Genomic DNA, 71,389 nt, shown 5'->3' on the forward strand with positions numbered 1-71,389 from the left:
GCAGGAGGAGTTGCAACAGTGATCCATTTCCAGAGTTTGTTCTGAAGAGTGCTCGCTGCTGCAGGAGAGACACAATCAAGCTTCAGTCAAAGAAAAAAGTCAAACATAAATAATTCAGACTTTCAGTGTATTAGGGGCTTCAGAACATTTCTCAGTCTGACTTTGTATTTCTGAAAATGTGGCTCATCATCAAAACATTATTCGGGAACAATTTACCGAGCATCAAGGTATTTTACAGCAATCCCCTGCAATCACATTTAAAGGACTAGAAGGATATGTAATACATGACAACAATCGCAATAAAATGACGAAAAGGTCCATTAAAACAAATAACTGGCAGCAATGTCTGTCTGTTAGGATGCAGTTAATCTCAGAGCCAGCAGGTGGAGCTGCTGCTGAAAAAAACTGCTGCTCCAGAGACTCTGAAAGGAAGAGAGAGACTTAAACTCAGGAGGTGATAATTCAGGAACAGTTAAGAAGAGGTTTAATTAAAGACTGAACATTTCGGAGTCAATTAAATAAAAAACTAAAACAAGTTTATTTAAATGTCATAACGTCTCATTTGTCGAAGGAGGTCTTTAAATCTGTTCGACATAAGACATCCTGTATACTAAAGAGCCTTGTTCAGATAATGAATTCATAGAAGCAAATAACAGTCATAAGTATTTGAATTTTAACAGCCACTGAAAACTTAAAATTTAACACCACTGAATTCAATAGTACTGAAATATTTTACCTTGAAAAGCATGTACCTGAATGTATTTGTTTGGAATTCACCTATTTCAAATTCATACATGAAATTTTGTTGTTTTGCAGTTTCAAAAGCTGAATAAGAAAATATTTTCAGTGTTCACAAATTTAGATCCAAAAATTCAAGTCTCAAAACACTCTAAAACACCTTATTTAGTACAAAAATGTCCTCAGTCAATCTTTCTAAAATCTTAAAAATGCTGAGCCGGGGGAGGGATTTTATCAGTACGAGGTGTTGCAAACGAGGTTCGGTGTATTTGATGCAAAAGGTTCTTCAAACTTGGCATGATGGAAATCAAGACAGTGGGATCCCACATGCAGAGTGAGACAAATTGTTTTTTTGGGCAAACTTTTGGGTAAACCTTCAGTTCATTTTAGGGTTATTGTAAAATAAGTTTAAAATATTACTCTGAGCGTCACTCGAAAAGTCTTAAAAAGTCTCAATAACTTGGCTAATGCTGTAGACTGAGGTGAACCAGGACCATCTCACTGCCTTTGGTCCTGTCAAGTTTTGGTTCAACAAACCTCTGCTGGGAAGAGAAGCTGCTCCTGAGACCTCAGGGTCTGATCCAGAATCTGAGCTAAGTCCTCCTCCAAGTTCTCCTCCAGGTTCCTCTCCAGCTTCTGCTCCAGGTTCTCCTCCAAATTCTCCTTGCACTACTGGCCCTGGTTCCACCTGGAGAAAGACTCGGTCCAGCAGGCGGTCCAGTAGCTGTTGTGCGTGGTCTGGCTTGGTCCTGACGGTCAGGACGCGAGCGGGTTGTCCTGCTGAGATCTGCAGCTCGGCCAAGTTCCTGAGGAATCAGAACCGACAGAGACGCTTCAAGATTCTGAACCAGAACAAACAGATCTACAGACCTGAGAGACTTTCTGGTGTTGTGTAAGTCAAGCCCCCAGGAGGTGCGCAAAACTCAGATGCAAATTATACACAGAGGCCAAAGTGGAATAACTCCGCCCGGGTCCGTCACGTGATGTCCCCTCGCCCAGAAAGAATTTTCTCTATTAACTTATATCGGGAAAAAGACGCCTGTAAATCAGTGAATCATTTTTACGAAACGTTTAATTTTATTATCTAGATTTAAGTCAGACGCTCTGCTCAGGCACACTCGACTACCGCAAGTCTAGTGCGCATGCCTTATGGGCCAGTAGATCTGGGTATTTTTTCATATTTTATACCCAAAAACAGTTGTTTTTAAAGCATGCATTAATGAGCAGCTCTCATAGGAATGAAAGGGGCCCCGCCTCCATGGACGTACCCAGACTTCCTATAATACATCCATGGTTTAAGGACATTTTCAAACTTGTCATAGCTTTGTTCTGGTGGAAAAGTTGCTTTTTGTTGCATATTCACCAAGCGTGAACCTTCAAGGCTGAGAATTGAAGCCAATTTTGAAGTGCCAAAAACTGCATTTCCTCTAGTCACCGTTTGGCTCCAAAACAAAGTCAATCCCAACAGACCTCCGTGTTAAAATGCTCAACTTTACAGCAGATATTAACATGTTTACAGCCTGGCACAACACAGTTTTGGTCTCTATAGCTAATTTCAACATTGATTACAACTGTACGGGGGGTGAAGTTTTATATAAGTCACCTTGTTATATCTTATTAAGGCCCAAAGTTACGCGTAATTAAGGACGGGCTGCTTGGAGAGGCCTCAGCTTCTCAGTCAGATCCACAGTGTCACCGTCTTGCCCAAATTTGGTCACTTCTGGCTCCCAAAAAACAAGATGCTGACGGCTGTAATGTAGAACTTGAGGGTTCAGAAGACTAAAATCAAATGGGTGACGTCACCAATAGCTAAGTCCATTATTAACAGAGTGGTTCTTACCTGCTCCTGCTGTGCCTGAGGATCCAGATGAGAATCAGAAGAACCAGCAGAACCAGCAGCAGAACCACCAAGGACACGAAGAAGAGTTCAGAGGTCATCGTCGCACTGATATCTGAACAGCAGGGGGCAGTAATGAGCTCAGCTCTTCAACACACCTGAAAAAAAAGCAGATTAAAGACCGTAAATCCTCATTTTTCATCTGAAATTGGCACACTTTCGGGATTTTCGGGGCGAGCCTAAAAGTCAACTCAATGAAGCGCTGGAGCCATCATTACCATAATCCCCCCCCCGCTCTATATATGAAGAACAAACAGCTCACTGTAGCACAGAGCGCACACACGACCGCTGAGCCGAGGAGCGAGCAGCTGTAGCTGTGACTGACCGCAGTCTCTACAGGACAGCAGCAAAACTTCACACTAACATTAGTAATCTGGTGCAACATAAAGTCAAAGTTATTTACTATGAAACTAACGATCATTTTAAAATATTCTTCTTTAAACATGTACAGATTTGTACGACTGACTTACCTGCAGCTCCTGTTTGAAGAAAATCAGTTTGTTATTCAGAAATAATCAGAAAGATAAAAACAACCTGTTGTTCTGAGAATATTAAAAGAAAACATTCTGTTCTTCTAAGAGTTGAACAAAAACTTATCACTGTTTCATCTTAAGGAATAATTTGTCTTTCTTTCGGACATAAAACGTGTTTGTCCTGGCAGCATCTTAAGCAGGACTTGTGTACAGTCACTTTATTCCACTGTGTTAGACTCTAGTACCAAAGGTACAGAGTGAAGGGGACAGTCCAACCTGGAATAACGAAGACATATTGTCCCCTTACCTGTAGTGCTATTTATTAATCACAATTGTTTTGGTGTGAGTTGCCGTAGAGATGTCTGACTTCTCTCTAAAATAATGAAACTAGATAGCACTCGGCCTGTAGTGGTCAGAGTTCCTAAAAAGTACATTGGAAAGACTTAACAGCAACGTCTCTTTTAAGAAATCATGACCCGGTTACTGAAGATAATCCACAAGAATCCCGAAAATCCCGAAATAAACAAGCATGTCAGTACTTCTGGTTCCCTCTTTGTGAAGTCAGAGTTTTCATTGAATGGATTTTTGTTTAGATGCCTTGAATAAGGTCTGTGGTTTACACATAAAGCAAACTTTGCAGCTTTTATGTTTTAAAAAGGGGGGAACTGAAAAGTGAATAAAAGAGACGACAGAGCGTCATCATGCCGAGTTTCGCTGAACACGAATTTATGGCCTCCTAGCAGTTGCAAGCGACCGTAAAATCCTCAATTTTAGCCTAAAAATAGCTTTTTACTTCTTCTTCCTAAGCCCTTAGAAATTCTCTACATTTTTCACGTTTTCAAATGTTAGGAGAGACATTTTTTGGACTCTTCACCACAGCCGAACACTCAGCTGCAGATTAGTTGATCAACACAAACTGGAAACAGGAAGCCGGAGGTTTGTCAGCATGTTTTAATCAGATTAACGTTCACCAGGAAGTCAGTGAATGTTTTTACAAAATAAAATGTACATGATAAGAATCTTTAGAAAAGTCTTTGTCTTATATCTCTTTATATAAAAGCACTGTCTGACACAGCGGTCATCGTTATATTAATCTGTATCGTCAATGAAAACGTACACACAAACGCACCCTGATAGAGAATTATTAGGCACCATGTTGATATAAATAAAGTTTGGTCACAGAAGTAAAAAATACGTTTCTTAAGGATGATAAAACACAAGAAAACTCTATAAAAATGTTGTAGATAAATACAACAATCAAATATATACACAGTGTGTGTTTGAGTATGTGTGTGTGTTCAGACAGCATTATTGGTGTTGTTGTTATTGATCTCCATCCTGCCGATCAGTTCGGTCACCAGCTGCTGCACGGTTTGAGAACGCAGCCTGCCGACCTCCAGGACGCCCTCGTGGTTCACACTGTCCGTGTCCTCGTAACTCTTCACCACCTGACACAGATCGATCAGTCGGTCAACCAGTCAACCATACGATCAATCAATCAATCAACCTATCAATCATACTGTCAGAGTCCTTGTAACTTTTCAGCACCTTACACAGATCAATCGATCAAATAATTAATTGAATAATCAGCCAATTAACACATCAGTCAGTCAGTCAATCAATCAATCAATCAGAAAGTTTTTGTCTCATAACTCTTCACACACACCTGACACAGATCAATCAATCAATCAAATAATCAATTTGTCACATAATCAATTCATTTATAGGTCTAATAAATCAGTAAATCAGTTAAATCATATTGTCAGTTTGTTATTTAAGCAGTCAGTTAATCAGTTGGTCAGTTATCGTTATCAGTCACAATCCATCGATAAACAGATGTATTGATCGGTGCGTTTACCTTATTGGTGATCAGAGAGAGACCAAAGACTCTCAGACCGCAGTGAGTCGCCACGACGACCTCAGGAGCCGTACTCATACCTGTAAACACACGACACCTGAAGTTATGGAGCGAGGACACAACTGTACTATTGATACTGATGATTGTACTGTAAATAATACTACTGTTACTGCGAGTACTGTCAACTCTGAGTTTACAGATACTTTATATGAGCGATGATGCCTGATCAATTACATAGTTTATATTAATCTAAAATGTGCTTTTCTGCATTCTGAGTACTTTTGAGTACACTCTGGGTACTTTACGTATATTTTAATGCTAATACTCTTGTACTTTAACAGAGGATTAGGCTCATGTGGGTAATCTCAGATTAGTTACAACACTCTAGAAAAAAAGGATTATTATAAATTGGGCAACTTCAGTCGGACTCCAAAAGCTTCAGGTTCAGTAGGCGGGTTTCCTTTAACCCTCAGATTGAGCAAATTTAAACAGTGAATATAAAATATGCCTTATGGAAACACATAAATAAAAACAAATAAAAATCCCATTTATAGCAAAAACGTTTTTAGACTTGCACGAGAATATTTCACAATACTGCAATGGAAACACTTTTTTTCTGCTTTTATAGGTCACAGGATGCCATGGTTATGCCCATAACTCTTCAAAAGTTGAGCAGATCATCCGGAAGTTTAAATCCACGATTCCTCTGTGAAATCATGGACTATCACCTCCCAGAAATCCAGAAATCGTACAAGGGGCTCGCCTTTCCATTACGGTTTACATAACACGCCTACGTCACCTTCGACTGGAAATAATGACGGCTACTGCGGCGGCTGCAATAGAAATAAACCTGCTAATGTTTTGAACATCCATCGCCATGGTTACTGTAACGTTATCAGCTGGAGGAAAAGTCGTTTAACATCATTCAATGGAAACGCAGTCATCTCGCAATTGTGTGTTATCGGCATTTCGAAAAAATCGCTTATTTTTTGCGCAGATCTGTCGTTTGATCAACCGTAACCAATGAAGTACAATATAAACACGTGCACAGAGAAAAAGATCGACAGTTTTCAGTTTATTTTAGTTAATTTACTCTCAGAAGTTTTACTGTTTAAATCTTCGTTTAATTTGGCTCAAACTAACTGACACAACAGACACCTTTCTGTCCATCTGTCCATCTATCTTTGTATCTAGATTATATATTTTTCACATTACACACCCTGGGGGGCACAAATTGGTGGATAAACACCCACCAGAGTAAAGGAAATGAGGTGTCTTGCAATCCGAATTTCTTTGTCTCCCCAAATGTTGAAAAAAACCCCCAAAAACAATCAAAAAAACAGCCTACGCTCCATGACTTACATTTGTGTGATCTTGAATTTGTGTAATCAGTGGTTTGGTTTTAGTGTGTGTGTGTGTATGTGTGTGTATGTGTGTGTGTGCGTGTCTTACCGACAGCGTCCACCCCCAGTCGATGCAGGAGTCTGGCCTCCGCGATCGATTCGAAGTTTGGCCCCCCCACCATGGCGTACACGCCCTCCTGCATGAGGCCAGCCACGCCCAGCTGCTTGGCAATCTCCATTGCTAAGCAACGCAGGTTTTTGTCATAGCAACCTGACATGGCTGGGAAACGAGGCCCGAACCTGTAAACAACAAATGATAAACAACAATAAACAATGACATAAACAACAACAAAGCAACTTCAGCACTTTACTATTGTAAAAATTAAACAACAACAATTTAAAAAATAGTTTTACAAGAAATTTAAAACAAACGACAACAAAAAAAGCAAGACCAAAACAACACAACCGAGTATATGTTATACGCGTTACTTGTCGTCGTTGGGTCCGATCAGCGGGTTCAGACCGGCTAACCCGGGGAAGTTGACGTGGTCTTTGATGATCATGATGTCACCGGGCTGGAGGCCGTCGGCCAATGAGCCGGCAGCGTTCGTCACGATCAGAGTCTCCACCCCCAACAGCTTGAAGACTCGAACTGGAAACGTTGTCTGATGAACAGACAGACAGACAGTGAGGTCTCTTGTCATAAAATTGGTATTCATTTGACTCTAAAACATAACAAGTTTCCTGTTAAGGTTCGGTGTTACGGAGACGGGGGTTCGTCACATGACGCAGCATGTCTGACAATTTTTATTTTTAAAAGTCTTTAGACGTTTTTCTTCTCCTTGTTTAACAATCCAGCAGTGTCTCCTGACAATATTAAATTATGTGTAATCCATCATTGAAATGACTGTCCTGCTAATGGTTAAATTATGGGCTCTTTTTGCCCCGAGTGCAGCCTTCCAGGTAAAAAGTTCTCCGAGCCTGTGAACAAATCCTGCATCCAATATTTTTCTTTTTAAGACTGAAACATATTCAGATGTGTCTGAGGTATAATAACTTGTGTTAGTTATAACGCCAACTAGAGGACAGTCAGATGTTCTCAGGATGACACACACGAAAGAGAGAGACAGAGAGACGGAGTGTGTGTGTGTGTGTGTGTGTGTGTGAGAGAGAGATACAGAGGGAAACAATAGCAGCATTGAACAGTCTGCTAAAAGGCTGCATGTGACCAATCTCATGCATGACCTGAACTGGGTTCACAAATGTCGAAACACACACACACACACACACACCACGTTACTGGTTTAGTCTCGTGCTGCTGATTGCAAAAAGCATTATGTGTGTTATGCTAAGGGTTTTGCGTGACTGAGGTGCTTTAATCAGCTCACATACTGTGAGAGTGTGTGTGTGTGTGTGTGTGTGTGTGTGTGTGTGTGTGTGTGTGTGTGTGTGAGTGAGAGGTGTTTTCTCACATTAAAAATTTACTGGGTGAAAACACTAAAATGATGCGTTCCTGCTCATCGTGGTGTCAGTAAAAATGTTCTGACGTCTGTTCCCAGAGCACAGATGAAGATGAATTCTCCACTTTAACAGACGCTGACGTTCTTGTCGTTACGTGTGTTCTGCTTTTTTCTGTTGTGAGAACTCAATTGAAGTTTTGGAACTTGACAGTTTAAGTCAGGATTAGGTTTTGGTTTACCGGGGACTCACAGTATGAGGTTCAAAAAACAGAATCAGACAAACTGAAGCGACAGAGGCGAAGATATCCTGACTAAGCCTTTTGTTTAATCCATAAATCTACAGTGTGAAAACATTTCTGTTTTACAGGGGTTATATACTAAGGGTCGACCGTGCAGCAGTTATTAATAACTACGTTAGAATTTGGATTTTGCACTCGTTAAAGTAAAAGTGGCACCATTCTCCATTCAGGTGCAGCGGTCTTTAACTGGCCTCGGTGTTCGCCTCGGTGAACCGGTAAAAGTCTTTAAACAAAGCCCGGGCAGCCAACGGATGCTGATAGTTGTGCAGCAGGTGTTGCTTCTAGATCCGTGGCAGAGTTGATGGCAAATCGCGGAGTGTCCTTCTCAATTAAAACTCACAGAAATATTTAAAAGTAGTCCCATGGGTCTGACGGCGTTTACTTGAGTTTACTTAAAACTAATTGCAAAAGTGTCTTTACTGACCAAAAACTGGTATAAAGAAAAGCGTCAAAGAGATTTAAAAAGAAAATGGCTTCAAAAGTAAAGTTCAGCAAAGCTCTGGTGAGCTGTTGTGGCTCCGCTTATAAAACTGAAGAAAAGAAAAAGTTGGGAGTGCAGAAGCACGAGAAGTGCTGCGGTAAAAGGGATTAGAAATGAAAGAAGCACTAGAAGAAGAAGCAGAAGAAGCCTGAAGAGAAGCAAAGAGAAGCCCTGAGCTGAGAGCTCACTCGATTTTATCTTTCAATTTGGGTTGCGGATGGAAGGCGGGGTTAGCGAACTTTTGCACCGAGCGATTGCACATCTGGCATTAGTTTCTAAAAGACCTAATGTAATTTAGGAGACATTTATTTCTCTGTACTTCATGAAGAATTACACGATATAACCCGTTGTGTATAAATTAGTCTCATCACAGTAATTTCAAATACATGTTAGGAGACCAAAAGGCAATTTATAATGTAACACATGACTCTTGTGCTACTTCTTCATCAAAGCACATAGACAAACTCTTACCTACAAAGAGAAAGATTAGGGAATTAAGCTAAACTTTAACTCGCAACCTTGGTCCAAGTAATTCTGTCAGATTTTAGTCTCAACACAAGAATGCATAATGACTTTACAACATGTCCTGCTTAGTCATCTCAGCAGGGGGGCAATGACTGTTGCGTCATGTGCCTGAGTGACCCCAGGAGGTCATTCAGATGTCTTACAGACTGTCGTATGCTGGATGTGGCCTCCAGGATGCCTTTATCCCACCGCATCTCATGATGGAAAGGGTCAAGTACTGACACTTCCTGGGGCTTAAAAGCAGAATGTGTTTGCAGATGCCTACATGGAGTATCAGTTCAGTTAATTAACAACCCTCTGTTGGATGTTTATGGGTCCGTAAAACAGTGTCTTTTGACGCGTCCCCCACTTGCCTAGGGGGCGTTGAGCTGTGGAGTTCCTCAGAGGGAAAATGTAAAGACCACGCCAAGGCAGTCCACTGCTTTTTTCAGGGGTAAAACCGATACCAATTATTGGTAGTTAATGAAACCGATAACCAATATTTGGAGCCAATCTGCATTTACAATAAAAATGAAAATATTGGGATATAAACTCCAATATAAAACTTTTTAAATGCCCTTAGCAAATGTTTAATGAAAACTGAAACTTTCAACATCATATACAGAAAGTTCCCAACAGCTTTTTTTATTTTATTTATATGAAGTCATGTGAAAATTTGAATAAAAAATTAATAAATAAAAATAGCACCCTGAGGTTTTACAAAGTAAAAGTTCCTCCCATGCTGACACTTTCTTTGCACTTTTTGATTAATTAATTTTATCGCCGATCATTATAATAAATCCCTAATACAGATAACCAGCAAAACACCCAATATTGGCCCAAATATTCAGCCAGGCCGATAATCTGTCAACCCTGTTATATACTGGAAAAAGTCTTGGCTGGTACCAGTAACTGTCTGGAGTCGCTGCTAGTTTCCTGATAAGAAAAAGTTTGGCACATAACCTCCATAAAGTGTGACTGCAGAGTGTTGATTATTGAGTTTTAGAGATGCTGGCTGATGGATTTTGCAGCCTGTTTTGAGTCTGACGCACTGATTTTTTGTAACATCCCCCTCAGCACGTGTCACAGATGCTGAATGCATCCTTTGGTGTCTTTGTGAGATGCACTGAACTTTCAACTAACCCAAATTTAAACTCATCTACAGCAATTTTTGATGCTAAAAGCAACAGAAGCAGTTTAAAGCGCCTGAAACTCAGCATAGGTTGGGCAGGACGGGTGGTGGATGGTCAAACAAACACAGACTTTCACCCAAGAGGCTGCTGTTTGTGTCTCGAGTGAAACCAAAAGTTTGTTTTAACATTATGTTATGTAACTCACATAGCTACGCGATATACTTATATTGCTCATATATGTATTAATGCCTAACACATTACATAAAAACCAAATTTATTTTGACCCAAAACATGTTTTTTTCTGAACATTTCTAATTTATTGTGTTGCCTAATGCTAACACTGAACCTTAAATGCGACAATGTTGCATGTTGTGTGTGTAAAGACTTTAAAGGATGCCTCGTGCGCTGATGTCAGACGGCGTGGGTGTGTGAGTGTCAGCATTTGGCGATCTGGGAATGAGAACAGGTTGTATTTTGTTTCTTATTGTGGCAGCTGCTGCTGGTAACTTCATATTTACTGAACACACAGAGTGATATCAATCTTCTCACCAAACTCTGCAAAAAGTGTGTCTTTGCCAAAATGTTAAGCTCTTCCTTTAAGGTTAGTTTTATAAATGTGTGTGCGTATGTACCTTGCAGAGTGAGTGTCCTTCATACATGTGGAATCGACCCTGCATGCAAACACATGACTTCCCCTTCAGCTCCCCGAAAACAAGTCGACCTGCATGACCCTGAACTGCAACACAGAAACACACAGTCAAATTATAACGAAAACAAATTAATAAATACACAACCTTCAAAATATGACACTTAGCACACAAACACTAATGTAACTTGTGTTTAGCAGTTAATCCACCTGTAATATAAATGTGTATAAATATGCGTTGAACAGCTCTACACTGTCAGGTTGTCAGTTAGTCATAAAGTTGCATAATATTGTTTAATATTTGTTATTATACAGTCATAAAACTGTATGTCTGGAGTACCTGTGCTCTGCGGGAAGCCCGGTATGTCGGAATAAGCGAAGGAGTCTTGGCATTTGAGGGTGTCAGCGAGCATGCCCAGACCGGACCCGCAGATGATCGCCACCTGGGGGCGGTGCTTCGTCTGAGACATCAGCCAATCAGCTGTCTTCTGGTATTCATCATGACTGCAAACAGGAGGCAATTATTTTGGTTATTTAAGAAGGATTTTTGTTTTTATTAAATGTGAATTCACAAAGACCTCCACTTATTCTGTTAACCTTTTAGAATAATGCTTCTAATGCTGGAATAAAATCGACCAGCAAACACAATCATGTTTTATCAACAGTGAAATTAAAAATAATTTATTAATTATTCATTTATCTCGCCCTACATGTTAATAAGTATGAATCCTGTTTGTTCTTATTTTCATGTCAAAACTCCTCTTTAGTTTAAGTAAATATCCATCTTTTTTTTTTTTTTTTTAATGAAATCTAGGCAACTCCCGTGTTTCTGTGTTTTGGCGAATTTTTATGAAGACATTAAAATTTTTAAACTGAGAAAAAAAAAACAACTTCTGGAGCCTGCATCACACTAAGTTAAATCAGGACATATAGCTGTGCTGTATGTTATGCACCTTTACTATAACATTCAGTTTGATTCCTATTTTCTGGTTGAAGTGTGACAAATGTTGTCAAATCTGACAGCAACAATCCTCAAAACTTGAAGCATCAGGATAAAATTTAGAATAATATAAAACAGTAAGAAACAGTGATGATAACCTTTCTAAACTATCTTTGTCGATTATATTTGCTGAACAGAAAAGTGACAATATTTGCTTTCTGATGAGAAGATCAATACCACTCTCATCATACCTGCCTATAAACAATTTCAGTTTTATTCATAAAGGCCAAAATGAGAAATCACAATGTGCCTCAGAGGCACATTCAGACCAATCAGCATAAAGCATAAAGACTAGAAACAGGGGAGCAGTTAGCTGGCTCCGTATAACGGTAATAAAATATACCGTCAACGCTCACTAATGAACACTCTCATTCATCAGAGAGCAAAGTGTGATGTGAAATTATGTCCATTTGCTGGCTGAGATCAGTAACTTCCTGGAGTTTACACTGGTTGCCTGGCAACAGCTCAGTCATTTAAAGGGCAGGAGCTCTTTAAAATAGCTCACTTTTAATTTCTGGGTCAGTTTTAACAGAATTTAACATCAACTGTGGCACCTCGTGTCATTAACGACATAAAGGACGAAGAGTTTATGTCGTTGCTCCGATTCGTGCATCTGACAGGTTTGTTTTCACAGCAGCTGCAGCCGAGGCTCAGAGGTTTTGTTGTATTTAGGAAATGTCAAAATAAAGGACAAAATCTTGTTTCTCAAAATCAAAGCTGAAATAACTGAAAGTTAGAAGATAAACTTAAAGGGATGTTATATCAGCTGGGAGACTATTGTGTGTCTGTGTTACGTAATATTGGGGATATAACTAAAAGACGCCATGGAAACTCTATACTTTATAGTTCAGCCTGCATTTTACAGAATTACTTTGTTTTATAAGTTCAGTAAAATACTTTCTCGGTTCCAACTGGTACATAATTGTAGGATGAAGAAAACAAGAAAAAAAAGGAGAAATGAAGTAATAGTTTGGCATTTTTTAGAGGAAATAACTTATTAGTATTTTTGTAAATTACTGGGACTTTCCCAAAGCTCCTTTTGTTACTGAAACACTCACTTTGTGTTCGTCTTGTAACTGTGAAAGACGTTGTACTATAATTAATATATATAAGAATTATCAGTGTCGTAGACTGTAATTTATTTCTCCCTCGCTTAACAATGCCCAGCTGTTTCTACAAATTCCTTTTTCTTCAACTTTGTTTACATTTCAGCTCCAGAAGGAACGCCTGAGCGTTTGATTCAGAAAAAAACGCAAAGAAATGTTAACTTAAATAAAAATAAATAAATTATAATGTCAACGTGAATTACGAGATAAATAAACATGTTAAGTACGCTTAAAGTTATTAACAGAAAAAAATCAGGTTTTAGTTGGTATTGTCACAGTAGAAATATGCAACGATGAGGCATCACGAGCCAAAACGTAGTAAACACAGGCATAAACAGTAAAAAGGAACAACTCAACAATAAAACACATCTGTCATTTAAAAACAGACACAAAGGCGTTTTCTTACCTGATTTGTTCTTTGCTGTGCATGATGGACGGACGACGGACGGTGACAATGATGACGATAAAAATAAAGCAGACTGATGTGTGTGTTTTTATGCGTGATTCTGTCACTCACTGTGTGTGTGTTTGTGTTTAAGTGTGTGTGATGGAGCGACAGTCAGAGTGTGGCCAGCTGATGCTGATCGGCCTACATATTCACCGGTCACACGCCGCTGATTGGTCAACAACTCGTCCATTCATCAGCAGCAGCCAATGGAGGAACAGTGTTGTAGAAATGTCTGTGTGTGAGTGTGTGTGTGTGTGTGTGTGTGTGTGTGTGATTGTGTGGAATTTCTTTCTGAAAGGTTTTTTTTTTTTTGTTACGTAAGTAGAGTTTGGTTTTGTGTCACGCCGCCACTGACAGTAACGTGATTTTACTTTAGTTTAACTGATTCTGATCCTGAGACTTAAGACACTCTCACACACACTCTCACACACGCTCTCACACACACTCTCACACTCTCACGCACACTCTCTCACACACACTCTCTCTCTCTCACGCACACACACACACACACACACACACACACACACACGGTGGTCTGGGATAATAATACAGACGTAAATGCATTTCTTGGGGTTGTTCAAACCTTGACCCCAATCTTTACTCGGCACTCTCACGCCTTCGTCTCTTTAGTATGTGTGTGTAATGTAGCTGTCTCATTTCTTCCTGAAAATTGTTTTCAACTTCTCGCCGCCCAAAGCGGCGTCCTCGCTGTTGACTTCTTTGCTGCGTCCGTGTCTGTAGCCATTTGTTTTCTGTCCGTTTATGAAAACATGTTTGTTCCGCCTGCGTAGTTGCTGGCCTGCTTGGTGCACGTCTTCAAACTGTATAATAATCGTGACATTTTAGGGTGAACGGAAAAATAGCAAAGCGATCTTATTGGTCAAGTATCTTGTACTTACGTACATTAAATGTACTACTCACAAATCAAAGTTAACTCAACCTGAAGCTTCAAATAAACGTGACGCACGTGAGAGTTTAATTTGTCGCCGTGCCGGTTCAGGATCAGCCAATCAGAGCAGAGATGAGGCCGTTTAACCAGCAGCAGCTCGTCAGTCGGTTCGGTTTTAATTGAAACTCCACGTCGAGTCTCATGACCGCCTGCACACCTCACATGTTCCCCGCCGCTCCCACCAGCTGCTGCTAATGAGGCTCATGTGGGTCTGATGGACCAGACCTGGACTGGAACCAGAGCTGGACTGGAACCAGAGCTGGACTGGACCAGAGAGACTGGAACCAAAGTTGGACTGGACCAGAGAGACTGGAACCAGAGCTGGACTGGACCAGAGAGACTGGAACCAGAGCTGGACTGGAACCAGAGATGAACTGGAACCAGAGAGACTGGAACCAAAGTTGGACAGGAACCAGAGCTGAACTGGAACCAGAGAGACTGGAACCAAAGTTGGACTGGAACCAGTGCTGGACTAGAACCAGAGAGACTGGAAACAGAGCTAGACTGGAACCAGAGCTGGACTGGAACTAGAGCTGGACTGGACCAGAGAGACTGGAAACAAAGCTGGACTGGAACCAGAGCTGGACTGGAACCAGAGCTGGACTGGAACCAGACCTGAACCAGAACCAGAGAGACTGGAACCAGAGCTGAACCGGAACCAGACCTGAACCGGAACCAGAGAGACTGGAACCAAAGCTGAACTGGAGCCAGTGCTGGACTGGAACTAGAGGGACTGGTAAATCGACAGGAAAAGAGGTGTTTCCTGCAGGCGGACCACAGTGTGTTCGTATCATGCCTCAGTAAACCTGCACCTGCAGAGATCTGGTTTTTAAACACATTTCTGCACCGAAAATAAAGACAAAAATCGACTCGTCACAACTACAAAATCCCAAAATCTTTCCAAAACACAAAAAAACTCAAGAGGTCACACTGAGGATAAAAGTTTCACATGACACTGATGATGACTGAAAATGAAACGAATAAATCTTTTCTGTCTCTGTTCACACGTGCGAGTGTGTGCGTGTGTGTGTGTGTGTGTGTGTGTGTGTGTGTGGTCTAACAGGAGCCATGTGGAAGCTGGTTAGCAGGTTAATGAACAGAGCACAGCTGGTGGTTAGAGACACACAGACAGAGACAGACTGACTGACTAATGTGGTACACTGAGGACAAATTGTGGTATTTTACTCACAAAATATACTGAACTGCGTAAAATACTGAACTTTGACCTTATTTCAGCAACATTTTCTATGCTGGCAGTCTGGTTCTATAAATAGCAATCTTGGTACCCATTGGCTTTCGGTCTGACGGCGATGAAGTTCCCGAGAATTATTTTGGGCTGATCTGGTGTAACAGGCGGATGTACGAGCCTAGACTTCCTCGGTTAATTATTTAGACTTACGATATTTGCATTATAACTCCAACATAGGCACAACTGTATAATCCCTCCATTTCCCCCTTTGTACATACATTTTGTGCTCTTTATATTCTATTTTTTCATTTTATATTTTTAAATTGCTTCTATATTTTATGTCCTTTTCTGTTTAAATTCACTATTTTTATTCTTCCTTTATGTTAACTGTTTTGCACCAAAACACCAAGTCACATCCTTGTATATGTAAACGTACTTGGCAATAAAACCGGATTCTAAACCCGGTCATTTCGGCTACTCTTCATAAAGATTTATCGTTTTCTGAATGCAGACACATAAAAAAAGCTAATATTAAGCTAATTTTTCGCCAAATAAACAAATTCCTCTCGGTTTGTCACATTTTTTGGAGTCCCTGGATTTCCCTCCTGTTTGTTTCCATTTTCCATGAGCACCTGATGCAAGTTTCTGACCTACATCGATTACAGTCTACAGAGCAACCAGTCGTCTCTCTCTTTTTCTACCTGCTGCTTTTTTACATGCCGCTCATTTCCAAACGGTTTTTAAAAACAGCTTCTCAGATTGTTCTGTAACAAACCATCACGTTAAATGACAACAGAAAGCTGTTAATTGTTACTAGTTCTTTAGGTTGGACCTTCACTTTCTTTAGGTTTAAGCTCAAAAACAATGTGGTTGGGGGAGAATAAGACCACGGTCGGCTTTAAATAATGATTTCACATGAGATTAAAACCGCAGACTCATGGGGTGAAAGTCCTGTGTTTGACCCATCCACCATCCCTCCATCATCCCGCTCTCCCATGTGCCTTCTCACACGCGGGATAAAGTCCCATGAAAGCCCTTTTTAGCAGAAAATTTCATTTCATGGCCTGATAATGGCCTTCTCGACCTCACAGCGGGTAGAAGCACATGAAGCTTATAACCGCTGATAACAGCCATCAAATGGTTAATACCAGGATGTTTTTCTTAACATAAAGCACAATGTTTCACATCATAAAACACATTTAACAGTAATTTCATTAAACAAATAAAAGAATAAATGATTGTTTTAAGGCACAAACAATGTTGACCTGTTGATGGTTTCATCAGAGCAGGAAACACTTTAACGTTTCTTTCTGAAGGACGAACATACATTTTTTCTTTTAATTTGAAGAACTATTTGTCTTGTTATTTTAACAGAAAGTAAAACACTGAACTGTAAATGTGCTGAAACAACAGAGAAAAACCTCAGCTTATTACTGGTTCTTTGCGGAAAAATTGGACCTAATTTTAAAATAAATTGAACATATGGCACCTGTGTGAGTCACATAGATTTAAAAAGGTTATTTGGTGGGGACAAAGGAGGAGATATATGTCCACCACATCAGGTTTTAATTACAGATTTATTGGATCTGAATAATTTTCCAACAGAAATCTCATAAATTTTGAATAAAGTTCAAATAGTTACTGCTGCCGTTCAAGAGTTAAAGAAATAAATTTGTGTCATTTGACTTTTTTTGCGTCACATGTTGAATTTATTTGAGTTTTGGTTTTCTCTGCTGCTCTGTGTGTGTTTAATGCTCAGCTGAATGCTCGACATTACTGCGCTCCTCCACCTCACTGAAAATGTGAAAAATGTGACCATTTAAATGTCATTCAGATTTTTGGCATTCCTGGACTTATGTGATGTACAAGCAGTCTGTCGTGACCTGCACATATTTTACTCCTGCTGCCTCAGTGAAACGAGGCCAGAAAATATCTGAAAGGTACTTCACACAAGGCAGTAAAATCATCAGAAGTAAAGATTGTTTCCCAATGTGCATCCTCTGCTGAAGCTGCCATAATAAAGAATTATGAATAAATAAATTACTTGGAATAAATTTCTTCATTTTTTTGGAAGACGTGATATGCTGTGACTTTTAAATTGTTTGATTAATTTTTTTTAAACAATACTTAAAAAAAAAAATGTATTGGTTAAAAATGGCAACATAAATTTCTTGAGTATTTGATGCAATAAATAAATTACTTGAAATAAGTTATTTTTTAATTTTTATGGAAGACATGCTATACTATGACTTTTTAATTTTTATATTTTATATTTTTTAAAACAACACTTTTTAAAAAAAATTAATGGTTAAAAATGGCAACATCAATTTCTTGAGTATTTGAAGCACTGAAACAATGTGGCAGTTACAGTAAATGAAAATTTAACTCAGCTCAGTTCTCTGTTTTTTTTCAGAGATGTGACCTCCATCTAATTCGGGAATCCTCCCTCGTTTCCTGAGCTCTGCCCTTAAATAAGCCTTTTCTAATGTCACCGTAATTCTGTAGAAAAACTTGTATCACAAAGTCGAGGATTCAGCGTTTATTCCAGTTTGTGGCCGCGCCGCTGTCTGAGGTGACACGGGAAGATGGTGAAAGTCGGAGCGCTGCCTCCCAAAAACGCTGTCTGAGCCACAGGGGGGACGAAGGCAAAGTTCACAGCCTGCATCGACGACCAAAATACCGCTCCAGTCATGGAAGATGTCCACAATTTCTGTCTCCAGTCTTCAAGTGGATCATCTTTGTTTTTCAGTAAACTTAAACCAAAATAAAAGGCGCTGATGGTGAGAGGAGCTGCATTCAGCTGATCCACCAAAATGATTTCAATCGACCGCTGCTTTAAAACCGTAATGGTGGCTCGCACAGCAAAAAGTGCTAACTTTAGCATTAGCAGAGTAAACAGCGTTAAGTGAAGTTATATCAGCAACGGAGTCAATAGGCGGGTTTCATTAAGCCTCAAATTGTGCTTTCAAATATGAAATACACCTGATGGAAACAATGTCAATTTCGAAAAAACTCATTTATCGCAAAAAAGTTTTTACGCTTGCAGGAGGTGGTATTTCAGGCGATTCACAAAACTGAAACATTAACACTTTTTTGGCTTTTATAGGTCACTAACATGGCTATGCGCTTGTTAGCAGGAACTGGCTGCCTCGTGACGCAGCAGGCGCTACGAGAGGTGTAATTGCATCGCATAACTCTTTAAAAGTTGAGCTGATCATCCGAAAGGTTTGAATCCACAACTCCTCTGTGAAATGGTGAACTATCACCTCCCAGAAATCCCTCAAACATGGCCGCTCTCACGAATAAGGGATTTGCATTTCCATTATCACTCGCACAACGCGCCTACGTCACCTTCGATTGGAAATAACGACAGTTAGTGCGGCGGCTGCAACCGAAATGAACCTGCTGATGTTTTGAACATCCATCGCCATGGTTACTGGAATGTTATTGCAGGAGGAGAAGTCACATATCGTCTCTTAACGGAAACGCAGTCATCTCACAATTGTGTTTAATCCGAAATGACAGCATCTCCTTCTCGGTTGATCATGACAAAGCCCGCTCTTGGGGGCTGGATGGCGGTTTGTTGTTTTGTTGTTTTTTGTGTTATTAGTTTAGTTCACGGTTTTAATTTTGGAGAAAAGTTGCCTTGAGCCGCTCCCAGGCCCAGAGGAGGGTGCTGACTCTGTGGGTGCTTGTCCTACTTTGGACAACTCCCAGACCACTTTGGAGAGAGTCTGTCCACTGAGGAGTGACACTCAACTGTTTTCTTTGATTGTTAATACATTTGCGGATTTAATTTTCTGTCTTTTAAAGAGACAGGGAGGTAGCCCCGGCCAACCCCAACCCCACATTCTTATCAGTTTTTTGTTGAGCCTAATTTTCTTTTATCAGCTGTGTATTTCCTTTAAAATATTTAAATTTCACCTTCAAGTGTATTATTATGCCAAAGCAAGTTTGCTTTGCAGTCAGCCATCAAGGAAGTATTCAGAACATGATCTGAAGTAAAAAGTAGAAGTGTAAGGATGCATAAAATGTACGTATATACTCAAGTAAAGTACAAATACCACAAATAAACACTCAAGTACAATTAATGAGAGTAAATATACTTGGTTAGAATCCACCATCAAACACACAAATCTGATGACAACAGCATCAGTGTTTAAGTTTGTTATAGATGACACCGTCATGAGGTGTCCTGTCTTTGTGTAAGTAGGTCAAACTGACGAGCGTCTCTAAAAACAGAGTGAATGAGTAAAATAACGAACACGTCAGAAAATATTTGAAATTCTCCGTGAAGTGACTCAGACTGTCTGCTGCTCCACAAACTGATGAGGGAAGGTTTTATTTTGTTTTGACTGAAAACAGTTTGGGTGTTATTTTCTGTCAGTGACGTCTGAATGACACAGCAGGAACTGAGAGAGACGATCCAAAATAACTCTTCAATCAACAAGATGAGCATCAAGATGCGACAACCGTAACTTTGACTAATGTTGTACAGTTACTAATCCTAGTTTTCGTTAGAACTGTGTTAAATTAGACCAATTTGGGTTTTTAAATTTTAAATTAAAAATAAATTTAGCACTAAATTCAGCAAATAGATAAAAGATCCTCAGCAGGACTAAATGAGATGATAATGGAGATATATATCGTGTGCATTTATCTGTTCATATGTCTCCGTGTGTTTGTTACTGTGGAGCAGGTTGTCACTGATTTAAATAGCACAGAAATAATAAATAATCTAAAAAAACGTTCTATTTGGGACAGAAAAAAAGAAGGAAAACAAAGAATCATCAACTTAGACTGATCATGTGACTAAAGGCCTGTTTCCACTGCAGGAGCTCAGAGGTATTTTTCGTGGTCTCGCTGTTGCTGGGTGTCTCCACCACAGGAGCCGCCCCTGCAGGACCATTTTTGAGAACTTTCACAGGGGCGAAACAAGTCCCTGCCTCGGGGTGGTACTTCAGTGCAGCCTTGGAAAACCGCTGGGTGGGACGTCAACAAAACAAGCGCCATTTTCATACTACGTTCATGTGACTTTCCCACTGGGAATATTCACATGACAACTCTAAGATCATTTTATAACAGGAGATGCTGACTTGACGTCATAAATGCATAAACATGGCGGACAAAAGTCAATGTTTGGTCAGGGCAAAGAAACTTTTTAGAAACTTTTTATGAATTCACATATGGAAACAGCTACAAACCTCTTGTTTAGCATTTAAATGTAGCCCATCTACGTTGTAGCGTCCACATTGTTCCCACTTTACAACCTCAAAGCACATGAGCACAACGAAGTCGGAAGAATGATTTCCCAATTCATATTTGATCCAAGTTTTATTATGTCGACGGTCAACACTAATCACAGAGACATCGCTCTGAATCATGTGACCTGGACACCCAAAGGACACAGGAAGTCAAGTTCACATTTGACCCAATTTGTGTCCAACGTTTTAGAGCCAGAGCAGGAGGTAGTGTTTTCCGTGTTTTTCCACGACCTTCACAGAGTCGTCCAATCTCATAAAAATACACGAAAGGGACACAAAGTCTTATCAGCACATTACGTGTATGAAATATGTTAAAATCCAAAGTTAAGTCGATGAGGATCTTTTGTCCCAGTGGACATAAAGACATTCAAAGAGTGAGTAAAGTGGACGTAGGGCAGGTGGGAGGTGGGGATGGGAGGGGGTCAAACAAATGTTTAATTTCAACCAGGAGACTGCTGGTCTCGCCCCGAATGGAACCAAGATTTCCTCGTATTGACGTCATTTTACAGACTTTACATAACTGCACACAATACACAAATTTACCCATTTACGTCCGCTGTCCTCTATGTAGTTATATCAACCGTAACTATGACCCTTTTCTATTTCTAGCTCTTTCTAGTTCTGTGGTTCCCAAATTAGGGTTCGAGCCGCACTAAATGGTCACCAGAATAATCTCAATGGTCATGAGAGTGAAAAGTCACACATAAATATCTATGTTTTAGATGATTTTTTATTCTATCCTTGATTTTTAGTGAAATATTGGAGAATTTGATCTGATGGACTTCAGTTATCAAAGGAAACCATCTGAACCATCTGAAAAGTATTTAAAAAATAGTATTTTATAAACTGATTGTGTGTTTTTTAATGTGAAATTTTAGTTTGAAAAGCAACTAGTGACTAAAACTGTCAGATAAATGTAGTAGAGGGAAAAAAGTAGAAGTACAATACAATACAAGTACAATATTTGCCTCTGACATGTTGTGGAGTAGAAGAAAAAGTAGAATAAAATGGAAGCTTAAGTAAACTCGAGTATAAGTATCTTAAAATTCTACTTAAGTACAGTATTTCAATAAAAGTACTTAACTCTCTAACACTAAAATATCCACTTATCTACAACTATTACATTTTATATTTATGAGCGTATAAAAATCAACTGATAAACTGGATATTGTTATTATGACACACAATTAGGTCTGATGAGTAGAAATAAATTTTTTAAAGTACAAGAAAATTAAACCTTGCAGGGTTGTGAGGCTCGGGGTGTTTACTCCATTAATACGTTCTTTATCCTTCCTAAAATTACATCACCTCAATCCTCAACAACCCTGCAGCTTTTTACAAAACTAACACAAAATATATCTGCAGACTTGAGAGACTTGTGACCATCAGCTCACGGTCACAAGTTTGGATGCAAGCCACCAAAAACTATAATTCACTACAGTTTCAACAGGACAGAGATTTTCTATGGACTTTCTGATTTGGTCTTGAAATAAACTTTTAAAATAAGGTCAGCATTTTACACTCATTATTACAAAGATGTTACAATTCAATGTAACATCTCAATACACACGAGGAATTATGATATTTTGCAGTTTAATTATTGAGGTAAATTATGATATTTTCAGAAAATTATAGCTTATTTCTTATTAATAACTATACAGGACACAATCAATAACAGAGAATGACAGAAACTGTGAGGAATTTTTTTGTGAAGTAGGGACACTGGTAAAGCAGGGACATTTTTACAGTGGGGAAAGTTTTGTAGTATGTGGACATTTTTAGAAAGTTGGGGTCATTTTTGCAAAGGTGGGATAATTTAAGGAAGTGGGTACATTTCTGTAAAGTGGGGACATTTTTGTATAATGGGGACATTTTTAAAAAGTGGGTACACTTCAGTATAGTGGGGACATTTTGTAGATTGGGGACATTCTTTGCAATGTGAGGACATTGCAGAAAAGTGGGTACATTTTTGTACAGAAGACATTTTTGTAGAATGAAGACATTTTTGCCAAAGTATGACAATTTTAGAAAGCGGGTACACTTTTGTAAAGTGGGTGCAGTTTGTACAGAGAGGACATTTTTGTCCAATGGGGACATTGCTGCAAAGTGGGGACATTTAAGAAAGTGGGTACTCTTTTGTAAAATTGAGATAATTTTGTACAGAGAGGACATTTTTGGAGAATCAGGGCATTTTTACAATGTAGTTAAATGTTTTGAAAGTGTGAGGACATCTTGAGTAAAGTGAGGACATTTTTAGAAAACAGGGACACTTGTAAAGTGGGGACATTTTTCTAAAGCGAGGATACAGTCCATTAAAGTCCTCCAGATTAAAAGCACTGACTGTGGCAGCTTTGTGATGCATTATGAACATTATCAGCTGAAGCAAACTGTTTTCTGTGAGCAGAGAAATAAATCAGACAGACCTGATGAGCCGGTGGACTTTGTCTCCCTCTGGTGGCTCGAAGTCGTTCTTCTTCATTCAGTCCTGTTGAATCAAACAAAAACAAACACTGACTGAAGTTTAATCACTCAGATCAGAGTTTATGTGAATCTGATGAAAACAAATCACTTGATTTGTGACATCACAGTCGAGTCGAAGTAGAGTTTGAACAGTTTGTGTGATCTGACTGAAGCTCTTCACGTCGAGCGTTTGAGTGTCATTCATCACCAGAGAATGTGTGTGTGTGACAGAATGTCAGCATGATGCAACACACACACAATCGCCAATAACCTCCCCCCCAACACACACACACACAGCAGGTGTGAGTGAGATAACTCGACTGATTTCATTTCAGAAAAAAGCACTGCAAAAGTTTTTCATAAATAATTCAGAGCACAAACATCGTCTGACTCTTAAGCGTCAACAAATGCAGATTAAACAGATTCATGCTGCTGAAACTCTTCAGTGTGTTTGAGTTATTTTTAATCGGCTCCTATGTGAAATTAATACTATTAATAACTGGTTTCATGGTATCAGCTAAACAAATCGGGCTATCCATTTGTTTCTTTTGGCGGAGAAACATCAGCTGCAGGACGTAAACAGAAATTTACTTTTATTTTCAAATTTATTTAGTGTCATTTTTTCTTATTTTACTACCCAGTAGTGTTCACCATAACTCTAGAAACTACTGACATCTGCTATAATCCGCTGACAGAAATAACAAATCATAAAGAGTTGTTAAATTTTCGCAGTTTGTTGGTTGTTAGACATTAACGTCTTGTGTTCCCGTTGCTTTAATATAAAGTAAAGTTAAGGTAACATATGTTTCCTTTCACCTGTAGTGCTGTTTATCAGTCTGGATTGTTTTGGTGTGAGTTGCTGAGTGTTGGAGAAATCAACTCATAGAGGTGTCTGACTTCTCTCCAATATAATGGAACCAGATGGCACTCGTCTCATGGTGCTCAAAGTGCCACAATAAATAAATAAAAATGAATTTGAAGAACTCTACATCAATGTCTCTTTCCAGAAATCAAGACCGGATTAGTCCAGACAATCCAGACCTTGTTGTGAGCAGTTTCATGTAGGAATAATTCAGTTGGTGTGTGTAGTTCTTTCTACATCATCATCTCTACAGCTGGTATCTTCAACACTCTGCAACTCAGACCAAAACAATCTAAACTGATAAACAGCACTACAGGTTAGAGGAAAATATGTATTTTTTGATTTTGGGTGAAATATCCCTTTAAAGACTGTTTCATAGACCTGCAATAAAAATAAACAGTCAACAACAGGTTAACTTTACACCGAAACAGCAGGCTGATGTCTAATAACTAATAAAATGTTAAAATTACCTCTATCCTATCTGAAGCTCTACCTATCTGTGCTCAATGGAAACAGTCAAATAAAAAACACGAGTTAAAAACTTAAATATTAAAAGCAAAAACAAATGTCTTTGAGTTCCTCTCAGTTCATTTTCTTGCATAAATGTGAGAAACTTTTACATGTGTGGACGTGAAGACGGCTGCTGCTGTTAATGCAACTGTTGTGGATGTGACATCATGGCAGTATGAGGTCAACACACACACACACACACACACACACACACACACACACACACACACAGGAACAAGTCAACACTCTGTAACTCTTCTGCAATCAGAGGCTGACTTCATCTTTCAACCAGCCTCAGTGTGTGTGTGTGTGTGTGTGTGTGTGTGTGTGTGTGTATGTGTGTTGGTCAGCATTGCGTGTTGATTGCACCTCGTTACGGCAGAAAGCAGCCGGATGGTGATGGAGGGAGTGTGTGTGTGTGTGTGTGTGTGTGTGTGTGTTATTTTGTTTTGTTTGTTTCAGTCAGAGATGGGCGAGTGTGTGTGTGTGTGTGTGTAGGGTATTGCCTCAAGTTGCATTTGATGGTTGCACAGGAGAGCAATGAAACCACGGCCAAACACACAAACATATACACACACACACATACACACACACACACTTGAGTGTTAATATAAGAATTAATATTTGATGTTTCTTCTATATTTACATTGTTTACGTTTTAACAAACTTTCACAGTTTTTAGTCTCCCGTCTTGATGTTGAAAACTTTTTTCTTATCGTGATCTTTCCGATGGTTCAAACATTTTATTTATCATTTATTTTGTCTATTAAACAGTTTAACTGAAGTATTTTTTAATTCAAATCAACAGAACATTCAGATGTCAGATTGTCAGATTATCGTGCAGCTTTAACACAAAGAGAAAAAAACGGACCAATCACAGCGTCCTCCTGTGATTCAGAGATGTTCAACATCTACGGAGATGTTCATCATTCATGTCACGTTACAGCGTTTCTCATTCAGGTTGTTTCAGCAGGTTTTTGTTTTCCTTCCTGGAAGTTTGAGGTGTTTAAAAACCCTCAGAGGTCGGGGTAAACAGATCAGCAGTCAGACAGCCATTCACACCTACACTCAGTTTGAGTTGTGCCTAATTGCACCCAACCGCATCAAAGCATGTTGCAGTGACATCAGATGGGCTTCGTCATTATCCAAAACGCAACCAAGGAACTATCAGATGAGTGATGCATTTTTCATACACATGCAAATAATTTAATTCACTCGACGCTGCTCAAACACAACCAGAAACTTTTTAAGATGGAATGTTTTTTTGCAGGTTACTCAGCACATCAGCTGACATCGTGATTTATCACACCTTTAACGTCAACATAACATTGACCATTGTTTCTACTGTCTCTCTCTCTCATGACATATGCTTTGGTCATGAATGTATCTTAAAGCACTTCAAAAATGTTTATGAATTTTGACCGCATTATGTGAACTGCAAATATTCTAATTCCTCACTGGGAGGGAAAAAAAAGTCGGAGTGTCGTTTTTGTGCGCTCAGGCAGCACGACGCCTACGTTTCTGAGACATTGCAAGCAAGCTGGAGAAGATGGGCATCCGCTGTACGTTTGTGCAATGCAGAAAGAAATTAAAAAACTTCATCGTCTTTTAAGCAAAATAAGTCTACACCCTGAGCAGACTCTGAAGTTTACAGAAAGTCAGCTTTGATTTGGATGATTTTGAATTTTTGTTAATGCATCTGTTGAGTCTGCAAATGCAGTGAAATCTGGATGGTTTCTTCAAGTTTCTGACTTGCAAACAGTATTAAACATCCAAGTCATTACAAACTTGTGTGCCTCATGTCAGCCAGAGACCGTTTCTCAAAGTTGCACGGAAAATGTAATGGATATTATGTTATACTGTCGACGCCGATCAACTCTAAAATCATTTCAGTTAGTTAACATGGAAATCTTTTTCATCTCTGCCTTCAATCTCATACACAGTGAACGCTGGTTGTTCACTGAGCCGCAGCAGATCTTTTGATTCAGTAAATCCTCTCTAGAGATTCACTGAATCGTGCTGCTGTTGTGATGAGTTTCATTTCGGTAAATACGGGAGAGATTTGAGGCTCACATGGGAAGAGAACATGGTGTCTAATTAGCTGCTGATGCAACACACCTGAGGAGACGCTCATGAAGACGATCCCGAGAGGTTCATCCGTTTCATTCATAAATCCTCTTCTGCATCAAGGAAACAGCAGGACAGCCGACAAGCAGGAACGGCTAACATCACCACCAACAGGTGGATGAGTCCCGCCGTGCAGCTGCAGGTGAGTTCAACCTGTTCGAGGAGTTGCAAACACAAAAACTGTAATTAATTTCCTGAAATGTCAAAGAGCCAGAAGCATAAAACTCGAAAAGTCTCAACTAAAACTCTGTAACTACGAAACCAGAAATATAAACGCACATAGTTTTCATCAGATTATGAAGTTGTGTGTACACAATATTCTGTTTAATTTCATTATTTTGGATCTGGAGTTTGATACTTGTGGGCGCTGTAATACTTGCTGATAATGAAAAGACAGTTTTGCTTACTGAGTCACGTCGATGAGGTTCTACACTAATCGTCAATACTCACTACAGTAACATTTCAATCACTAATTAAACATCAGAGATAATCAATGATTTTCTTTATAACTTTCATATCAAAACAAAGGGCTTCACAACACAGGGAGAGGAGAAAACTCATAAACACAGGAAAATAAAATCACATTTGATGTAAAAATCGACCAAAATAAATAAATTAAAAATGTATTTAAAAATTCATCTTTGATGGGCATTTTACGAATATTAAAGAGCAGATTTACACCCCCTGAAAACCCTGTTTTTTGCCAACCTCACTGGTTTAATTTAACTTCTCACCTCAGAGAAAATGTACAGGTGAACTTCACCTGCAGCACAAATCTGAAGCAGGTTTTTCAACCAGAGAGGGCAGAAAACAGTGTTTCAGCCTGGTGTTCACTTACTTTTTTAAAATAAATTAAATTTTATAGTTTAATTCCGTCTCTCGCTTTTTCATATGATCCTCAGATTAATGGATTTTCTGATGTGAGTTACAAATAAAAAAAACAGACTGGTGATGAAGAAAAAAACTACAACCAGCATGAAATATGAAATAACAATAAAATCGTGAAATGTAACAAAGTACTAATACTTTGTTAAAACTTTTGAGTATGTTTTTGAAACGTGTACTTCAAAAACATACTACTGTATTTTCATATTTCTGTCAACTTTCACTTTTACTCCACTACATTTCTATGTATTAGAGTAAAAGTAATTTGCTTCAGTTTTACCCCAGCATCGAGGTATATCTATGTCCGGTGCATTTTTGTTACTTCATTAGTACCAAATAAAATCAGAAACTTTTACTTATAAGTGACCACAGCTTGCAAATTAGATCATAGGTTATTCACATAAGGTCAAGCGCATTTTTTAGGTGGTGTACGTTTCCTCCAAATTCTGACCAATTGCTTTTTTATTTCCTGCATTTACTTGTACTTTTACTTTCAATATAATAGTATATTTAATGTAATAAAATGTCTTTTGATACTTAAGTATCGTAAATATCAGATACTCTAAGACTTTCACTCAAGTAATATTCTATTAATTGACTTTAACGTCTATCAATGTCTGTACCTTGCAGGTACTTCCTGCTCCACTGACAATAAATTACATATATTTTTTATACACATAACAATTATTTTGAAAAAAAAAAAAACTTGTATGTGTAAAATATTAAATGTACGGGTTTCTGCAGTGCTGTTGTTGTTGAAAACTGACCCTTATTCAAACTTAGGACATGTGTTATTATCCCGCAGATGCATTAAACTTTACGTTTTCACAATGCTGTGGTTAATGTGGCTCGGTTTAGGCACAAACAACCACTTGGCTATGATTAGGGAAAAATATCAAATATAAAATATCACTTTTGGAGGCAAAATCCTGGCAGGAAACGCAGTGACGTCTCAATAAAAAAAGCAAAATGTGAAAAATAAGTGACCTTTTGGCTCGAAACATCACTTATTTTTCACAGAATAAAATCCTTAAGGGATTTTTTTCACATTTTGGTTTATCTTGGATCCAGCAGCCACTACGGGATGTGCGTGTCTTTTTTTTGGATATCTTTTCAATAAAAAACGCAACCGCTTTTTGTGCCACTATCCCCCAGGAAAAAACAGCGAGGCGTCGTTACCAAACACCCACGTTTGGAAGCTGAAAAGCAGCTAGAAACGCAGCAATGACTCGCTTACTCACACTGCCACCTTATGCTGATAAAGTCAGCGTACATTCACTTCATTTTCCTCTGATGACTAAACTGGTTGCAGAGATTTACTTTTTAAACATTAAGCTGCCTTTTAAAACCAAATTACACCTTCAGGTTTAATGAGGGATTTAAGAGTCAGATGAAACGGTCCAAAACATCATCACACAAACTCTGCAGATGTATTATTAAACATTATTACAATAAAAATGATTTTATTTCAAGATTTAGGACTCAGTTTCCACTTAAACAGACCGTAAGGAGGTCAAAGGTTAGACCCCCCCCAACCCCACCCCCTCATACACACACACACACACACATAAACACACACATGTCACAGTGGATGGAGTCGTCATGCCAACAGCAGACATTACTGCTGGTTTCATCACAGAGACAATCCCAGGCCAGCCTCACTGTATGTGTGTGTGTGTTTATAGAGATCTACCCCCCACCACCCAAAACCACACACACACACACACAGGACACACACACTAACACACACACACACACACACACACACAGAGTATTTAAGTGTCTTCTTTTCTTATCTCAGTTTTGCATCATCCCTGGTGACCTCTGTGTGTGTGTGTGTGGTGTGTGTGTGTGTGTTGTGTGTGTGTGTGTGTGTGTGGTGTGTGTGTGTGTGTGTGTGTGTAAGACCGAAATGAAGAGGCTGAGACAAAATCAAGCTTCATGAGATGAGAGCATTAAAAAAAGATCAATCACAAGTATAATAACCAATAATTATATTTTAAAAAAGCCTTCAGCAGTGCAGAATCTTGTATTTTATCTGACTGACAAATTATAAATGAATTATTTCTATATATAAATCAAACAACCTGCTTGTGTGAAGCTGTATTTCCTTTAGGCAGAGCGATGCTTTGAGCTAAAAGCGAATAATAACGTGCTAACAAAGGCAATATTAACACGCTGATATGTAGGCAACATAAAGATATTTATATAGCACATTTCATGCTCAAAGGAGACCCAACGTGCTTCACAGCTTAGTCAAGTTCACTGAAGCCCGATCACAAAGCACGCCCCGAAGGGCTGAACAAAAAGCCTGGTTTGTTTCCTCAGGACCCAGGCGCCGCTGCAGAGGAAGGTGCAACGACATGATATGTTTAAAAGAGCGCTAGTCAAATCTCAAATGAAGAAAAACAACGAAGAGCACACTGGACGATGAAAATAGAGAGTTTTGAACAACTTATACTTCAGCTCTTTGCTCTTAGAAGAGTTATCCTAACAGCGCGCAGACGTAAACGTGTTCAAACCCTCCAGAGGGATGAGGCACTTAGTATTGTTTACCTTTTATGAATACACCAACTTTTCTACCTTTCCATAACAACTTTTCGTATTATTTTGAAGATTTTCAATGTTTTTTAATGCACAAATTGAAAATGCAGCTGAATGGAAATGCACCTTCTATGCCCACTTAAATCATTTTATTTACCAAGACGTCTCCAAAATGGTAGTTTTACTCTTTTCACTCTAGTAAGTACACCACAGTTTTTGTGTAGAATTCAACTTCAGTGACACTTTGGCATGTAGTGATAAAAAACGTGTATTAACAGTGCTGACCTTTAAGGCACCAGAGCGAACGAAGAGTCCAGACTGAAAGACGCTGCTGTCGTCTTCACTCAGGTGGAGTTTTATTCTCCATTCTGCAGGAAGCCCCTGGATGTCGTTCTCCTTTTGATGACAAAAACAATACTTAACAACAGCTGTTTAATGAACTTCGTTAATCTTTCAGAATGACACTCACCTTCGTCTTTTTCTCAGTGCGTCTACTGGACAGAAGTTTTTTGCTTTCGTGTAAATCTGCGCACAGGTGGGAGTTTTGTCACCAAAGCGAGTGTTTCTGACTCAAGTGTTTGCCACGTCTTGCCTCAGCTGACACAACGCAGGGTCACTTATTTAATCATCAGATGTGACGGTTCCTTACCGACATGTTTTAACTCTTCTTCGAGGTGTGTGTGTACTGATCTCTGATCAGCGGATGCACTCGAGGTTTGTCTTCTCCAACCAGCGAGAAATAGGAAACCTTTTATTGATTCTGGTACCAAATGAAAGACAAACATAATATTAATAACACTACTGGGAACTAATTAACTCCCATACCTGAACCACAGAGGCTCTGCTGAGCTGTGCAGGGTGATCTCTGACATCCATGTGGGAGAAAATGTGGCAGCAGAAGATAAAATAGAAATCATATTCCATAAACTAGTGCTTTCAGAGATCGTCATCTACAATCGTTATTGCTTTAAAGTGCTCAGAAATTTGAAAATTTGAACATGACAACAAAGTCTCTTGAGGTTTGTCATGAACAAACAGCGCAACAACTATTCTACTCAGACTTTTGTTTTGCTGACTGTGCAAACACTTAAAAAAAACAGTATTGAGAAAAGTGTGTTACCAATTGTAAAAAAAACAAACAAACAACAAACTAGATATATCTCCACACGTTTTTTATCCCTCCGTGCACGCAGTTTACGTCCATGTCTGTAAAAACAAGACAAAGACGCTATACACACAGAAGATCTCTACAACCAGCACAGTTTTAAAGTGGGCATGCAAGGTTCATGAGTTGTGGCCAAAACATGTTTTAGGAGGTCACCATGACCTTGACCATTAATCTTTGACCATCAGATTCTAATCAGTTCATTCTGGAGTCTAAGTGGATGTTTGTGCCAAATTTGAGGAAACTCCTGTAAACCTTTTTTAGATTTCGCGTTCACAAAAATTAGACATGCAAGGTCACAGTCACCCTGACCTTTGACGACCAAAATCTAATTATGGATTAATGAGGGAAGATTAATCAGATTAATCAAATTAATCAATGCAGACTTTTGTGCTGACTGCGTGTTTTGAAAGAGTGAACTCAGTAATATGAAGTTTTTGTAAACAGTTGTATTAAAAACATTTTTGTAGATGTGGGTGCAGCAGAATGTAGAAAATCTCAGTCTAACTTACAATAACTTAGATATATATAGTTTTAAATGTAAATGTAAGAGTTTTTAGTGAGTAAAAATATGCAAACACGCTGTAAATACACATAGTTTTGGGTGGTGGTTGAGTTTTAACGGAAAAATGTGAACATTTTTCAGTTTTGAGAAATATGTTAAAGCAAATATATAAAAAACTGTAATACTGCTCTTAGAGGTGAGACAAACATGTGAGCAGAGCTTTAAAGTACAGATATTTGTTTACATACAGTCTAGTATGAGCTTAACTTTCTAATATATTCAACACAGCCTTTTTTTTAAATTCAAAATCTGCTGTTAGCTGCACTTAACACAGACCACCGAGCGCTCTGGCTCAATACACTGGAGGATATCGTGGTTTTTAACCGCCGCCGAGCTTAAACTGTCGTTTAAAACTCCCACTGTTCACCATGTTCAAGATGCCCTGAAGCAAAACTCAGAGAGAGAGACAGAGAGAGAGAGAGAGGCCACCAGAACAGAGCACAGAGACCAGACAGCAGGTCCACACACACACGCAAACACACACACACACGCAATCACATACACACACACACGCAAGCACATACACACACAGAGTAGCAGCAGCAGCAGCAGCCAGACTCTAGTGGAGATCAAAACTCGAGCATCACAGCAGCAGCACAGGTGTCGTACAGGTGACAATCCTGAGAACGAGGACAGTGTGAGAAAGCCACCGTGTGTGTGTGTGTGTATTCATTGTGTGTGTGTGTTGTTCTCAGTATGTGTGTGTTCTTGTGGCAGGCCGTAGTTGAGTCAGACACTTGGCCTCTGATTTCATCACGTCGGTTATGAAAGAGACAGTAAAGTTTAACGCACATACACACACACGCACACACAAAGCCTGCACGCACGCACAAAGCCTGCACGCACGCACGCACGCACGCGCGCACACACACACACGCACAAAGAGTACAAAACACACACACAGTGTTCTTCCTCCTCTGTTTCTTCAATATTTCATCATGTGGCGTAAAAACACACTAACCATGTGGAGATAACCTGCTGTGTGTGTGTGTGTGTGTGGTGTGTGTGTGTGTGTGTGTGTAACCAGGTCAGTCAGGGCTGTACCTGTCGCTTGGAATCTGTCCAATCAGAGCACAGCTGACTACACACATACACAAAACACACACACACACACGGGTCACCGCACACACGAGGAAAATCTACATAATGAAGCTGTGACCTCATTTCCTGTGTAGCAGCAGGTGTCTGTGTCAGCTTCCTGCTGGGCTTAATCAACATGTCTCACATGTCTCACGTGTCCATAATGTCCATGTGAAGACTTCGTCAGTCATGACTCCTCCATGCATCGACTAACATTACTACACTGTAAGAAACACACTGTACTCGTTCTGTGTTAAAATTATTTCTAAAGTTGAAGATAATCTAAGATGAATTCAGGTGGAGATCCTCTAAAGTTATATGAAGGTTTGTGGGTATGAAAAGTAACTAAGTACCAGTGGCCGAAGAAGTACTCAGAATACTACAGATAGAATTACTGTTACAAGTAAATTCAAAACTTAACTTAAGTAAAAGTACAAAAGTTTTAGCATCAAAATATAAAAGTAAAAGTACTTATTATGCAGAATCTCATGTTTTATTACTGGATTGTCATTACTGATGCATGAATGTAAGTAATGACGATACAGATAATGACGGGTCGTCAGGAATGGACAAAGTAAAGGAAAGAAGCCTGCGTACTTCATTGCAGCTGAGGTGAGACAGGAGAGCTGAGGTGAGACAGGAGAGCTGAGGTGAGACAGGTGAGACAGGAGAGACAGGAGAGCTGAGGTGAGACAGGTGAAAGGAAGCACAGTTTAGAAGAGGGTCAAACGTGCCACACGTGTCTGAATGTGGAACAAACTCAGATGAACAGGCGAAGTGAACGAGTGCTGAGCCTCTGAACACAGATTGAACGCAGATTAAGGTCAAATGTCAGCAGGTGGCTGCAGCTCTGCAGGTCACCTGGTCACGTTCTACAAACAAATAACACCATGATTACCGTCAGAGCGAAACCTCACGTCTACTGCATTATTCTGGGCAACAAATGGGACAGTCAAAGTTACTTTATTTGTATATATATATTTGTATATTGCATTTCCTTTGTATAATACTAAGTACAATGTAAATGTATCAAATTATATTTGAAAGCCGTGCACCTACGTTTGTCATGTGGTCTTTTGAACTTTTTTGAGAGTTTCAGTGCAAAATGTAATAATCTTCCAGCTGTTGTGTAAAATTAAATCTCTGACTCACCACGGTGCTGTCTCTATATTTTAAACATTCGTCCTCCTCCCATGACACACAGTCTCACTCGCTTTGTCAGAGTGTCTCTGTATCAGTATTTGTTGGAACCTTTTTTGGTAATAAAGCAAAGAGGTGTTAAACAAAATGTTACATCTCTAGATAGTTTCTTCGAAAATCAAAAAAAAAAATCCCTGAGATCTGAAGACTGTGACTGGTATGAGTGTAGACAGTGGTGCTATTTCTCATTCTCATGACAAGGAAGCTGTCAAAATATAGATTTTGTGCTGTAAGCAGAAACTGTCTGCATGTTTACACCCAGACTGTGTTCACTGGTGTTGCCCTGCATGTGATCTAAACAGGCGTCAGAGGCCCAAACTAAGTATATTTACCCAGGTGAGCTATTTAAATATGATTTTGAGGTACTTGTACTTTACTTACCTTAGATCTTAGAATGGCTAACTCCCTCAGAGTTTTTAAAAATAAATTAAAGACCAATCTTTTTAAATCTGCTTTTAATTTTGGTCAATTTTACTGGTATCACTGTTAAAGTTTTGTTGTCCTGTAACCAAATTGTTTTTGCTTTTTTATTCGTTTTTCTCTCATTTGTTGCTGCACTTACATTGGCTTTTTTCTTACTGTTTATTTTCCATCTGATCTGGTCTTGTTAAGCACTTTGGGCTGCATCTCTATGAAATGTGTTATATCTAAAAGCTACTATCATTATTATCATTACTCAATTATATTTCAGCGGGAAATATTTAACTTTTCGATCCCTTACATTTACTTAATGTAAGGAAACATCATCACTTTTCCAGTGCTGCGTTCAGACACCTTTAACAAGTGTTTCAACCTTTGAGCCTTGAGCCAATTGGTGCGATTTTTTTCAAAAACATGGGGAAAAAGGCGATGATGCAAGAAATGTCCTGCAGCTTACAAGAAATTAGCTTTAAATCCCTAGCTTTAAATTTTTTTTTAAAGCTAGGGACACATTTTTAACCAAACTGTATTGATTATCACAATTATTATATTTATTTTTGTTTCTTTTTTCTAATTTTCACAGGTTTTTTTGTACTACTTTTGTGCTCATTTTTGGGTCATTTCTCCTAAAGTTGCTCACTGCATTCTTCCCATGTTTTTTTTTTTTTTTTTTTGAAGAAATCAAGCCACTTTGCCTAGGTTTCAAAGGGTTAATAATTGCAGATTCATTGATATTAACAAATACAATTAACAGATAGCTCACGTAATAACTATAAATTAAGATATTGATCCCTGGCTATTCTGCAGAAGAAAAAAACGGACTGAAACTAAAGTGCAGTCTGTCACAATATGCAATTATTTCCATGTGCAATTGGTGAATATATTTTTTTAACTGCTGAGTTTGGCATCTTGCCCCTTGCTGATGTAACAATTCAAATTTCCCCACTGTGGGACTACTAAAGGATTATATTATCTTAAAAGCAGCTCCACCTTTATCAGCTTCAACATTAAAGCCATGAACACATAATAATTATAATCCAATAATGTAAAATAAATAAATAGTGCTTTTACTTTTGGTTCTTTCAGCATATTACTAATATATATATTGTACTGATAGTATTTTCACTTTATTAGCCTAGTAAGTAAAAAATTGAAAGCTTTTTATGTGTAACAGTATTCCTCCACTGTGATATTATTACTGCATTTTCATATGTAAGAGATGAGAGTCCTTCCTCCTCCTCTGGCGGTCGTTATGTTCAATAAAGAAACATAACGCAACAGCTCTGTTGGGTCTCGTGTCAGTTTTCTGACGACTGATCGGCTCAGGATTGCAACATCGAGGCTCCGCCCCCCGCTGGGTGACGACATCACGGAGGAAACACCGTAACCAGACCGACCCGAGTCAGTCCGAGTCCTCGCTGCGGCTCGAAGTTCTGGAGACGAGCAGGGTCCGAGCAGACCAGAGTCCAGGAGGGTCAGACTGGATCTATAACTCAGCCACACGTGGACAGTATTTCAGTTTAACCCCAGGCGGACGGGCACGAGGGCAGAAAGGACTCGGTTTGACTCGGCTTTGTTCGCTTCAGCTCCGGATATGTGTTAAAAAATAGTTTCATTTGTACTTTTTTGGAACATTTTCGGTTGTTTCATGTTCAAATTTTTATTGTGAGAGTTTCTTTGAATTCAGACTGAAGAAGAAACTCAACCAACAGCTGACTGACGACACGTTGCGCAACCGAGACAACAATAATAACGAGACAAAGACGTCATCACCGGACAGTCCGCTCCAGTCCTCCCAGTAGCTTTCAGAGCTGCTACCTCCAGTCGGACTCCAAACTTCAAAGGAAAAACCACTTGATTTTTCATGTCTTCAGAAACTTCTGCTTCACAGACAGACAGACCCTCCGCTCTGCTCTGACTCTACTGGGTTTTCTACTGAGTTTACTGGTTTCCTGTTGACCTGCAGCTCGAACCAGTCCGCCTAACTGAACAGCACAAGGTAAGAGACTGACCTGAGAGCAGTAACAAGTACTCACATCCTTCACTTACGTGAATGAAGCAAAAACGAAATACACAGATATTCAATAATAAGTAAAGTATCATCAGCAAAATGTACTAAAAGTGCTCATTGTGCAGAGCGGTCTCTTTAAAATGTGATATTAATACTTTAGTATCACTTTTACTTTTGCATGTAAGTGTAAACAGCTTCCTAATGTTGTACCTGGTTGAGGTGGAACTCACTTTAACAATTTAATACATTTTTTTTGTATTGTCATCAGTAGAAATGAGCATAAATTATGAATTCACCTTTTTTAATCTTAAATATTTGGCTCCACAGTTGTCAGTTAATGATAAGTTTTAAAAAGTACACTATTTACCTCTGAAATGTGGCCAACATGTATACAAAACATACAAATACTTTCAAAGTGTACTCAGTCTTTAACTCCACTGCCTGAGAGATGCAGTCTTCTGGACTCTGCTGTGTAGTTTATGAAACTCTACTGGAACATTTACTGAGTCAGACTGGTCTTCATCAGCTGATGAAGTGAGCTCATTTGTCATGGACATGACTGTTGACATATGAGCTCAGTAGATTACGCTCATGTTAAGTGTGTATTACTGTGTGATGCAGTTGAAAGTTCTGGAAAGTGCTAGCAGGTGGACATGGAGATTTTTGGTCTTGGTGCTATTCCCAAGATCCAAATTAAACTTTGATGTTTTTTAAATCAGCATGGATGACTGAATGACATCTGAGGTTTGTAATGCTCAAGAAAAAAAATACTTACTTTAATGTAGGTTTTCTGCAGTGTGCACTGTGAACACAAATATCACAAAACCAAAAAGTACATTAAACTCAGTAATGACAGATATTAAAATTAAATGAGAAGCAAGAAAATAATACTAACAAATAACAACTGTTGACAAGCTTTGTCAGATCTGTGATAAATCCATGTTTACCAGATACCAAAAAGAGGGCAGACAGCAGTCAGGAAAATATAATTAAGTTTCAAATATTTATAGTCACATAAGTTAAAATGCAGAAGAAAAGTTGGCGATTAAAGTGAGTTTTAGTGATAATTAATCAACAGTAAATCCAATCAGTAAAAACTATCAATTAGTAGTCTAAGTTTGGTCCTTGCTGTGAGGATTTGTAACATAACATCTGTGGGTTTTGAGAAAATAAGACATTTAAAGACGTCAACTTGGACTCTGGGAAACTAACATAGTATGGATCAAATGAGAAGTTGATACAACAGAGAAAATTTTAGATTATTTAGTACTGAAGATAATTGTCAGCTTTAACGCTTCTCAGTTTTCTTATGAGTTTGTTTAAGGTGTCAGAGTGCAGATTACCTCCAGAGGCAGAGAACTAACAGAAGTTCAGTCATGTTTTCCTCAGTTTTGATGTCGACCTGCAGGATGGGGAGGAAACTACAGTTGCTTTTAAACTGTACATAAGCATAGAAAAATTATAAGAAAACAGAAAAATATGTATAAAAATGTGTGCATTGTGCAACAAAGTGTTTAATATAAATGCAAGAATAGATATGCTAAATTAAATAGGAATATTAATAGAGACAGTTGAATTTTTGCACACAGTTGTTTTTCAGTTAAGTCAGTGTTGCACAGCTGAAAATATAAATAAATAAAAAACAGGGTTATAGCTGCTGACGGGTGAAATAAGTCCAAGCGCCCGAGTCTGTTGACTCAAACTGTCTGACACACTCTGAGGGAGGAGCTGAAACTTTTGACGGCCGCAGGCAGGAATGACTTCCTGTGGTGCCTCCCGGAGGAAGGATGAGTTTCGTACTGAATGTTCTCCGGTGTTTGACCGGCACGTTGGGGAATGGGTGGGATGCAGCGTCCAGGATGACTCGTAACTGAGACAGCATCCTGCGCTCTGACACTGCAGCCGAGCATGCAGCTCCACCCCCACAATAACACCGTTTGTTGACGTCTGCTAACATCAACTTGCTGCAGCACACAAACAGCAAACAGGAAAGCACCGGCCACCACAGACTCATAAAACATCCTCAGCATTGACCGGCAGATGCTGAGGGACCTCCGCCTCCTCAGGCAGTTTAGACGGCTCTGGCTCTTCTCAATGTTCTTAGCCCAGTCCAGTTTATTGTCAGTGTACACTCCCAGGTTCGTAAAGTACTCCACAATGTCCATGCTTGATGGAAAAGAGGTCACAGATGCCTTTGCCCTCCTCAACCGGCTCCTTTGTCTTTTATTGTGTGACAGTAACCCATCATAGCCTAAAATATTCATATAAACGTCACATTACTGTGATAAAAAAAGATCAGATATTATCATGATATCAATACACAGGTTGATGATGATAATAATAATAATAATTATGTGTATTATTAACATGATATCAGTATTTCAACTTAAAATATCTTGTCAATACTGGTGTATTGCAACATGCCCAAGTTCAGTAAATAAAATAAAGACCTAAAGTGAAACAGAAAGGGTCGATTCCAGAAGTAATAAAACCTAAGTCAAACTTCTGTTGACATTTGTAACAGGAGGTGCTGCAGTGGATGTTGATTTGTCCGATAAATATTGAAAGTAAATGTCAGGAACATGCTTCATCATTGTCAGACAGACGTTCAGTAGAACTGAATTGAGTTCAGTAGAATTTAGTGCTCCTTCTTTGGTTGTTTATTAATAACATTCTGATCTCTGATCGTGAAACTGCAGCTGACGAGATGAGACATCAAACAGCTCAGAGTCACTGTGTGTGTGTGTGTGTGTCAGGGGGTGACGTTGCCGCTGTGACTCAGGGTGTTTCACCAGAGTGAAAGCAGCATTGGCCAAGAGCATGTTGCCACACAGCGTAACCACGGCGACTGCAGGCTCTAAAAAACTTTATATAAAAACACACACACTGTCTCATCGTTTGTGTGTGTGGGGTAGGTGTTGACTGTATTTAAAGGGTGTTTAAACTATAAACTGTTGTGCTCTGATGCAACGATCTGAAAGCTGAAGCGCCTGTCAGCTTACAGGAAGTTGCATCATGAAGCCTATAGACACGTTAACAGTGTAACGTGTGAGCAGCAGAGACACAGAACACAGCGAGATGTGATACGAATATAACTCCTCTTACTGTATGTGGAAATACATCTGAGGAGCGTTTTAGTGCAGGGAGGAGGCTCGGCTCCTCCTGATACGACCAGCAGAGGGCGCAGATGCAGATATCAAACTGATGTACCAAAAATATCAGCAAGGCTGCAACATTAACTCAGCTAGTACCAGTCTTGAAATAAAATCAACCACAACATTTTGGTTAATATTAAGTGCTTGTCCACAATCTGCATACAGTGCATGTGCTGTCTACGATACCGTCTAAACTTGATACACAGTACAAGCATCAGCAACACAAGATCTTACCTGAAATACACCCGAGATAAACCACACGGGCAGACAATCTGCAGACATAAAGAGAATGCAGTCAATATTTTTAGAATAACAAAGTATGAAATGACAATGTGAAAAAGGTCATTCAAAATGATGAACCTACAGAGAGTTATCACCTAAATCTAAATCAGGAATACCGAGTTGATGCCTGGAGGGAAACTGATATATATCAGAGAATTATAAGAAAGTGAAAGTAAGATGTTTATAAAAACATGACAATATGTACATTATGCTACATGTATAAAACCAGAATATAAAGTATGTAAAATATAAAGTATGTAAAAATATCTGTGCATTATGCTACAAGGTTGTAACAGTAGTTTGTAAAAAATAAAGTGCATTATGCCAAGTATGTAAAAACATAAGAATGTGCATTATGCACCACGAATAAAACTACTATGTAAAGTTTTTAGAAATACAAAAATAGGTGCTCTGCTACATTGCACAACAGCGTAAATCTGCAGACCCCCCTTGGTTTTACGGAGCTCTATAGTGAGTTTCAGCTCACTGTTCAGCTGTCCGGCTGCAACCTGACTGTTTTCAGTTCACTCAGCTTTTTCTTAGTGCGGTTTTGGCAACAGTGGGCAGCTGTTTTTAGTTTTAAAATGAAGTCTAAAACCTATTTTGCACCTCCTGCTAAGCAGCAGACGCCACAGTAAGAACACAGTTTTAAATGAGTTACCTGATGATGTCACTTGTCTCCTCCAATCACAGATGAGCATGGGCATGACCGCAGCCAGGTCTCAGCTGTGTCTGAAGAGGTTACTGGACGAGCCGCAGGACAATCTACTGAAATGTAAAGTCGCCCGTCTGGATCCGCACCCTCCCGCCACCGGCCTATCACACTGCCTCAGGCCCAGGAGCCCCACCCCCGAGTCCAACCAGAGCCAATCGCCATCCAGAGTCGGATCGTACTTCCTGTTTGAATGTTATGAGGGGGAGAAGACTTATAGGGCCGAGCATGAACACACAAAGCAGCAATACACCTGCCAGGTAGAGCCACCAGTTACCGATACTGTAGGAATACTGCTAATACTGCTTATACTACAAAAAATACTGCTAATGCTGTAAAAATTCTGATACTGATGAAAATATTACAAAAAATATCTCTGAAAATACTTGATACTCCAAAATATTGTACTTATAACCCAATAAAATATTACTGATATTACTCTTCTAAAAATGTTAGAAATACTACTTATACCACTACTTCTGATACTGCTGTAATATTGGTAATACTTCTAGAAATACTCACAACGTTGCAAAAATACATGCACACAAAGCAGTTTTTGACTGTAGCAGCTGTAAACATGTTACCTAAACCATCTCTCCTGGTTGCCATGGTTACAGGTTCTTCCTCTACGTGGTTACCAGGAACGCTTGGCTGCCTACGCCCGCATCGGTCACCATGACAACATCTGTGGCCTGCTGGACGTGGTTATCGGCCAGGACAGTGTGTACGTCTTCCTGCCCAGTCACCACGGCGACATGCACGCATTTGTGCGAAGCAGGAAGCGTCTCGGAGAGGAGGAGGCGGGGCATCTGTTCACTCAGATGCTGAACGCCGTGACGCACTGTCATCAACACGGAGTCGTCCTGAGAGACCTGAAGCTCCGTAGATTTGTCTTCATCGACAAATACAGGTAAGACTCCAGTACTATAATAATACTTAAAAAGCATACTATACTAACAAACACAGGCGAGACTAACAAGTACTAATACTGCATACTATACTGACAATTACAGGCAAGTGCTAATACTGTATACTTTACTGACAAATACAGGTAATACTTATAAACGTGTACTGATGATACTACCAAAAACTACAACTAATACTGTTAAAACTACTGATGCTTACCCTACGCCAACACTACTCATACTGCCCCTAAAAAATACTTCAAAAATATTGCCGATACTGCTAATAATGCTACTTAAAATACTGATACCAATATACATTTCTACTGATATTGCATAACATACTGCCAATACTTCTGATAACCTGCTGAAAGTGTAACACTTCTGATACTACTAATGCTGCTAAAAAGAGTACAAATACTGATGATGCTGATAAAAATATCACAGAAACTACTGACAGTGCTTTTATCAGTAGTATCAGCATAATAATTAGTACTATCAGTATTATAGATGAAACCTTGAAAAAAGAAATACCACCTCTAACACCCCTATTAACTTTACTACTAATAATACTTTTATCTCCAGTACTACAGATACTACTGCCGACGCAGTAAGTACATTAAAAGTGTGGTTATCTTTCTGCAGGACTCGCCTCGCTCTGCTTGGCCTGGACGACTGCGTCCTCCTGCACGGAAACCATGAGGACGACTCTCTGACGGACAGACACGGCTGCCCCGCCTACGTCAGCCCCGAGCTGCTGACCAGCGGGAACAGGTCTTACTCGGGCCGAGCTGTGGACATCTGGAGCCTGGGTGTGTCTCTGTACACCATGCTGATTGGACGATACCCGTTTCAGGACACGCAGCCGGCTGTGCTGTTCGCCAAGATCCGCCGCGGGTCCTTCAGCCTGCCCGAGTGGCTGTCACCGCAGGCCAAGTGTCTGATTGGCTGCATGCTGAGGAAGTCGCCCGCAGAGAGACTGAAAGCCTCGGAGCTGCTGATGCACCCGTGGCTGACCAATCCCTGCATGCCACATCACAACACGCAAAAGACACATCAAAGCTCACAAAAAACACTGCAGAATAAACAAGATGATGATGACCAGGTGGTGCCAACGTGGACTGAAAAACACTAACACACACATTAGTACTTCTACCCTTGCGAGGACGCACATTGCATTGTCTAGACCCTTTTCTTAACTAATTAACCCCAAACTCCAAATATAACCTGGTTTGGGGTTAACAATCAACCTAAACCTGAAAGTCAATCCCGATCTGAACCCTCAAACAGCGCTCAGGCCAAATGTCCTCACAAACAGTTAAAAACCTACACAGGTCCTCGCAAAGGTAGACATACAAGATCACACACAAACACACACTACAGAGACAGTCTGATCCTGGATTACTTGACCCGACCCTCAGGTGCCTTCCTGTTGCTGCGTCTCAATTCAAGCTCTGCTGGATTCCTAACAGCCACCAGTTTCACCAGAAAAGTACCACAGACACAAAGTGTGTTCAGGCGCTCTTTGTCTACTGGTGAAGAGGAGAATTCATTACATCCCAGAATTAAACTAATGACTCCTTCCTAACATCCTGCAAGGGAGATGTGATTAAACCACTTCTCAGCACCCGGTGACACGACTACTCTGATTTAATAGGTGAATAAAGACCGCCTGAACACACCACTGGTTTTTAAAACTGGACTTTGAAGGAGGCGGAGCATGAAAATGGGACACAGTTTCTTTCGCTCAGAGTTTACACTTCTTGGTTGCTCCCTAGAATTACAAGAGAAGGATCGGTCAGTGTTGGAAAGTCACAAGACGTCTCTAAAAATGAAAATTACACAAGTTTATATTCAGCCTCAGTCTGAATTTTAAACATCAAAGTGTCTCATCCTTTTCTGATGATCCCAGTTTTCTCGAAGCCGAGAGCCTCCGCGATCTTTTTCAGTATTTTTCAGGCCGTGTTATCTCATGATCAAAACTTCAGTCACTCATTTCCTCTGAATTCAGTTTTTGTGGTGCTTATAAAAAAGGGTTATCCAGAAAAATAATATAGTTCACTCATATCATTAGATATAAAATGCTGAATAGTTGCCTTGAGATGTGATGTTCTATTTTTCTTGGATGTCAAATATGTTTACAAGTGCAACAAAAACAATTAGATGCAGGCAGGTTTATTCTGGGACGCCTCTTGTTCCCGAGGACTGACTATGTGACAAAAGTGGCTCTGAATCAACTGACATCCCAAAATAACAGCACAGTGACGTGTGATCATAAGAAAACAATGTCTGACGTAACAGTTATATTAACTCCAATTCATAAATAGAGCATGTTTAACTTGTATTCATGAGATAACCGGACTAAAAGTATTCCCAGCACTCTTGTTTTTTCCTTTGACCGATCGCAACCCGACAGACCTGCAGCCAGCCAATAGGATGCCTTCTTCTGAATCTGTCACTCAGACCTCACTTACAGCTAGAGAATAAATAAAGATGTTTCACAAACGGCTCTGGTCCCGAACTTGTTTTTGTTTGGTTTCAACTAAGGAGACACTTTATTACAAGTCTTTTAACCTGTCTGTATTTCTTTTGTTGTGATTAATATGCAGGGTTCCTACAGCTTAAGGAAAATTAAAATTATTACTTTTAAGACTTTTTTAATGCCACTCAGGATGACATTTAAGACCACTTTTACAAAAAAAAAACAAAAAACAAAAAAACCCACATAAACACTAAACCAACTTTTTTTTACATAGAGTTGGGGGTAATTTTGCCCAAATGTTTGCTGTAACATTAAACATCACATTTTTGGTCCAGTGAAGAAGTTTGGTCTGGTTAGAACTGAGAAACATGTTGTAATATTGGTGAGTTTTATTAGTGATTTTGTGTATTTGGGATTCCACTGCTTTAACTCTCATTATGATGAGTTTAAGAAGAGGGGTTCAGTAAATTATTTTTAAAAAAGATTTTACCATTTATTATGATATGATGCAATGTCAGAAAAAAAGTCAAACTTCAGGTGTGTTTGTGTTTTTATGACTTCTGAAAGGTTGATTTAAGACATTTAAATGCAAATTAAGGTTATTTTTAGATTAATGAATTCAATGCCTCTTAAGACTTTTGAAGGATGAAAAGTCTATGACAGATTTGAGGAGAGACCCACAACTGTTTTCTGTGTGTGTCTTCCTGTTTGGCAACATGTCTAAAGAGCCTGCAGCTTTTTGGGGTTTTGAGGCTGTTTCTCCTACAAAATGCTGTCAGGAGGCATACTGGTAAATGTGGGACCACAGCCAGACAGAGTATCCAGTGTAAAACCACGTGTTAATGTATTTAATAAACGTGTGAAGCACAGAGAGAAGTAACAGCAGCCCAAACCGAACAACAAGAGGTGAAGAAAGACAGGGAGGAAAGAAACGTACAGAATGACTTTGAGAGCAGCAGCTGTGTGTCTCACCTTCATGTTTTATTATTAAATCACATCAGACAGCAGAATAAATCCTGTGACTGTCTGTCACTTCAGACCTCTGAATTTTCCTCTGATCCTTAATTTCTCTCCACCATCCATTTCATCACAGAACTGCTCTGTCCTCGTCTCAGTCTGAAATATCCAATCAACAGTTAGAAAACTGTCCCTCGTGTCTGCAGCCAATCAGGAGCCAGGATCAGTGTCCATGTCGTCAGTGTCGTCGCCCTCTGAGCGGCAGATCTCCTCCAACGCCAGCTCTGACGGACAAGAAGCCGAGAAAACAGTCTTTTTAACTTCAGATTTCTGAGTGACCAACTTAAGTATGTGGACACCTGAACATTCGCAGTTAGGTGTAAAAGTTATTTCTTAACCCTCACGAAATATTTGCCATCAAAATATGTTTTTTATACTTATGTTAACAAGGTCTATTGGCCCTAAATTCCAAAACGAAGGGAAAAATGTGTGGTTATAGGTTGGACTGAAGTAAGACTAAAGGTGTAACAAAGAATCGATTGACAATTTATACAAAATAGTGCCATATAATGTCATTCATGGTGCCGCAAGTAAAATTCAGAATCTTGTAAAAATATGTCAGAATATTAACAATATTGTGACAGGTTGATGTATTTACACCTTGATTACATAAAATTAGGCACTCACTTAAAGAGAAAATGCATAAATACTGACCTGATTAAGTGGATCAGGTCATGATGTGACTGATACACATAAAATACAAAAGTGGAGTCAAAAGGTCCAAAAGTCACATTCAGGCAGGCAGATGCACACAGAGTCAGACGCCAGGTTTAAATTAGCTTGATAATCACCAGCTGGACATGTTAAATCTGCACTGAACTGAAGCTTGAGTGAACAAATACAACATTTTGGCCCAAATGTAAGACACTGTTTTTTTAAGGAAATCTGCTTTGAAAAAGTGGGGATTGTACTTGACACATCTGCAAGCACCTACAGAGAGCAATGCATTGTGGGGCATTTGTAGCCTTAATGTTGCTACGCTAGGAAGTTTTTCAAGTCCATTTATAATGTGCATGCTAGACAGTCAGTACAGTGTTTATGATGGCTTTGGTAATGTGTTAAAAATAAGAAAAGTTGAAAATGAGAGAAAAACATCTCCTAACATAAAAAAAAACTAAGTGCTGGTGACTAAATCTGACCACCTCAAGAGCCTGAAGGAGAGATGTAACTGACACCAAAGCGCCTCAAATGTGGGATTTATGATCTGCTTTCGTAAAGTTATTTCTTGTTTCACTTTTACAAGAGGAAAGGCATCAGGGTGAGGTTAGACTGCTGGCTGTCCGTGAGGAAACTCTGGGTGTGAGTGTACATATACAGTGTGTATATGTGTGTGTGTGTGTGTGTGTGTGTGTGTGTGTGCGTGTGAGTACCCTCGCTCTCGCTCAGCTCGGGGATCTTCCTCAGCGTGTCTCGCACTGCAGGGATCACCTGGTCATACATGTGCAGCAGCGGCCTGCAGCTCTCTGAGAAGCTGCCGTGATGCAGCAGCAGCCAGTGCAGCAGCAGCAGGCACTCTCTGAGCAGAGACGCCGCCGGGCCGTGCCACCATGACAACGAGGGGGCGGAGCACTTCTGCGTAGGCGGGGTCAAACCTGAAGTAAAAACGGATAAGGACAACTCTGAGCGGTTAAATGTGATTGTAGAGGAGGACTGTTTTGAGTCATGAACAGTTTTAGGGACGGAGTGGTGAATATTTGTGTTTTAAATCTGAAATGTGACCGACCTGTTGAGTCGGTCTGATCCTGAGAACCACGAAGATCCAACCACTGACGATGGAAAACAATCACCACTGTCTGAACAAACTGAGGGAGAGCGAGATAAATATTTGTAGACAGATGCGACTCATAGTTTGTCATTATATAAAGAAAAGGTCAGAGAGTTTTACCTCAGCGTAACACTGACAGCTGCTGTGCTGGCTGGAGGTCCAGCTCTCTGCTCTCTGAGTCATCAGTCTGCTCAGCAAGCGAACCACCTGAGACACAAATCGTACAGTACAATACATTTTTAAATAAAAACTGTGTTCAAATTTTAGCTGCTGCCAGCACAAGCAAATGAAGTCCCACTCTTTATAAAAACATTGAGGAGTGGAATTTCCTGTATTAAAATCGTTCAAATGATGCAATTACAATAGTGTCGTGACAAAAACTGAACAAGAAGGACGTTTTGAACTGAGATCAGCAAATTCAAACAATATTGTTCAGTGATTGAGAGGGAAGCTAAAGTTTAAGGGGAAAATTTAATTTAAGAACTTGCAGTTTTTCTACCACCGGAAAGTTTTCATTCATCAATCTGTGGAGTGAAACTATGGAACAGTTTTAATGTGGAGCTAAAACAATGTCCAAACATAAACCAGTTTACAATAACGTATAAAAACATAAACCAGTTTACAATAAAGTATAAAAACATCATTTTTCAGAGGTACAGGATGATGACGGGAATATCACCAGGTGTTTACAGGGGTTACTGTTTTGGTTACTTTATTTGGTTACTTAATATTTATGTTTGCCTCGTTAATCTTCCTTTTTTTCTGTAAATAATAATGAAAAATTGGAGATTTTGATTTTGGGTATGTGGGTGTATGCATATATGTTCAGTAATTAGAATTAAAACCCAGATAAAATATATACAGTGAGAGCAGATAAAAACATAAAACACAATATGCCTGCCTGAACAGGAAGCTTTTTAACTGCTTTTTAAAGACTCTACAGAGTCCAGAGATCTGAAACTAGCTGGGTAACTCTTTCAAAGCTTAGGGGCCAACTGAAAAACTTCCCTGAGTCGACCTGTAGTACGGGGGAACAGAGGGTCCCTTTTATATTGTGGAGTCTGGCCATGTGGGGCTCTTTAAGTGCGCAACAAGATTTTAAAATATTATCCTGAAAATAACAGGATGCCAGCGCAACCAAGAAATGCATGGATGTGTTGGATGGTGAGAAATGAAAAGAAGGCAAACAACAAAAGGAGAAGAGAATATAATCACGAGTCAGCAGTTTGAGCCAAAACTTAACAAGGTCACCTGATGACCCTCCACCATCAAGCCAGTTCTCTGCAGAGGCCGGGAGAGCCTGCTGTACTGCACAGCGCTTTATATGAAGCTTGTTGAATCATCTAACAGCATCTTTTTTGTAACTTTCCAAAACAGATGATTCATCACCGCTTTACGCAGCGATAGAGAAGGTGTGAGGAGTATCTCTCGTTTTTTTTTCATTCTTCACACAACTCCTCCATGTGAATGCAACACCATGAGCAATTATCTCTCTTTCAACAATTTATGGTTTGAAACTACAAAGAGATACAAAAGACAGAGAGCTGCTGGAGAGAGATCAGGGAGGCGGTGAGATGCAGCCAGGAGGAGACGAGCAGAGAGCGAGAGCACGGAGAAACGCTTTGACTTTAGACAGGGTCAGACTGCTCAAAAAATGTTGTTTGAAACATAATAAGACCATAAAACCCCTGTAGGATGTATGAGTCAGTGTGTGTGTGTGTGTGTGTGTGTGTGTGTGTGTGTGTGTGTGTGTGTGTGTGTGTGTGTGTGTGTGTTTTACCTGCAGGTCCAGCAGAATCCAGTCTGTGTGTGTTGCCTGGTTGTCTGGTCTGGTTCTGATGAACTGGAACAACTTCAGGAAAACACATGGGTCTAGACAAAACAACCACAATCATTTAAATCATGTTACTTAGTACAAAAATGACATAAATTACTGCAGTGACTGCGCTGCATCGGTGGGCGGAGACTCACCGTGCTGAGAGCAGAGCTGCTGAGACAGTGTCTGGTGGTCGGACATGGACTTGAGGACAGACACAGTCCCCGAAACTGTCTGCAGCCTGCAGTCGGCCGACAAACACACACACACCACCTGCAACACACACTGCAACCTGAGAGAAACACAGAAAAACACAGACGTGACCGTTTTAAACGAATAAAGAAATAGTCAGCAGTGAAATGATCAATACGTGTTTTTTTCGTCATTTTTGTTTCTTCACTGTTGGTCAGACTGAAGTTTGATATTTCATCAGTTATTTCTTCTCTCTGTACGTCAGTGACGATAAATCACTGCAGGGAGTTTACAGTCAGATATTACGCAACTGACAGTCAGCGGAAAGTTCTAATAAACCCACACACACTCCCTGCTCCGCCACTCCTCCACCTTCGGCAGTACTCCTCCCAGGTGAGGGTTGCATTGTGTGTGTGTGTGGGTGGGTGTGTGTGTGTGTTTGGTGGTGTATATTTTGCAATGTAATTGGAGAATTAAAAAGAACAACAAAGTGTGCTAAAGGGTGTGTCAGAGCAGGTGAAGTTTCATGACACCTTCTCTGCATCCTACAGCTCTCAAAACAACTCAAATAATTTTCTTTCATTTTCAAATTGTCAACAATGTTGCAAACAAAACTTTATTAGGGAAACTGTTGTTTAAATTTGTGTTCATGTCCTGACTTTGGGTCACTGAGGAGAAATACATTTTCTTGACATTGTCATAATAAGATGACAAAGGATTTTATGTTAGATCTCAACATGCATGTGTTAAATGTTTTAATTAAGTATTCAAAGAAAAGTTATTTATGTTCATCAAATGATTTTTAGTTTTTATTAAAGAACAAATCTCTTAATATTTAAAAATCTGTTGTCACGTTTGCTCCACTTAACTGCTGACATCAGATTTCTATCATATAATCATACAGATGAACAATATGACCCACTGTGACCTTTGACACAGTGCTGTGTTTGGTATGGTGCCTGATGCACTGTGTGTGTGTGTGTGTGTGTGTGTGTGTGTGTGTGTGTGTGTGTGTGTGTGTGTGTGTGTGTGTGTGTGTGTACCTGTCGATGTGGGTGTTTGGCGTCCTCTCAATGAGGACACACAGGGTCTTCATGGCACTGAGGACAAGGTCCTCATTCTGTGAGCCAAAACCACCTAGACCAGCTTCACACAACCGCAACACAGACTGCAGCAAGGCATTCTGGGAGCCCAGACCCACACCTGCAGCAGGGCGCTCAGTCTGAGACCAGAGGGAGGAAAGAGGATTCAGTGAAAAATGATATCATCATGTTATTATGATAAAAACAATCAAAATGTAGGTTCATATCATTATGTTGTAATTTCGATATCGCCTCTCTGCTGTCATGAAGCCGAGGAGGGGAGGTTGATTTAAAAGCGGAAGTGTGTGTTTCTGTTTTTACCTTTTTGTCTGTGACTCCGCTCTGATTCTTGGACAACACAGCCTCCACCACCTGGAACATCCCAAAAGTTCAAAGTTTAAAGTACTCAACAAACAGCTGATCGTGAGCTCTGGAAACTGCATATAAACACTAGAACATTACTGAGGTTCATTCACAGTTACTTTTATTGATCCTGTTCATGTTTTTTCCTCCAATGTAAAAACAATGTGAAGACTCTCTTCTATTCTCACATCTAACCTATTTTATCTGGTTAAAGCGACTCAGGTCAGTTTGGATGTTTTGTTTGGGTTAGTGTGAAAGCTTTCAGTTGGACTCAAACAACCGAACCAAGACCACCTGGAAATTTTAGTCTGGTGCGGTTTATTTGGTGCAAAGTAAATTAGCATTTTAGCATAATTTCACAGTTTAAACTGCTAATAAATCAATCAGCTAATGGTGACTTCTTCCAGTTCCAGCTGCTTAAAGCAAGTAATATTTAATGTTGTTTTTTTTTTAAAGCCACTTGGACAGAAGTTTAAGACCAAAATTCTAATAATGTAAACTTAGACAGTTTTATTTTGCCTAAAAGTTTATTTTTACATAAATGTCATGTTTTTGTCCAGGGAAAAATTTAGATAATGTGTATCAAAAGTAAAAAAAAAAAAACAAAAACAAAAACAAACAAAAACAAAAACCAAAAAAAAGTGTTTTTAGAGTGTAATACACGGAAGATAATAAACATATTAGATTATCAGAAATGTATCTATTTGGTTTACCAACAGAAGTAGGAAATATCTGGCATCTCTAGCTGGTTTTCTTGGCGATTTTGTGTTTCTCACTCTACATATGAGATTCCACCACTTGGATTCCCATCATGATGAGTTTAAGAACAGAAATTTATTAAATTATTCAACAGAAAATAGCCAACTATTTTGAGATTTTATGAAGCAATGTCAGAAACAAACAATAATAAAAATCTACTAATTTTTCCCTTTGCATTTTTTAAGCCTCTGAAAGATTAATTTAAGTCATTTTAATACCAATTAAGGCCTTATTTTTAGATTAATGAAATCAATGCCTCTTAAGACTTTTTAAAGACCCGCAGGAACCCTGCACAGAACATAAAAACACACATCAGAGGCATTACAGTGCTGCATAAACTGTTAGTTACCAATGTGGATCCTGATGATGCAAGTTTGTTTGTAAAAAGTCACTGAGAACAGAAACCGGACCAGAACTAAAACACAACTATGTGTATTTTCTTCCCCTTGGTCCGGACAAAGTGAGTTGAACTACAGGTGTGAAAGTGCCCTTAGACTCCCTCTTCTTAAAAAATGTGCTTTCCCTCATTTGGATTTTTGAGCTTCACTGTGGAGAGGACGTATATTAAAAGTTTGACACAAAAATACTGTTTTTACATTTATCTGCTGAATGCAGAAAACTTCTGTGTTCACCTTAAATCTGAGTTTCACATGGAAGGAATTTGTGTTGTTTCTGTTATCACCTCGTCACTGTGGGCCAGCAGCAGGTAGAGGAGCCTCAGAGCAGCAAAACCAGTGTCCTCCACGCTGAAACCAGTCAAACCAGCCTCCTCCATTCTCCCCAGTCCAGCAGCAGGAGCAGCACGGCCCGCTGGGAGTGAGCTGGCAGCGGTGGAGTTTGAGCCGCTGCTGCCAGTGGAAGAGGAGCGGAGCGAGTCCAGAGCCCGACAGAGCCAAGACAGATGGAGGTCCAACAGAGGAAGGAGGAGGACGGCGCCGGGACACGACCTACACACACACACACACACACACACACACACACACACACACACAATATTTTTTTTAGATTTTTTTCAAATGTGCTTAGATGAATGTTGGTTTTCCGTTTCACACTAAACATCTGTATTAGTGGTTCTTAACTTTTCTAAAGTAGTGACCTGGTCAAAGATTTTGATGTTTATTGCAGGGCTGAGCGATGTGGCTGAAATAATATCCCAATACTTCAGGTTATTTTTGTAATAATAATATTCTTGATGCTGTGAGAAATCACTGAAACATATTTTAGTATTCATTTCAAGAACATAGAATTGCAAATTACAAAATAAGTGGTGCAGTTTTAAATGTCAGAATAAAGACTGCCTTCAAAGTTCAGTGCAGTCAGCAGGAATTTCGGTTTCAGCCATGCTTGTTGTCGTTGCCGTGCGTATGACTGTATGACGGTATGACATCACTATGTCATGAAGCCAGAATATTGTCATTATCATGATATGGATTTTTCTTATCATATTAACAAATTAGATCAGAATCATCATGAACGATATGATATGTCACACCTCTAGTTTGTTGGTTACTTTTTTAGTTTTGATGTGTAAGTGTAACATAAAAATTAGATTAATGGAAATGTTTGTTTTCTTACAGTGAAAATAGTAAAGTACAAAAAAAGAAAACACAAATCTTGGCCTGCAGGACACTCTCTGGTCCATCTAATCTTGGTTGATGTTTATAAGATGTCAGTTATATTTAAAGACAATATTTTTAAAATGGTGAAACAGTAATTATTTGCATCAACACGTGGCCTTATGATTGTGTTCAGACGTGGTCAATTCAGTGCAGCTGTTGCATCATTGGACCACCAGAGGGCTCCGCAGTCCACAGATCTGCTCAGCCTCGGCAGCGTTACGTTGTTCTGGATTGTTCAGAGGGCAGCAGATATCAAAGTTGGTAAAGTTTCGGCAGAGCAGCTGTGGTGTTTCAGTCAGTCTACCTGTTGTTCCTGCTGCTGGCTGCAGCTGCTGGTCGGCTTTGACTCAGCATGTTGAGTCCAGTTACAGCTAGACTTTGGACTGGACTCAGAGGAGCTCCCAGAGTCCCGCCGCCATCACCGCAAATGCCGGCTGAAGCATCAGAGTCGAGCAGAAAACCATCAGACCGCTCACTGAAATCACAACATACAACAAATAACAACACGTCATGAATTAGTTTTCCTTAATCTTCATCTTTGGCCACTGTGCTGCTTCACTGCAGTATCTGGGGGTTAAATGTTTTACTTCAGGACACTTCGGTATTGCTAATGAGGGAATAGGAAGTGATGATTTTTCACTTTGTGATCAGGATATATTCTGCTATCATATAATCAGACATTAATCAAAGATTTGTTTCTCCCTCCCTCTCAGTACTGCAGAGCTGTACGACTTTACATGCAACACCAATAGCAGCCGCGTTCAGGACGTTTACCTGGATTTCAGGTGGATGTCAGTCAGACTCATAGACAGCAGGTGAGAGAGACCGAGGCTGCTGGGAGACAAAGGCTGCTGCAGCAACAACCCCAGCAGGACGCCGCCTGGAGACCAAAACAGATCACACAGAGACAACTTAACCCTTGACAACCTGGATTGACATCAGTTTTGACACCTTTCACAAGCATTTGAAACCTCTGGGACCTGAGAAAATCAGTTTGAATTCTGTTGAAAGCACTGTGGCAATGAGCAATCTGACAAAAAATGTCCCGCAAATTGCAAAAAAAAAAAAAGTTTGTTGTTATGTAATACCAAAGGCTGAAGGTAAGCGAACGACGGGTGGTGGAACGACCCTAAGAGATTTTACTAACTGACTGACCTCGGTGCTGCAGGTGTGCAGGTCTGACCGACAGGAAGGGGTCTGGACGAGACACTTCCTGTCTGTCACCGGATCTGCTGCCGGACGACCCTCTGTCCGCTGGAACACACAAACACACACATCAGCCAAACTGTGGTTATCGTCGACACTTCTGTTTCACCATCATCGCCTTCATCATGTGACCCACCGTCTCTCCGTGTCTTCAGTGGAGTCGTCGTCCTGGATGGGACGTTGGCTCCAAACGACTCTTTGGTGATGAAACCGTTTGCTGTTGGAGAGGAGGAGCTGCTGCCACTCCCATGATGCAACTGGGCGAGACTGTTGAGCACTTTAGGACTGAAAGTAAAGAGAGCAGGCTATCAGATTAGAGATGGACAATCATTCAGACTCACTCTGAAACACACACTGGTCAGTCGTATAGCTGCAGCTGCTCCTCTGCAGTGTGACCTTTGACCCCCTGACAAAACACAGAATACTTCCTTAATTTTGTTTTTTTTCTTCTCAACCCCACAAACTCTTTATTAGTTTACTGAGTTCAATGTGGTGCCTTTAAATGTCTTGTTTTGTCTAAACAACTGTCCAAAATCTGAGGATATCCAGTTTAAAATATTATAAAATGTAGAGCGTTTAAATTATTATAAAATCTGTTGTATAATAATGATGATGATGATGACGACTGACCTGTTTCTAGAAAGCGGAGATGCCAACTTGTTTTTGTCTGAACTGTGAAGTTTGGTCTTCATCTCATTGATCTCGGCTTCTTTAAATTGTAGCTCTGACTGCAAAGACTGAACCTGAAAATGGAGAACAATACGTCATTATTATCATGTTATTCTAAAGTACATATGTACTATATTGTGTGTGTGTGTGTGTGTGTGTGTGTGTGTGTGTGTCTGTTTTTCAGCTCCTCACCTTCCTGTTGAGCTCCTTCTCCTTGTCGCTCTGCTCTTTCTGTCTCTGGGTCTCCAGCAGGATGTGGTTCTGCCTCTGGGCCTCCTTCTCCTGCTGAGCTCCTTTCAGAGAGTCTCTCAGGACTCGAATCTCTCCGCTCTTCATCACAATCTCCTCCTCCACCTCCTTCAGCTAATAACACACACATTCAGCAGGGTATGTTAATGCAGACTCTGCTCTCTGGTACAAGTTATTCATATATTTTCTACTGAACCACACTAACGGTAAATCTCTGCTTTGAAAGACGTCACAGTGCTTCCATCTTTGTTATCTTTACATGTTCCTTCTATATCGGGGTTTCACACCTGAACACTTCCTTGATCCAGGCAGAAAAGTGTCTGTAACACACACTTTCAAACACTGATGTAAATACCTGGTCAGATTCAGAAGTTTTCATATCAATGTGCAAATTTGAATATGTTGTAATGACTATCGACAGAGTCAGATCAATTACAGAGGCTGGACTAGAGCTTTTCAGATAAAGGATGTAAATCTTTATCCATTTAAAAACCCATTAAGCACCAAGCAGCAGCTCGCTGGTGGGCCAGTCATTATAAACTAATGCTGTGCAGCCAAACATAGTTTAAACCCACAGTATTTTAGCAAAACATTTTTACCAGAAATATCAAAGATATCAACAATGTCAGGAAGGACTTTGGGGAACGGTGAAGAAATGATGAACCACAAAACATTAAGAATATTTAAAACTGGTGGAAAGATGCAAAAAATATTGGGTATTACATTTTCGGACAGTCTAAACCTGCCCTGCTCATCAGATAGGATGAATCATAGTTTTCATTTTTGTTTGTTTTTTAATTTTATATAATAAGAAAGCAGCACTTCTCACCTTCCTCTTTAGCTCTGCATGCTGAGCCTCCAGCAGACTGTAGGAGTTGTCTCTGTCCGACCCAAACTGCAGCTGCTGTCTGTTACCTGGACACGCAAACCAACAGAGCTCTGACAACATTTCACACTAAAACCATCAATAATTTTAGCTTTTTGACCTTTACTTTGGAGTCTGCTTGTTAAAGGACACTGCAGTGGTTCTGCAGGTCTTAAGGAGTTGAGGTGTATCAATACATTTTAGTAAAGTGTACAAAAATGCAGAAATATGCACAAGTTCCCCCCTTCTGACATTAAGTGCATTTACTGTGAAAATACACAACGACTGATTCTACAAACTTATCAGATAATCTCTCAGTTTCTTGTCTGCAGTCACTCTTCCTCTGAGTTTATGGGCTTTTACAACCAACTTATTTTCTTTCCACTTAAAATATTTCCATCTTCAAACTGACTACAACGATTTTGTTGAATTTGAATTGATTTTTTTTCTTTTTTTTTAGGTAGATTTTCTTATAAATTAAATGAAATCAATGGCTGCCTGGAAGGAAGATCTAAAAAAAAAACCTAAAAATCTAACAGGTTTGATCTTTTAATTATGAAATCATTTTGGGAAGAAAAAAAAACTCCAGCACCTGGATCTGCTGTGTACTCACCGAGAGGCTCTCTGCTTGGTATCCCAGCATTCCCCCTGTTGCTGCTGCTGAACCCAAACGTGTTCTCTCTGCTCTGATTGGTTGCAGCTCTGCTGACAGATTTGCTGTGCCCTGCAGACGGCAGCCGGGCCGACCCGCGGGCCGACTCCACGGGTTTGGTCCCTGGTTTAGATCCAAGCCCAGGTGCTGCTGTTGCTGCGATGTTGGCCTGCGAGGCGATGATGTCAATCTCATCCAGATCATCCTGAGTGAAGTCCTCGTCATCACCAAACGGGTCATCAAAGGCCGCCGTCGCTACATCCTTGTTCAGGCCTCGGAGCCTCTTGGTGGGGGGGTAGTTCATGCTGCCGGTGGGGAAGACAAAGGAGACAGGCAGGTTAACCAGCTATAAACAACAACAACAACTCTTTGTCTACAATGTTGTTGGTGTGAATAAGGACCCGTATTTACCCATCATGCTTATCCATGTGTGGCTCCTAAACTTAAAGGTAAAACCAAAACTGCATTACTATGATCAGCTTTGGTCAGCTGACTCTCTGAGAGGTTTAATAACAAGGTCCTTGGCTCAGAGTCCATAAATCCACTCAGAATATTTTTTTTGTCTTAATTGTATGAAAATTATAAGAACACCTGATACTAATTCTGCTTTCATTCATTCATGTTTATTCATGTAACAACTTGCCCTCCCACATTATTTCAGAGAGCTGCAGAGGTCTTTTAAAGGAATAATTAGCACAATTTTGCACAAGGATTGCAGACTGCAACAAGCTGAAAGTTATCCAGGTGAGGATTCCTTCAGTGTTTATTGTAAAGGAGTTTTTACTGAAAGCCAAATCATCTGCAGAAGTCTCTTCCTCTCCATAAAAAACAGACCAGGTAGTTAAAACCAGTAAAAAAACACTGAACACACTGGTTTCATGTTAAAAAAAAAACATTGTTTTTTTAGCACTGCTTGTTGTGGAGGTGCTGTTTATTAGAGTGGCCAACTCCAAAACTGGAATGGCCAGAGCCAGTGTTTGGTTAGTACGTTCTGGGCTACTGTAGAAACACAACAGTTCAACATGGCGATCTCTGTAGACAAGGACCATATTCTTATGTACTTTTAAGCAGCTCAGTTTAAGGTGACAGAAGCATTTTTATTCTCATTCTTATTTTCAGGTGATCATACACTGGAGAAAACATACATGTTGTATTCAGTTTCTTCAAAAACATGGGAAGAAGGCACTGAGCTAGAAAAGAAGAAATTACCAAAACAATTGCAGGAAATTGGTAAAAAAAATTAGTCATTAAAAAGAAAAAGAAAGTACAACAAAGAAGAGTTGTCACAATTCTGTAACATAATTTAAAATATGCAATATGTTAATTATTAAGTGCAATTCCTGCAACATTTCTTACCAAGTTGCTTATTGCATTTTCCCATGTTTTTAAAGAAACCAAAGCAATTTTATCAGAGTTTCAAGGTTTAAATGCTTGTGAGAGACGTCTGAAAGCAGCACAAGAAAAGTGATGTCGATCCAGGTTTCAAAGAGTTAAATATGTTCTGTTATCACTTCATATTCATGTCTTTCCTAGTTCAACATTTAAGAGAGCTACTTTAAACAAAGCTAATCAGTCCTCCTCTCTGCAGAGTTTAATACATGCTCAACAGAAATGAAAGCACAACGTTAGCTTTGTAGATTATGAGCTAAGAAGCGGTGTGCATTGATCCAGCTGTGCTCTGACTAAAGCTGCTGCAAGTTTCTGGCTTAACTACTAAATAAGCCTTTTGCTAGAAACGTTAACGAGTTGTCATGTGTGTAAATGCTGTTACCTTATCTCCCGGTGCTGCTGCTGTAGCTCCCGTTAGCGGTTTTTGCTACAAAGATAACGCTGGATAACTAACGTTAGCTGTGATTCCAAATGATAAATTAGCCTGCTAAGCTAACACAGCTCACTCAGTCACAACAGTATTTAAATACCAGAGAAAACTTAATGAAAACGACGTTAGCTGTATCTGATAATGGCGATTCTTCAGACGTCAACCTCAGTACTGAAATAAACTGTCAAATTAATTTAAACACCTGCTAAACACGAAAATAACGCTGTCATTAAAAGTGTGTTCGGGTTGTTGTTCCGCCCGCTCCGGTGCCGCTGATAATCTAACCAATCACAGCGCTGCCCCGTGCAATCTGACCAATCACAGAGCTGCACCGTCTTAAATGACCAATCACAGGCGACCATGAACTAGGACTGGTTACCAAACGGGTGCCTGTCAGAGACAAACTGGACTAAACGCGCAACAGAAAAAAAATCACTGAAGGCTTTAAATTGAGATTTCTTTACCTGAACATATTCAGCTGTGGAGTAATTGTTCACATTTATTTACTTAAATTAAAAGAAGCAATACTATGTTGTAGCGTACTCTATTACATGTAAAAGTTTTGTCATCCTCACTGATCTTGCCAGCAAGCTTTTCATCCTCCACAGTTGACTTCATGTTAAAAGAACAAAAGTGTTAAAAAGTCAAAAAAGTAAAAGTACTCAATTCATAGAATGGACCTTTTGAAAGTAAAATACATAATGTTACTGGATTTTAATTACTGATACACTCGTGTACATCACTTTAATGTTAAAGCTGGTAAAGGTGGAGCTAATCTGAACTGCTTCACATAATTGCTGGATAGATTAACTTTGCATCAGTTATTATTAGTTTATGTACATTTTTGTATTAATAATTTTAACGTCTGAAGTATCTAGTAAAAAACGCTGCCAAATAAATAAAAATGTGAAATGAGTGAAAAATACACTGTTTCCCTCTGAAATGTAGTGGGGTATTAGTATAAAGCAGCATAAAATGGAAATAATCAAGTAAAATACTTCAAAACTGTACTTCGTTATGCTACTTGAGTTACTTTCCACCTCTGGAAAAAACAAAATACAAAAACAAGTACTGCAACAGTCAAGAAACATAAATAAAATATAACAATTGACAATTATATTTTTAAAACAATGCAATATGTCAATTATTAAAATGAAAAATGTCCAGTTTTGTGCGGAAATGTGGAAAAATATTCACCAAAGATTGTCCTAAACTTCACAGTCTTTAGTATAAAGAGTATGTGTGACGTACAGAGCCAAGCCAGCTAACAAAACCCACCTGGCAGCATCTGAAAATCCCAATAATTTACACATTATACTGTATGTTAGTGTTTATTCGGTGCAAAACAAAAACAAAGTGTAAAAATTACATGTTGTGGGTTAAAAGGGGGTTGAGTGTGGGACTATTTCTTATCCAGGTGCAGTATCTTCATGGGGTTGTTGCTGGTTGCCTGGTAACCTCACACCGATGAGAAAACCACCATTCGTTTTTTGTAGTCGTAGTAACACGGTCACATCCAACAAAAACCCAGTCATTGTATTTTGAAAGCTGAGGGGGACATGTCCCTGCGTCCCCAGTATAAATTACAATGCATGAGTTTAAAACAAGCAAAATTAATTCATTAACTCTTAACGCCCAGCATGTTGGTGATCTAACATTAGAGGCCACAGTTTTATTCATGTTATTTCAAAGGTTGGCGGATGTTAATGTGAATTCCTGAATGTGCATTCGACACATTTAGAAGCTTCTTGTGGCATCTCAGCAACAGCAAGTATGCTTTCCATTTTTAGACACAGACAGGTCTGTGTGTCGCAGCTGAGGCTCCACAGAGTGTGCGTTTAACACTGACACATGCTCTCTCTCTCTCCCTCCGCCTCCATACTCCAGTACAGAAATGGCAGAGCTCAGCGACAGGCATCCAGATGCACCCATCAGCAGCAGCAGCAACACACACACACACACACACACACACACACACACACACACACACACACACACACACACACACACACACGATCATCACGAACATCTGCAGCACGGTAGTGTCACCAGTCTCACCAGTGTTCTGCACCAACGCAGGTCTGCTCTGCAAAATTCAGCTGTTCACGTCTTAAAAAGATAATTCGCTACATGAGCAAAGCAGCACACTCACTCACACTCACATGCACACCACACACACACATCTGACAGGCGAGATGGTTGCCATAACAACCAAACAGTCAAAGCAGGGTCACTGAGTGAATCAGATGAAATGAAGCCTACATACATGTGTCTGTGTGTCTTACTGCAAAGCTGAGGAGGGGGCTGTCTCTCATGTGTCTGATCCTGTCCATTGCGGATCTGAGACATCTCTGACTGTCCTCTCCTGCGTTGTCCTCTTAGAAGGTTCGGTAGTGGGACTCAGGCAGCTGTCCAATAAGAGTGAGAAAGGTGTTAAAATATTAAGATGAGCAGGACGTCTCTTGTGATTTGATACTCATTGACAGGGATAAACCTTCTTCAACGGGGAGTCAACAAGTTCACAACTCGAGTTCAAAATCCTGAGGACTGAAGAACGCACGATGCTCAATAACCATTTGCTGAACCCAACGCCCCTCTTTGTTGCTGAGAGAAATATATATATATTTCTGATTTTATCAACTGTAGCTAACTAGTGTAAGACAGGTTAAAAACTGAGTCTCCAGCTGACTTTTTCCAGCTGATTTATCTAAAATGAGAACCCTGCAAAAAGGTTTTAAAAATTTACAGGCATCACATAAATGTCAACCATGAAGGAAAAATGCATGAGCCTTCGACAGTTGAGACAGGGCCTTCATCACACCAATATGGTACATTAGTGTTTCATCTCTAAAAACATAGTAGTATGTGGGCTGCTGGGAGATTCAATAATATGTGCACAATAATATGTGCATTTTACTGCAGCACATATGAACAAGATGATTATAGATTAAGATGAACAACATATTTATATGTCTTTCATTGAAAATTAGCAATGTGTTGAAATGCTTTGGCTCCAAGTTATTAAATGTATATTATGCAGGATTTTCCTAAATACATTATAAAAAATCAATGTATGAACTCGTGTATTATCTTACAGCATGCAGGTGAGATTGGGACTTTATCAAAAATAAGGCGACAAGTTACTATAGTATGTAAAGAAAAAGGGAAAAATTCTGCAAAGGCAGTGAGGTGAAACGCCAAGCAGCAGAGTGAATCTGAGGTTGACTTTCTCTTTTGCTCTCATTGGTGAACTCGAGGGGAGGATGGAGATGCAGAGCGACACAGAGTTGGCCTTTTTTCTGCTGAACAGGTTGGTGTGTTATGTGTTAGGTTGTTCAAAAGTCGCCTTTTCCACTGCAACAAAATTGTTTGTGGACTTTCGTTTTGTTGGAGCCAGAAGCCACCATATTGGTTGGAGGGTGGAGCTGTGGAGGAGAGAGAGGTAGATCTGACTCGCAGACTGTAGTGGCGTCTTGCAGACAGCTTGTCACTTAAGCGGCTCAGCCCTTAAATATGCGTAACTTTGGGACTTAATAAAATGTAAACGGACAACTTATTAAAAAAAAAACCTATCTAACCAAAAACCCATTGACTTTAAGACAATGGAACCAGAGATACTGGTACCGGAGATGTTACTTCATTTTGGGGTTTTAGGACTCATTCCTGGGGTACTCGATCAGTAAGCCAATAAATAGATTCCTCTACTTCTACTTATGCAGTACATCAAGTGTTGGCCACATCAACTCAGGTAAGTTTCTTGGTTCACACCTTGAGTTGAAAACAGTGTATCTGGACCACATCACCAGTCTAAAAGCCCCATTACGCTGAATCACCCCTGTGTTTACACCAGGTCTAACTGTTCTCCAGTTCCCCTCCAGATCAGGTCTCTCTGTTATTTAATAAATCCGTGCACATCGCGATTTGAAAGATTCTCCAACATTCTGGACCCAATCTGAAACAGAGGACCTCTAGTAGACATGAAGAACTACATCTCCCAGCATGCCTTGAGCAGCATCTGGTGGAGAACCCTGGATGAACAGCCAGAAGATGGATGGTGTGTTTCCTCTGTGTGTTACGCTGCAGCACAGGTTCCCTCCTGCACATGTCGAGGATTCATGAGGAGTTTCAGTCAGAGAGGAAGACATCCAGGGGGAGAACGCTCCATCTGATTGGCTGATGACCCTTAACAGGCCACCAATCAGACACCATCCTCACTGTGTGACTGCGTGTGTTTCCCTCTCCGTCTCTGAACGCACTGTGTCAGCCTGCGCATATTTTTATGTTTGCAGAGCTGCATGCATGCATGAGTGTGTGACTGTGTGCAGGATGCTCAATCCAGGAGCTGTGAAGGAGGGGGAGGGGCGAGGATCGAGACGCTGAAGAAATAGATGAAAAAAGAAAGAAAGAGGGATATTTAGAAGAGAAGAAGAGGGAAGGGAGGAGGACAGTGTGGAAAGGCACGCTGAGGAGAGATAGACGGAGAGAGTGAGGAGGAGGAGGAGGAGACGATCTGCTGGAGGAAGCAGCAGCATCGTTAATTTTCACAGGGACCAAGGCGGCTATCCTCTGTTGCCGTGACGATGGGCTGCTGGCTCTCTGGACCATGGATGGGTGACCAAATGGTAAGCATCCAAAGATCTGCCTCAATGTTATAAATGATACTGTCTGTTTTAAATGATGTCTTATTTGAAGAAGATGGACCTAAACTCTGGAAGGCACTTCCAGGTTTGTGTGTGTGTGTGTGTGTGTGTGTGTGTGTGCCCGCGTATGTGTGTGCACACACATGTGTGTGTGTGTGCCTGTGTGTGTGGATGCAGATGCAAAATGGCATCAAATCATGATTTCTGCAGGACTGTAAATTTATGTCTGCGTGGATAATGAACCTAATTAATGTGTTGAAATCTCAGTTTATTTCTAAGTTTTCTGGAAAATGTAAATGTAAAATTTTCATGTTTTGTGCAAGAACGTGGTCTATATTTGTCATCTCACAGCTCACAGTCATTCTGCTGCTGTCCTCTGTAGCCACACACAGGTGCCATTTTGTGCTTCTCAGCTCATGCAATGTGTGTGTGTGTGTGTGTGTGTGTGTGTGTCTGGTTGAATGTAGCGGAGGGTGACTCATGGTTGTGATGTGCTGGAGTTAACAATACTGTTCATGCGTCTAATTCGGTGGCTGCTGAGCTGCTTGTGTATGTGTGCGTGTGTGTGTGCGTGTGTGTGTGTGAAGCAGGATGAGGTTGATGCTGGCTCGTAGGTGTTAACCCTTTAGTGGAAATGTGGACATCATGTTCACATTCGTCATATTTGATATAAATGGCTCTCAACTCGACTGTTTTGTCATTTCTGAATAAAGCCACCATCTGTCTGCAGGCAGATCCGTGTCTTGTGACCCAGTTGCATAATGTCGACTAATTCAGACTTTTTTTTTGAGCCTGTAGTGTTTTCACACTGTAAAATGAAAAGGCTACAAGTGCAGTTAAAATGGCAGCATGCAGACAAAAAATTGATTGTGGAATCGTTTACACTGTCTTCTCAGTGTATGGCTGGATTTAAAGCATTTCTCTAGTGATGCAGCCTGCCACTTCCATAAAGTTACTGGACTTGTGAGAGAGAGATTTAAAATAACAGAGGCTGAAATATGCTCACTTTTATCCTTTAGCATGGGTCAAACTCTCATGATACTGGATCCTACAATTCCCATAATGCAGCTGGATATTTTTTCGTGATTGAACCCTCCCTGCCTGGTAAACAGCCACATCTTAAAAACGCCACACCTTCAGATTGTAACGCCGGATTTCTGTTTTACATTTGTCACGTTCAAATTGAGATAACCCTGATGACATCACTATGCCATGATCAGGGTTACTGACAACGCTCATCCACAGGCTGAGGGGGGAACATTAACATGCATATTTTGGTGAAAAAGGGGTACAAAATCAGTGTGCAGGTATACTATCTCTGGAGGTGATACAGTGAATTTAAAAGTTGCCTTAAATCGATCCTCCTCACGAATTTACAGCATTGCCAACAAATACCAACAAACTGCTGCATTTATCTCATATTAACCAACCCTAAGACCACAAGATGCACATTCAGCAGAGTGCTGCTGCTCACATATAGTAGGTGTAGATTACGAGGGGGATGCAGGGGACACGCCCCCTCAATATTTAGGACATGTACATTTTTCCCTCCATTAAAGTGGCAGACCACTAATATTCTGTCAGCATAAATGGATGCAGAAAATGCACAAATAAATGCAACAATTACAATCAATTCAACAGAATGCAGGATTTAAGTGTTTTCTACCAGAGAGCCCTCCAAAGCCACCCTTTCATTTCTGACCCCAAGTTTGGCTGCACAGTTCATCTACAGAAGAGTGTAAATTTTGTAAATTGTTTGACACTAACATTAACATAAAATTAATCTTTTTTTTTTTCACAAAACAGGTTTTTATTGTAATTGGATGTTCTGATATGATCAGAGGATATCCAGTGGTCAATATTTTCATAAAAACATTTAATTGAGTAATGTGTGATGGCAAAATGTCTGTCATAACACTCAGAATGTTCTCAGCTTTTCAGGGGGCCACCATTCACCGGGACATCGGTGAATGGTGGCCCCCGGCTGATGACCCTGCAGCTAACCGAACAGGCACCGTTGGAGGTGCAGCAGGCTTAAAGTCAAGCAGGCTTAACATCTACCTGTGTAACTAGAATTAGTCTCTTTAACCTCCAAGTTTAAGTTTAACAAATCATTTGTACCTCTTTTCCACTGCATGGTTCGGCCTGACTCCACTCATTTTTAGTACCGGGTCCTTTCTCTATTTAGTTTTTCTCTGCTGACTCTACCTCGACATTACAGGCGGGATTCTCAGCTGATTGGCGTAGTGACACCACATGAAACTGCCGTGACATGATCGTCAATGTAATCCTTTCACCAGCAACCAAACAGAGGAAAGTCTGCATTTCATCAATCAACAACGCTGCAGTTTTGCAGGCTGTCACGTTTTAAGATCTGGGTTGAATGAATTTTTTAGAAATTGCAGTTGCTTTTGACAGTAGCTTGGCTATTTCATCGTGTCAGGTTTGTGCAGGATGCTCCATGTTGCTCAATTGACAATGCTCTCTGACAAATCATTGGTCTGCGTGTTTTAACTTCGCCTTCTTGTATCACTTAGCTTACTGGAATCTAAACTGACGCAATATCAAAAAAAAAATCCAGGTTCTATCCACAACTTCAGCCAGGTTGAGTTAAGCGGCCCCACAACATGCAATAGGAATGTAGCTTGAGTATTTGCTCACACAGCAGCACCGGACTGCAGACAGACAAAGCTGGCGTCTATCTATTACAGATAGTGAAATATCTCACGGCTAAAGAGCCAGATGTTTGTCTCAGGAGTTAGTCGAGACTCAAGTGGAACTAAAATCGGAGTGAATATTGCGTTCACATTACATTGCACTCCGACAGGATGATCATCTCGCTCTGTCTGCTGGATGTGGGAAGAGGCACATGTTTGCTGACATCACATCCTCTCTCGTCCTCTCTGTGCTTGTTTCAGGTGAGTGGGCGGGGTCTTGCAAACCTGAGCCAGCGAGACGCTCTGCGGATCCTGGCGGCCAGTCAGCGTCCGATCACCATGCAGATTAAGGGTCAGAGGGGGTGTGGCACAGAGGCGGACAGGGGAATGTGGGAGCCCCTTCCTCTCAACTTGCAGCACCTCAACCTGCCCCTCCCACTAATGGGGGCGGGGCTCAATGCCTCCAGCCCCTCCTACCAAGACAGGTACACACACACACACACACACACACACACACACACACACACACACACACACACACACACACACACACACACACACACACAGACAACATTATGAGGATCTATACAGTAAGAGGTCTGATTATTGTGGAGAGCTGTTAACTGCTGTTTAAAACTGCTTCAATAAAAGGTTCTTGGTTGTTGTTTTTGCAGTTTTGCCGTAAAAACGCGCAGGAATCAATAACTACTTTTTATCTTGATTTGGTTTGTGGACTCGCATTGGGTATTTTAAGCTGATGAGCATAGTGAGATGAACGTTGCATTGGATGTCTATAAGACAAAAACAAGTATCTAACAGTGTTTTCCTTTATGCAAACAACTACAAAAATACACGTTAAAAGATGAACCAGGAATCAGTTCTGTAATATCTCATGGACCAGTAAAATATATATTTAAAAAATAAACAAACAGATGCCGTAGAATTCAGCTATGAAGATAGTGAGCATTACAACATGAGTGCATAAAAGTCTTTAGTATTGCATTATTATAAAAAAATGATTTGGTCTTAAAAATGTCTTCATTGTGTTTTCTTGTTGTTCGTCTCAGACATTATTACAGCCATCTGTCTCTGCCACAAGATCACTGTGAAGGAGGACGGTATAGCTACCTGTCCAGCTCCCCACGGGACACTGTGGACTTGGGCCACCAGGTGACACAAAGAACCACACACACTCTTTACACGGCAGTTTAGTAAAGAGTTGACACAGAATTCCTGCAGTTAGTTATAATGTTCAGCCCATGAACATACAGAAGCTTTGTGTTGTTTCTCATTTTCTGTGTGTCACATCATGAATCTCTTAGGATCCAGAAATGAATGGTCGTGGACCAAAGGGACAAAACTGCCTGATGAGATGTTGCAATGCAAACTTAGAAGAACCTAACGGCTGCCACAGTCAGGTATTCAAAACTGAGCTGTCTGTCTTACAGCTGAGGTTACACATCATCACTTTTTCATTCTGAGTAGAAATGACAGAAAAGGACTTCTATGGCCACTAAACCTGTAAAAATAAAAGAAAAAAATATGATGCTCAAAGCACCTGCTGAAACCCCAACCAGCACTATCAAGCAAAAACTGTCTCAGTGCTGTTGTGGTTTTTGTACAAATTCATATTAGTTAACGTGCATACATCTGACGCAAAACTGTTTGTGAATTCGCCCATGAGAGTGATTGTTTTTATCATTCTTGAGAAAACGTGCATGCATGTGCATTTGTTTAAATGGTCTTGGGAATGAGAGTACCTGTTGTTACAGACGGATGATGAGGACTTCATGCTGGAGAAGCCGATGGGCTTCCTGCCCCTCCACCATGAGCTGGACAGCGGTCTGGGCTGGACTGACGGCTCCATCCACCAAGGAGACCTCTCGGGGCTGGAGACCGAGGAAGGAGGCCTGGAGGACTGTCATTCACATGCGGCCCTCGCCCCAGGGGGTTGTGGTGGCTTCGGAGGCGGTGGCTCTCCCTCCTCTGAGTCCTTTATTTCCTCAGAGCTCAGCGATTCTGGCTTTTACAGCGTGAGCACTGGGGAGTTCCGGCACTTTCAGAGGCTGTTGGAGAAGCGAATGCGGCTGTACAACGCCAGAATGCAACATCAGGGCGAACCCTGCGAGAGGCGGGAGCGGCGTGACAGCTGCCCCAAGAGCCACCGCGAGCTGCTGGAGGCCATCCCTGAGGCCCTGACGGTGCAGCCTCAATGCCCGCGACTGCAGCTCGAGCTGGAGGAGGGGGCTGGGCCCATTATGGATATCCCATCTCGCGGCCTTTTCAGGTAGAAGCTTTTAGAATTACTGACCCTACAAAATGACAGACAAGGTGTCATTAGAAGTAGGCCCAGTTGTTATCATGGTATTGTGGTGTACCAGGGCATTTAGAAATCCTGAAACTAGGATCTTTACTACTGTTAAATTACAAACACTCCTTTGTTTGTTTAACTGATAAGGAGATGCCGTATTGAGGTGGTATATTGAGGTATACAGTTCATACCACCAGAGGTCAGTCTCTGCTGGTGAAATCGGCAGCTGAGCTGGTTTAGATGGCAACCTGGTGTGCTGGGGATAACGTGCAGGACTTTTTTTTTCCCAGTCTTTTTATTTGCCTTTATTTGGGATGACATGCAGCAAAGGGCCGAGGCCGGAATTGTACCCATGGCCACTGCAGCGAGGACGTAGCCTCTGTACATGGGGCGCCCGCTCTACCAACTGAGCTGCTGGGCACCCCTAACGTGCAGGACTAGTAAAAAGCCAACCAGCAACAGCAGAGAGAATCAGTGAGAAAAAGAGCATTTTTCACATCTAACTCATTGAATTAAGGGTTTACTTCAACCAAACCAGAGTGTTAGTTAAAAAGGCATTTAAGATAGTTATAATTTAGTGCAAGGGAGAAACTTGAATTCACAAGGTTTGCAGTTGCATTTTTTGTTAAATAAGGAAAAAAGATTTAAGAATTTTTCCTTTCTTGACATTTGAGCTGGTGGAGCCTAGTGAACTCGCCTCTAAAACACATCTCAAAGACGAAACATTGGGAGAGGCACCACACACAGACCTGTACAAATGTATCAGCAATCAACAGTGGGACATATCGCTAAATCGTACATTAAAGGCAAGACAATGTCATACATGCTGCAATGACTAATACTACCAGCAGCTCAGCTCTTAAGTTTGCTTGTTGGTTTTTTTGGTTCCACAAATATTGTTAAATGTGAAATGTCAGGAATGTGTGAAGATATGAAAACATAGATACCACCTAAGCCTAATTAGAAGATCAAATTTCAAAGCAACAGTATCTGAGGCGGGTAACAGCACAAAAAATGTTAGTAATACTGCACGTTGCACTGTTGAGCGACCCTTAATCAGGGAAAATTCCTTCACAGCAACCTGTAAATATCATTCACCCCAAACATGTGTTGTTGCTGATTGTTTGTTGACTTCACTGTTTGTATTTCCAGGGTTTCATCGGTCCAGTTCCATAAAGCCGACCGGCCCTGTCTGAACCGCCACAGCTCCAGCAGTGGAGCTCTCTTCAACCCCTCCCATGCTCACGCTGCAGTCTCACGAATGAACGCCCCGGTCCTCTCCACCTGCAGCACCCCTTCCAGCCACCGGAGACCACTAGTTCCCATGCAGCAGCCCCACCAGGGCTCCAGTTCAGTGGGGATGCTGAGGAGAAGCCGAACGCTCCACCATCGCCCTCCTCCGCAGGAGTACCGCCGTCGAGCCAGCCACCCAGCTTCCCCCTCCTACTGCGCAACGACCCTGCACCACTGTGGAGGCGTCCTGCCACATAACATCCTGCCACCGGGTTTGCCAGAGGAAGGTGAGCTAGTGGCTGGAGTGATGGCTTCTCACCCAACAGGCTTGGCCCTCTCACCACAACAACACCCCACCAGTATGGCGCATATGAGGGGTGCCAGCACACATGAGCGATGCTACGACAACAACCCTAATGCCCAGATTGCTCACCACGACTGGTGGCACTCGCAAGAAAGAGGCTTGATGCCAGAGCAACTGGTAACGGAAAGGGACCTTGAGGTCGAGAGGGAACTGGAACAAAAAAGGCAAATGCAGGAGAAGGAGCTGGAGAGGGAAAGGGAGGCACAGATTCAAGAGGAAATGGACAGAGAGAGGCAGCAGGAGCTGGGGAGGAGCCGAGCCAGAGAACAGCTGCAGCAGCAGCACCAGGGTCTGGTCCACCCTCCTCAGGCTGGAGATGTCAATGACACCTGGCCGAAACCAGCCACCCGTCAGTCCCAGAGTGGCGGGGGAAGCAGAGGTCTCTATAGCACCCTGGAGGGCCACACAGGGGCCGGCTCTGCTGCTGGATGGGATGCAAAGAAAGGACACATGAATGTGTGTTCAAGCCCTAATCCCAGTTCTGGTTTGCAGCATAAAGTTAATTCAAGCTCCAAACCCAACACAACCTCACGAAGGAACCAGCTCCTGAGGGACCGGGCATCTCAGCTGGCGGATGAACGAAGTGGGATGAGCACGGATGAGGAGACCAACACAGACATGCTGATGGGTCGGTACTGGAGTCGCATGGAGAGAAGGGAACACTTCCTGTTGGCCCGTGAGCAGAAGCAGCAGCAGATGCAGGCGAGAGGCGGGACAATACGAGACGCCATCATGAGGGGAGGATCCATCGCTGGAGGAGGAGGAGGACCCTCTGTCGGAGATGGAGGTGTGCTGGACAGCAGAGGAGGCGGATCTTTTGCAGAGGGGCGGTGCAACACAGTTCTGGAGTTGAGTCAGAGGAAGCTGAGTCGTCTGAGGAACAGGAAGCTGTTGGATGACTGGACGACAGTAGAGGAGCTGCTGACTCATGGGACCAGGCTGGATGACCAGGAGGACATAATGTGTACCAGCTCCCTGCTCACGGTCACCACCGTCTAACTGCATGGGCACCACGTCTAACTGTAACTCTGTGTGTGAGTGTGCGTGATACTGGGCTAACGATACGACATTTTAGTAGACCCTTCTTCTCGTTCAGTCTTTTCCAGAGTCAGATGAGAAGATGGGTGCCAGTTTCATCTTTGTCCAGTACAGAGAGAGTTCCAGGATGTGTTTAAGCACAAAGACTGGAAGTGGGAAGAAACTGCCAGCGTAGCTTAATATAAACAGAAAAAAATCCACCTTCTAACATCCCCAAATCTTGCCAAATTAAACCAACGGTTGGATTCTATGTTGTGCATTTGTGTAGCTGCGTGGGTCTACAGGGGTCTGTAATTCTCATCTGCTCATGTCCACGCAGAACTCTCCGTGAAAGTTATATACCACCCCAAAATATCTGACCATGCAGACTGTACGCAGTAGAGGTACATGATGATATTGTCACATCATTTAGAGATAACTCTCTAAAATGAAATATTGTCAGAGGCCCGAAATGAAGTTTTCTGCTGATATGACAAGTCAATAACATGACACTTTGTTATGTGACTTTATTTAGTCAAAATAGGTGAAATTTGCCTTGGTTTTGGATATTGACAGGACTGTCTTTGGGAGAGCATCTTCCAAGCCTGTTAATGGGATGAATTTTAGTTTTGTTTAAAATTTGTTCCATATGAATAAATATGGCATATTTTACAAGTAACCCAGTAGTTTTATTATTTTGCAAAATTAATGTGTACATTTTTAAAAGGATTGTGTTTAATGTCTGCATCTGCCACCAGTGGGCCATCAAGATAAGAGTAGGCATTTAGATCTTTATTTCTAACATGCCAAATAAGATGGGAGAATAAAATAAAAGTAAGAAAAACAACACCAGAATGTCCATCGAACATATTCAGCAAACAATGCAAATATTTCATGTCTGAAAACGAGTAAGACGAAGTGAATAATATGCGTACTATGTGAAT

The 71,389-nt window shown here is 40.5% G+C and overlaps 5 protein-coding genes across 6 annotated transcripts in view; 2 read left to right on the forward strand and 3 right to left on the reverse strand.

The window, feature by feature from the left end:
- Nucleotides 1-4,054: 4,054 nt before the first annotated feature.
- Nucleotides 4,055-26,797, reverse strand: pnp4a (purine nucleoside phosphorylase 4a). 2 transcript variants are annotated; one of them, XM_042497787.1, is made up of 8 exons: nt 26,739-26,797; nt 23,212-23,273; nt 11,173-11,336; nt 10,819-10,922; nt 6,799-6,974; nt 6,419-6,609; nt 4,967-5,046; nt 4,055-4,556 (listed from the first exon to the last, which is right to left on the reverse strand). In XM_042497787.1, exons 2-8 carry the CDS (start codon nt 23,265-23,267, stop codon nt 4,407-4,409), a joined length of 921 nt encoding a protein of 306 aa, XP_042353721.1. In that variant the 5' UTR covers nt 23,268-23,273; nt 26,739-26,797; the 3' UTR covers nt 4,055-4,406. The 2 variants fall into 2 exon arrangements, with proteins under 2 accessions (XP_042353721.1, XP_042353729.1); XM_042497795.1 differs by lacking the exons at nt 23,212-23,273; nt 26,739-26,797 and adding an exon at nt 13,345-13,619.
- Nucleotides 26,798-35,995: 9,198 nt separating this feature from the next.
- On the forward strand, nt 35,996-44,177 carry trib3 (tribbles pseudokinase 3). Its single transcript, XM_042509539.1, has 4 exons — nt 35,996-36,605; nt 40,748-41,026; nt 41,384-41,676; nt 42,314-44,177. The coding sequence occupies exons 2-4, from the start codon at nt 40,748-40,750 to the stop codon at nt 42,801-42,803; spliced, it is 1,062 nt and encodes a 353-aa protein (XP_042365473.1). The 5' UTR covers nt 35,996-36,605; the 3' UTR covers nt 42,804-44,177.
- A 546-nt stretch (nt 44,178-44,723) lies between these two features.
- Nucleotides 44,724-58,480, reverse strand: LOC121950470 (ATR interacting protein). The gene is made up of 18 exons (XM_042496488.1): nt 58,176-58,480; nt 56,366-56,709; nt 55,717-55,802; nt 54,831-55,001; nt 54,600-54,712; nt 54,106-54,254; nt 53,919-54,017; nt 53,538-53,643; nt 53,068-53,238; nt 51,827-52,091; nt 50,344-50,394; nt 49,984-50,162; nt 48,904-49,040; nt 48,713-48,804; nt 47,053-47,139; nt 46,891-46,969; nt 46,538-46,759; nt 44,724-45,391 (listed from the first exon to the last, which is right to left on the reverse strand). Exons 2-18 carry the CDS (start codon nt 56,706-56,708, stop codon nt 45,318-45,320), a joined length of 2,424 nt encoding a protein of 807 aa, XP_042352422.1. The 5' UTR covers nt 56,709; nt 58,176-58,480; the 3' UTR covers nt 44,724-45,317.
- Nucleotides 58,481-62,520: 4,040 nt separating this feature from the next.
- Nucleotides 62,521-70,427, forward strand: LOC121948705. The gene is made up of 6 exons (XM_042494114.1): nt 62,521-62,845; nt 65,782-66,005; nt 66,588-66,690; nt 66,843-66,938; nt 67,293-67,807; nt 68,984-70,427. Exons 1-6 carry the CDS (start codon nt 62,804-62,806, stop codon nt 70,425-70,427), a joined length of 2,424 nt encoding a protein of 807 aa, XP_042350048.1. The 5' UTR covers nt 62,521-62,803.
- Nucleotides 70,428-70,520: 93 nt separating this feature from the next.
- The window catches only part of LOC121948711 (fer-1-like protein 4), a 34,852-nt gene continuing 33,983 nt past the window's right edge, over nt 70,521-71,389 (reverse strand). The window contains exon 29 of the mRNA XM_042494127.1: nt 70,521-70,612. Within this exon, the coding sequence (XP_042350061.1) occupies nt 70,521-70,612 (92 nt within the window). The remainder of the gene's footprint in view (nt 70,613-71,389) is intronic.

The sequence above is a fragment of the Plectropomus leopardus genome, chromosome 2 (assembly GCF_008729295.1).
Source record: "Plectropomus leopardus isolate mb chromosome 2, YSFRI_Pleo_2.0, whole genome shotgun sequence".
NCBI lineage: Eukaryota > Metazoa > Chordata > Actinopteri > Perciformes > Serranidae > Plectropomus > Plectropomus leopardus.

Coding starts and splice junctions, on each gene's coding strand:
- pnp4a (XM_042497787.1), bottom strand. CDS start 23,267: ATGAAGAAGAACGACTTCGAGCCACCAGAGGGAGACAAAGTCCACCGG. Junction 6,975..10,818: donor AAGGACACTCACTCTGCAAG/GTACATACGCAC, acceptor TCTGTTCATCAG/ACAACGTTTCCAGTTCGAGT. Junction 5,047..6,418: donor ACTGGGGGTGGACGCTGTCG/GTAAGACACGCA, acceptor GTGTGTTTACAG/GTATGAGTACGGCTCCTGAG.
- LOC121948705 (XM_042494114.1), top strand. CDS start 62,804: ATGGGCTGCTGGCTCTCTGGACCATGGATGGGTGACCAAATG. Junction 66,691..66,842: donor CTGTGGACTTGGGCCACCAG/GTGACACAAAGA, acceptor TGAATCTCTTAG/GATCCAGAAATGAATGGTCG. Junction 67,808..68,983: donor CCATCTCGCGGCCTTTTCAG/GTAGAAGCTTTT, acceptor TTGTATTTCCAG/GGTTTCATCGGTCCAGTTCC.
- LOC121950470 (XM_042496488.1), bottom strand. CDS start 56,708: ATGAACTACCCCCCCACCAAGAGGCTCCGAGGCCTGAACAAGGATGTA. Junction 49,041..49,983: donor CCAAACACCCACATCGACAG/GTACACACACAC, acceptor TGTTTCTCTCAG/GTTGCAGTGTGTGTTGCAGG. Junction 48,805..48,903: donor GCAGCTCTGCTCTCAGCACG/GTGAGTCTCCGC, acceptor TGTTTTGTCTAG/ACCCATGTGTTTTCCTGAAG.
- trib3 (XM_042509539.1), top strand. CDS start 40,748: ATGAGCATGGGCATGACCGCAGCCAGGTCTCAGCTGTGTCTGAAGAGG. Junction 41,027..41,383: donor AGCAGCAATACACCTGCCAG/GTAGAGCCACCA, acceptor CCATGGTTACAG/GTTCTTCCTCTACGTGGTTA. Junction 41,677..42,313: donor GTCTTCATCGACAAATACAG/GTAAGACTCCAG, acceptor ATCTTTCTGCAG/GACTCGCCTCGCTCTGCTTG.